Genomic DNA, 72,089 nt, shown 5'->3' with positions numbered 1-72,089 from the left:
GGGTGGAATTAAGAGCTTGATGTTCTTAAGGTCGTTGTCGTCTCACCCTCGATCTTTTTGGCCATGATTTCGTTGCCCCCTCTGCCAATTACTTAGGTTGGACCCTTAGTCACTCTTGGCATCACTAGGGTCAAACAACTCATTTTCATTGACTCGTTGCTGGCCTCGATTTTTTTGTGGACTTTGAGGTATCCTCTCTAGTTGAGCTCGTTCCTCGACTTGATCTAATCTCTCTTGGATGGGCTCAAGCTTCCGATCAAATAACCATTCCACTTCACACAACAAGGCTTGAAGATTTAAGTCTGGTATATTTTGAACAGGTTGTCTTTCGGTTCTTTCTTCCATATTTCGATCAGGACTTCTAGACATAGAAAATTAAATCCTCACAACAAAGCTTCACGTTCATTCGGAAAGAAAGGAATAGATGACACTCATTGTAACAACCCAATTTTGGGCTCAGTCGAAATGGTGGTTTTGGGACCACCAATCCGAAGTCGAAGAAATTATTTTATTATTATTTTAGAGTTATAGAATGTTTATATAGGTGCATAAAAAATTTGGTGAAGTAATTTTAGTGTTTGTGGGCTTAATTGTGAAAAAAAGACTAAATCGCATAAAGTGCAAAAGTCTTATTTTGATAGCTAAAGGTGTCAAATAGATAGAAAACCAAAATTGGAGGTCTTCAAAGGGCAAATAGACCCTAGAAATAATGCTTGGTGAGCCATGAGACAAGAAAATTCATCTAGTCAAAGGGTTAGGTAAATTGATGACTTAATATTGTCTAGAAATAAAATAAAAGAAAAATGTTGTCATCTCTTCTTACCTTTCCTTCTTCCACCGAACATATCAGCCATTAGAGGAGTTTTTAGAGCTTGAAATTTCAGCCACTTAGTGTCTCTACAAATTAAGAATTATAAAATCCGGGCCTAGACCGAGGAAAAGCGAAGCAAGTGGACTAAGTCGAACTAGTCGCCACATTTTGAGTACCGAGGTAAGTTGTATGTAAATAATACAACTACATTGTTATTATATGTGTTTGAATTGATATAGCATAAATTGCTTAGTTGTGGTAATGAAGAGACATGATGCTAATTGAGACAATAAAACTCTCGGGTGAACATTAGAAACAAATCGAATATTCGTGCCATGACATTTGGGTCATTTGTGCGCTAGTGTAAGACATGTCTGGGACATGCTTCGGCCATATTATTAGAGCCAGTGTAAGACCATGTCTAGGACATGGCATCAGCATTGAGACGAGAGCTAGTGTAAGACATGTCTGGGACATGCATTGGCCTCGAGATGTAAGCCAGTGTAAGACATGTCTGGGACATGCATCGGCTACGAGATGGGTCAGTGTAAGACCATGTCTGGAACATGGCATCAGCATGGAGATGTGAGAGCCAGTGTAAGACCATGTCTAGGAGATGGCATCGACTTGATGGATGAGCCAGTGTAAGACCATGTCTGGGATATGACATCGGTATTACACCCTATGTTTGAGGCTTAATGAATATCTGATAGCATTCCAAATGGTTCAACGGTGAGAGTCGCAGTTTAAGTTAAATAAGGAAAGTATAACCATGTTGTGAGTGGTACAAGTAACTATTTGAAATGTATGAGATGTGAGCTCAATATCTGCTATGTGAAATGTATTGGCTAGTGATGAGGAAGTTGTGCTTATGCTTACTTAAGTACTATGAGCATGATGATGAATGGTAAAGTTGTTTTTATATTTATTGCATGCAACTTACTAAGCTTTATGCTTACTTTATTTTATTTCCATTTTCTTATAGTGCAGCCTAATTAGCTCATGGATCAATGGACGTCGGAGGCATCGATCACACTATCAATCGAAGTACTTGGTATAGTTAGATCTCTTTATTTTGATTATGGCATGTATAGGACCCTGACTTTAGGATTTTGTGTCATTGTTAGTTGGCCAAATGTGTTGGCTTACTTTAGCATTTTGACCCATTTTGTATAAGGCCATGGAAATGGCTAAAGTTAAAAGTTGTTATATGAATACAAGAAGTTATTTCAAGAATGGGTAATTTGTTGGTTTTTTTAGTAAATATAAAATGTGTAAAGGCCTTAGATGTGGTTGTTGGATTGAGGAATAATATTATGATGATCTTTAGCATGATGGATGTTGTTATTTTGTGTTTTAGGGTTGCAAAGAGCTTGGTAAATAGCCCTATGTTGTTCACACGGGTAGACACACAGCCAACCTTATGGGCGTGTTGTTCGGCCGTGTGTCCCCTGTACGTAAAAATTTTAAGTCAGTATGAATGGTAGTAAATACACGGGCAGTGACACGGCCGTGTGTCTCAAATGTCTGAGAGATGACCTAGCACACAGCGCAGTGCTTTGGTATGTGACCTTAAGGATTGCTGATGTTAGAAACAGAATGTCAAGATTTTTAAACATGGGCTAGGGCACGGGCGTATCATGGCCGTGTGAGAGACACTGGCCATAGACACGAGCGTGTGTCAGACCGTGTGAAAACCCCTGTAGGTTCGAATTTAGAATTTAATTAACACGAGTATAGGACACGGGTGTGTCCCTAAATGCATAGGCCGTATGTGTCACACGGGCCATCAGCACAGCCATGTTATAATGACCACACGAGCGTATGCCCTGTCTCAAGGGTCATTTTTATTAAGTCGGTTTAAAGACTCGAGTTGTTCCCGAATGGTTTCTAATGAGAGTTTGAGGCATCGTAGGCCCACATTAAAGAGTTTAAACAAGGTTAGAAAAAGTTTTAAATTTGATTAAGTCTTGGTGACTCGGAAATAATTGTATGCATGTGGTTAAATATGGAAATGCCTCGTGCCCAGTCCCGGCCTCGGACTTGGGTAAGAGGTGTTACACTCACGCTCGTGTTTGCACTCGTTAATTTGATTTTTCTTCTCTCTAATGTGCTCACACATTCGTACCTTTTTCCACTCGTTCTTCTCTCGTGATTTCGTAAAAGACTTGTTGAGGCTTTATCGAAGTCTTGAAGTCGACTTCAAATGGGTTTCAACCGTATTGATTTTTAGGTGTAAGGTAGGCTGAAAGAAAATAAAAATTGGTTTTGAATGTGGCGTGTAGGGTAGATAACGGTAGTAGGAAAGAACTTCACTTGATCGAGATTATGACAAGATAAATACAAACCTTCAATCATTTCTTTCTTTTTTTTTTAAATAATTTTTGAATCTTTTTTTTTCAATATATATAACTACAATGTACTTGTACAATAGTCTTTTGTAATACGCAATTTTTTTTTAAATTTTTTTCACGAACCTATTTTGGGATGGTTAGAACATTCGTACTTATCGTTTTTATAAGCTCTGATACCAAATGATACGATTTCACCTCTAAACGGTGAGTTGAGTTGTAGTTGTGCCCGATCGTCAAATGTAAAAGTATCATTCCAATTTGCAAGCTATAGAGGTATTTGTTTAAATATGAAAAAAGATGATGGAAATAGGTTCAAAAATTGGCTAAGTATAAGTTGGTTAGGCTCGGTTAACAAAGAAGTAAATTGGATAGTTTAGATGGGATGGTGAAATGAACTTAAGTGTCAAGATCGAACGAACGCTAAAGAGAAGTGTTGACCCGGGACTTATATTACTTAAGGTGGATAGGTGATGAAAGAGAAAGGACCTTAACCTGTTACCTAGCAAAGCAAGAACCAAAGGTATAGTTGAGTTGAACACCATACTTAAATTAGAGTGATAAGTTCAGAAAAGACAAGGTTGATGCCACTGACTAGCAGATAAACCAATCTAAGTCTTTAGACGAAATTTGAGAGAAGTAAATCTCACAAAAATAACAAAGTTTCATTCAAAGTTTCAAAAATACCTACAACTTGAAATGAGCTAAATATTTATAGCTAGAGAACTAAGCTAGCCGAATAGACAAATGGAAGCTAAATAGACAGCTTTTAATGAGTTGAAATTTTCAGAATAGTTCAAGAAAATTCAAAAAGCTTCATTGTGCATGGAGGACGTCAATGGGCAGCTTCTAGATGCTTTATTTTAGCTGAAATTTAATGGAAGAGATTGGGAGCTGAATTGGCTTAGGTAGGTTCGGCCAAGAGAGTGAACTAGCTTAAATTAAGTTGCCTTGAAGACTTGAATAGCCTTTGAGCTTAATGACCAGCTTGGAGAACTCAATAGCCTTTGGGGTGTGAACAAGGAGAATTGGACAGCCCATGGGTGTGAATGCTTCAGTGGAATGGACATCTTATTGTGAAAGGAATTTTCAGCTTGTGTGAACGATTTTAAAGCTACTTAGAGAAGAGAAATCACCAGCTTCCTTTGTCCTTTGCAATGACCGAATAGGTGCTTAGGGGATGATAACCATCAGCTCATTCACTTAAATGTCGATTCATGTTGATAAATCGTAAATTATACATAGTTTTACCCCATGTTTAATGCATTTTATGGATGATTTTTCATTAGAATTGATGAATTTGATGCTCTTAATGCTTTAATTTCATGTTTTATACTTAGGAGAGCATAAGAGAGCGAAAGGAACGAGAAACGGGCCAAAAACGGAGAAAATGAGCCAAAGTACGAAATCAACACGGCCTGGACCTCCTCACACGGGCAGACCACACGATCGTGTCAATTTGGTAGGCTCGAGCACGGCCTAAAGTAATCGAACACGGGCGTGTGCCACGGGCGTGTCCCTGTCAAGCCCAAGTTGAGTCCAATTCAGAAAAGGCTAATTTTTAGGGCTTCTAGGCATTCCAAAGCCTATAAATACACCCTAGAGGATGAAGAAAAGGGAGACGGAGAAGGGGGGTAAGGAATTTCCCCAAGGAAGGCGATTGATCCATCTCAGAAGCCGATTGATCCATCATCAAAACTGAAGATCTCTCCTCAATTTCCCTTCAGGAGTTTTGGGTTTTCTTTATGTTTTGTATTATTTATTTTTCGGAGATGTTTTCTTATTTAGTTATGAATTAAATCCCCTAAATACCTAAGGGGAATGAAACCTAAGACGAATCTTGTTATTATTTTCCGAATTGTATGATAAATATTTGACTTGTTCTTAATTATGTATTCTTAATTCTTGTTTTGATATCCCAGGATACTGATTTAAGACATGCTCTTATTCAGAGGAGGAATAGACCCTGTCTAAGAGTACTTTTTTCATAATTAAGCGGAGTTGATTGCGTGCCTAGAAATGGGTGACAAGATTTTGCCGAATTAGGGTGAAACCTAATAAGGGGATCCATAGATCGAGTTAATGCAACCCTAGAGTGGTAATTAGAGAAAAGTCTCGGTTATTCAATCTAAGGATTAGACGTTATTAGTCTTGAATAGGGATAATAACATAACTTAGGGATCTCTACGGAACGAGTTGAATGAATAAATCGTCCGATTCGGAGCCAGAATAACAAGTAAAGTCTAGGTGGATTTTTCCTTAGGTATTCTCTCAAGTCAATCCATTTTCCCAAAAGTAATTCCCCAATTCTTTTCTCTGTGCATTCTTAGTTTAGATAATTAGTTAATTAAAACAAATAAAACCCCTTTCATTTTTAGGCTAGATAATAAAAAGACAGTCATTACTAGTACTTTTAGTTCATTTGGGTTCGACAATCCGGTCTTGCTAAAACTATACTACTGTTCAATAGGCACACTTGCCTATATCGCGATAATAGTTAGTTCAAGAATGAGTAATTATAAATATTTGAAACCTATCACGAAACATCGCGATCAAGTTTTTGACGCCGTTGCCGGGGCACTAAAATATTAGGAACGCTAAATTTTTATTACTTTAGCCATTTATTTTTCTTGCCATTTAATTTAATTTTATTATTTTTACTAATTAATTTACTTTTTCTTTCTCTTGGCAGGTTTTTATAGTTTATGACTAGAAGAAACTCGTCGGGACCATTACTTTTTTACGAAGAAATCGATCGTACAGTTCGTAGAAACCAAAGAGAAATAAGGCGCAGCTTAAGATACACAGAAAATGAGAAAGAAGACGATACTCAACCCCCAACCGAAGAGATGGCTGAAAACGAAGGCAATCAGCTACCTCCTACAATTGCGGCTAATCAAAATCCTACTCCACGTACTATGTATGACTATGCTAAACCTTCTTTAACAGAAACTGAGTCAAGTATAGTTAAACCTGCTATTGCTGCGAATAATTTTGAACTAAAACCAAACACAATTCAGATGATACAGCAGTTTATTCAGTTTGATGGTTTGCGGGATGAGGATCCCAACAATCGCTTGGCAAATTTTCTGGAGTTTTGCGACACTTTCAAAATTAATGGCATTTCTGATGATGCCATTTGCCTTCGGTTGTTCCTTTTTTCACTGAGAAACAAAGCTAAACAGTGATTGAACTTGTTACCACGAGGGTCTATCACTACTTGGGAACAAATGACCGAAAAATTTTTACTAAAATATTTTCCGCCGGCTAAAACGGCTAAATTACGTAATGATATCTTTTCTTTTGTGCAGATGGATTTAGAAACACTTTACAATGCATGAGAGAGATACAATGACTTACTGAGAATGTGCCCTCACCATGGGTTATCGCTTTGGCTTCAAGTACAAACATTCCACAATGGTTTGAATCCCTCGACTCGGCAAATGGTTGACGCAGTTGCTGGCGGAACCATCAACAACAAAACACCTGAAGAGGCTTATGAATTCACTGAAGAAATGTCACTGAATAACTATCAGTGGCAAGTCATGAGGTTTAAGCCAACAAAAATAACCGGCGTTTACAACGTCAACTCCGTTACTATGCTGTCAAATCAGGTAGAACTTCTCAATAAAAAGATTAATGGTTTACTTGGTTCTACGCAGGTACATCAAGTAATGAGGTGTGACTCAAGTGGAGGAGGTGTGCGTACATAATATCAATCATTCAATCCTACAACCGAAGAGGAACAAGTTAACTATATGGGTAACAACAACTTTCAATCTCAAAATAACCCATACAGTAATACTTATAATGCAGGTTGGAGGAACCACCCAAATTTCTCCTGGGTGGTCAGGGGAATCAAAAGCCACAACATCCTCCGGGCTACCAACAACCACCCTACCAAAAGGAAAAGAAGCCAAATCTTAAAGAGATGCTCTCAAAGTTCATATCAGTGTCAAAAACCCATTTTTAAAACACCAAGACAACACTTAAGAATCAACAAGCATCAATCCAAGGACTCGAAACTCAGATAAGCCAGCTTTCTAAACTAATCTCAGAAAGACCACTAGGAAGTTTACTTAGTAATACCAAATTAAGAAAGCATGTCAAAATTGTTACACTAAAGAGTGGGAAAGTGTTAGCGGAATCTGGAAAGAAGTTAGCACAAGAAGCCGTGGAAAATGAAAGGAGGGAAGAAAAACCCGAAAATAGTGACAAACCAGTGCTAGAAGAAAATACACCCCCGGTTTCATATCCAGCAAAATTAAAAAAAAAGATCGCATCGATGCACAATTCGGTAAGTTTCTTGAACTTTTTAAGCAATTACATATCAACTTACCTTTTGTTAAAGCCATCTCGCAGATGTTTACCTACGCAAAATTTTTGAAGGAGCTTCTAACAAATAAAAGGAAGTTCGAGGACTTATCTATAGTAGAACTCAACGAGGAGTGCTCCGTCATACTCCAAAACAAGCTGCCAACCAAACTAAAAGATCCAGGAAATTTTACTATCCCTTGCTTAATTGGTAATCTGAATGTTGAAAAAGCACTAACTGATTTAGGCGCTAGCATTAATTTGATGCCATATAAAATGTTCAAACAACTTGGTCTTGGGGAACCTAAACCTACTAGGATGAGTATTCAATTGGCCGATAGATCTGTTAAATATCCTAGGGGTATTATAGAAGACGTACTCATAAAAGTAGATAAATTTATATTCCCTGTTGATTTTGTTGTGCTTGACATAGATGAAGATGTGGAAGTACCCTTAGTTTTAGGGCGCTCATTCCTAGCCACTGCTAGAGCTGTGATTGACGTGGGTGACGGTAAATTGGTACTTACAGTAGGTGACGAGGAGATGATCTTTATAATTTACGATGCTATGAGATTCTCTAGGGCACAGGATGACTCATGTTATTTCATTTACTCTATTGATCATATTACTCAAGACTCTTTTCAGGAAATTGTATAAGAGGAGACGACGGAACCGTATCCAGCTCAAGACGAGGAGACAGGTGAGGAACCTAATGACCATTCGTCAAAACAAGTAGAATATGAGGGTATTAAGATAAACGATGAACTTAAGCAAAAACCCTCTATTGAGGAGCCTCCCAAACTGGAACTTAAACAATTACCAAACCATTTAGAATACGCATTCATTAGAAATAATTCTACATTACCAGTTATTATTGCTTCTAATTTGCAACCCAAGGAGAAAGAGGAATTAATCCAAGTATTAAAAGAACATAAGAAGGCTATAGCGTGGAAAATTTCTGACATTAAAGGAATTAGCCTTTCTTTTTACGCCCACAAAATTTTGATGGAAGATGAATACTGTAATGGCCTAAATTCAAAGTTATCGGAACAGTGGTTTCGTAACCACAAATCCGATTTAAAGAGAAATTTATTTCAATATTTTTGCATGAAAATTGATATGATAGGAAAATTGTATGGAAAATATTGATAGAAAATTTTTACCGATTTAGTGGTTAGTTAGAAAAAGAAATTATTGAAGAAATTGGGTAAAAACAAGGTATCGGGACCTCTATCTCGTAAAAACGAGTCGAAAATAATTTTATAAATATTTATGAAATGTTAGTAATGTGGTATTAAAATTTCGTTAGGAAATTTTATTGTTTGGGTAGTCAATTAAATGAAAAGGACTAAATTGTAATAGGTGTAAAAATTGCTAGAATGATTAAATAGCTTAAGAGTCTAATGAGAAAGGATTTAAAAGGCAATTAGACCCAAAATTTATTATGGCTGGACGGCAAGGGCATGAAATTAGCAGGAAAATTGATAAATTAAGGGAAAAATTGGAATATTGCAAAATTAACTAAATAAAACTAGGACTAAATAGGAAATATCTAGATTTCTCTTCATTTCTCTTCAATTCCAGCAGCTAAAAACGCCATAGGAGGGTTCTATAAGCTGGTATTTCATAATTTTTGCACCAAGTGAGTTAATCCTTGCGTTTTTCTTGTAATTTTTGTGTTTCTAAGACTTTTACAACTAGGTCCTACTATTAAATTCATTAGTTTTTGATTTCATGGATGAAATTGAAAGTCACCATGGTTGAGTGCTTTAATTTTATGATGAAATAGAATGAAATTAAAGCTTTAATTTGTTTATGAGATGATTTTATTAGGTAATTTCAATAGAAATTGATTTTTAGGACCTAATTGTGAAAATGCTTGGAATTAAAGTCTATTGCTGAAATTCTGATTCCTAAAGATTGTAAACTAGTTTAAGGTGATAGAAGAAAATGTTAATTGAAAAAAATCAGCTCAATTGAGAGGCTAATTGAGTAGGGACGAAATTATCATTTATTAAAAGCTTAAGGGAAAAATGGTAATAAACAGCTTGCACAAAAACAGTTTGGACAGCAGCAGTAGACTAACTTTGAAAAATCACCATAAATTTTAGAAATCGAATTAGAAGATGAACAAAATATGGAATTAAAGCTTATTGAGTCTAGTTTCTCATAGAAGAAATAGTGTAAGCAATGGATTTGTAAATTTTTAGATATAATGAATTTTGTGAGACAAGTTCAGAATGAATTCGGGTTCCCCTGTTCTAACTTTTAAAAATAATAAAAAATTGAATAAAAATAAATAGGGGCTTAAATTTATATTTATAGAATCCTGAATGAGTTTATTTTTAAGAGAAACAAACAAAAACATCATTTGAATCCTGTATGAAGAGATAATTAATTTTTAGTGAAGAAGGGTCAGAACTGTCAGACAGCAGAATAGGGGTGACTTTAAAGAATAAACTGTACTTATTTGCTAAACCAAAAATTCTGAAAATTTTACTGTAAGAAGATATATGAGTCTAGTTTTAGGGAAAATTAACTGATCTTAATTTGGATTTCCATAGCTCGAGTTATAAATAATTTAGTGACTATGACTCAAATAGACAGCTTTGAATAAACTATAAATAATAATAGTTGAATTATAGAGAATGTTGCATATGAACATGAAATGTATTAAATTGATAATTAAATTTATTTATTTAGATCTAGAAGATTGAAATACGAAGCTAGATCGAGGAAAAGAAAAAGTTCGGGATTAGTAGATTTTTTTTGTTTACAAACAAGTATCAAGGTAAGTTCGTGTAACTTGAATTATATTCTTGAGATTGTATGTTATTGATGTTATATGATAAAATGAGAAGAAATCCCGGTTGAATGAAAGGAAAATTCGATGGATCTCTGAAAAGGAATTGACGGTAAAAAGGATCTAGCCCGGACGGGTGATCCTATCTGATATAGCCCTCCAGAAGAATATGTGTAAAATGGATTTAGCCAGACGGGTAATCCAATTAGGGTTTGAATTTAGTGCGATGGTAATTGAGATCCAAGCTCATTAGAGTAATTGTCGTTGCAGGGGATTTAGCCTGGACTGGTAATTCCGACAATACTCTATGAGTTTATATTGTAGGGGATTTGGCCTAGACTGGTAATCCCGCTACAAGGTTGAGGTTCGTGGGAGTGTGCTCTCTGAAATGGAAATGTGCGCACATGAATATGAATTGACGGACCCGGGAATGTACACCAAAAGTGTACCTCTGAAAATCCATCGAAAATTCCAAGAAATTCAACGGGATAAATATAAATATGGAAAAATAATAAGGAAATGGAAATTATGATATTGATGAGCTTATCAATCATAGTATATATTATTGGTACATGCAAAATTATTGTACTAACTTGAATGTTGAGTTTGTGCATGTTAGAGTAATAATGCATTGAATGGATATATGAATGTTTATTGTATTGTATTCAAAATATTAGGTAAGTATAATTCTTGTTACATGAGCTTACTAAGCATGAAGTGCTTACCCCGTTTCCTTTTTCCCTATTTTGTAGTGTTAAGAGCTCGGAGGTCGGATTTGGTCGGAGACACATCACACTATCAACCTCAGGATTTCGGTATATAAAGAAACTTTATTTTGGAAATCAATGGCATGTATAATCTAATAAAGTAAATGTTAACGTGAAATGAATATAAAGTTAGCCATTAGTATGGTTAACAAACCTGGTTTTGGGTATGTGATGACGTTATCTTATAAATATGCTGAATTGGTTTGGTTGAAGTGGATTGGTCTCGATTTAATATTGCAGGGAAGGTTAGATATTTATAAATGGGCTATATTGAATATAAAAAAAAAGAAAAAAAATCGTAAACTCTTGTAATACCTCGTACCCTATTCCGGCAATGAATACGGGTAGGGGGTATTACAAATACAAACCGTGTGTGCAAGCTCAAAGACATCTGAACCCCAACATGAAGGAAGTTGTAAAAGCCGAGGTAATTAAACTTCTAGATGCTGGAATTATTTATCCTATTTCTGACAGTTCTTGGGTAAGTCCAGTACAGGTTGTCCCCAAGAAAAGAGGCATGATGGTCGTGACCAACGAGAAGAATGAATTAATCCCAACAAGAACAGTTACAGAGTGGAGAGTTTGCATAGACTACAGGAAACTGAATGACGCCACAAGAAAATATCACTTCCCCTTACCATTCATTGACCAAATGTTAGAAAGATTATCCGGACACATGTATTACTGCTTTCTAGACGGACTCTCTGGTTACTTCTAAATCCCAATAGCTTCTGAAGATCAAGAAAAGACAACATTCACATGCTCATATGGTACATTCGCTAATCGTAGAATGTCTTTTGGATTATGTAATGCTCCTGTCACTTTTCAGCGCTGTATGATAGCCATATTCGACGAACTCGTGGAAGATATCATGGTAGTCTTCATGGATGATTTTTCGGTATTCGGTAACTCTTTCCATATCTGCCTTCAAAATTTAAAATGAGTTTTAATAAGATGTAAGGAAACAAACCTTGTGCTTAACTGAGAGAAATGCCACTTTATGGTTCAAGAAGGTATTGTATTAGGGCATAAAATTTCTAGTAAAGGGATTGAGGTGGATAAATCTAAAATAGAAACAATCGAAAAATTACCACCCCCTAGTTCAGTTAAGGCTATTAAAAGCTTTTTAGGACATGATGGTTTTTATAGAAGATTTATTAAAGATTTTTCTAAAATAGCTAAGCCTTTGACTAAATTCCTAGAAAAAGATATACCATTTAACTTCAATCAGGAATGTTTAGAAGCATTTAATACTTTAAAGGATAAATTAATTAATGCTCCAATCATAATTGCACCTGATTGGAACTTGCCATTTGAACTAATGTGTGATGTAAGTGATTTTGCAGTAGGTGCAGTATTGGGACAGCGAAGAGACAAGCATTTTCAACCTATCTATTACGCCAGCAAAACCTTAACGGCTGCACAAGAAAACTATACTACTACGGAAAAAGTGTTGCTAGCTGTGGTTTTTACATTTGATAAATTTCGATCATATCTCATATTGTCTAAAGTTGTTGTTTACACTGACTATTTCGCCCTTCACTACCTTTTAACTAAAACCGATGCAAAACCTCGACTCATTCCATGGATTCTCCTATTGCAGGAATTTGACTTGGAATTTCAAGACAAGAAATGAGCTGAAAATCTCACGGCTGATCATCTGTCTAGGCTCGAGAAATTCAATACCAGAGAACTAGATGATGTGGGAATAAATGATTCGTTCCCTAAGAAAAAAATTTCGTTATATCTAACTCTGAGGTACCTTGGTTTGCAGACATCGCGAATTTTTTAGCTGCTAACATTATCCCAAAAAGTTTAACACACTAGCAAAAGAAGCGATTCTTTAATGATGTGAAAAACTACTTTTGGGACAATCCATTTCTGTTTCGCAGATGTGCAGATCAAGTCATCAGAAGATGCGTTATTTGATCAGAAATATCAAAAATATTGGAACATTGCCACTTAGGGCCAACTGGAGGACACTATAGTGCCACTAAGACCGCACACAAAATACTTGAATCAGGTTGTTATTGGCCTTCGTTATTCAAAGACGCTATCAGGTATGTTACTTTATGTAACAAATGCCAACGGACAGGTAACATATCTAAACGTGATGAAATGCCTCAAAACTATATGCTTTCTTGTGAAATATTTGACATTTGGGGTATCAATTTCATGGGCCCATTCTCCAGTTCATTCGGAAATAAATACATCTTAGTAGCAGTTGACTACATGTCCAAATAGGTAGAAGCCCAAGCTCTACCTACTAATGACGCTAGAGTGGTAGTACGTTTCCTTAAAAAACTCTTCTCGAGATTCGGAACACCTAGAGCAATTATCAGTGACAGGGGCACTCATTTTTGTAATACCCAATTTGAAAAAACCCTTAAGAAATACGGAGTTCGTCATAGAACAACCACCCCATACCATCTTCAAACTAATGGACAAGTTGAAGTAGCAAACTGAGAACTCAAAAGGATCCTTGAAATAACAGTAGAATCAAACAGAAGAAAAGACTGGGCAATAAAAGTAGACGATGCCTTATGGGCTTACAGAACTGCTTTTAAGACTCCTATAGGGACATCACCTTATAGACTTGTTTATGGAAAAAGTTGTCATCTACCATTCGAACTAGAGCATAAAGCTTTTTGGGCTATTAAATTTCTAAACCTTGATCCCGAACTTGCAGGAAAAAATAGGTTGATGCAGCTGAACAAGCTAGATGAATGGCGAGCTAATGCATACGAAAATTCACGCCTATACAAGGAAGCAACAAAGCGGCGCCATGACGTTCGTTTAAAGCAATGATAACAATTTGAAGTTGGAGATCTCGTCTTACTATACAACTCAAGGCTCAAATTGTTTCCCGGCAAACTAAAATCACGATGGTCAGGACCCTTCGTAATTCAATCTGTTCATCCATATGGCACAATAGAGGTAAGTCACCCATCATACGGTACTTTCAAAGTAAATAGACACTGTCTCAAACTTTATAATGGTGAGAATTTTAAAGTCGATGGAAAGGAGTTACGACTCCACAAACCGCCCTGAATATACCAACAAGGTAACAATCGAGCTTAGATTATAAACAAGCGCTTCTCGGGAGGCAACCCGAGTACTAACGATTTTAAATTATTTTAAATTTAAGTTTTAAACATTTAGGTCACTCACAGGGTTTTTGAAGTACAGGTTCCCAACTCCACACGGCCGATCACACGGCCATGCTTAAAGCCGTGTAACCAACACGGAGGGAAACACGATCATGCGATACGGTCATGCAAAAACAGGGTAAAAGATTTCCCCAAACACGGGTTGAGATAAAATGCCACGACCGTGCGACATGGCCGTGGTCAAATCTGCCAAATAAACACGGGTGTGAGACACGCCCGTGTCTAGCACCCGTGGACAACACTATCGAAATAACACGGGCGTGCAAAAACCTACACGACCGTGGAAGAAGCGAATCACGCCAGACACGGCCGTGCAATATGATCATGCAGCGGCACGGCCTAGACACACGGGCGTGCGATAAGACCGTGTGGCGACATCTTAATTCGCGACAAACACAGCTGAACCACAGCCCACACGGGTGTGTGCTATGGCCGTGCCACTTAAAAACTTAGAATAATTATCTTATTTTATTTTTTTATTAAGTTTTTAAGATTCATTCATTTTTAAGATTCATTTGTTCTCCTTTTCAAAAAAAAAAAAACGGCTTACCTTTAGAATCCAGCTTGCCATCCAAAGTATCTTCAATACTCGATCTTTCCAATCCAAAGATATCATCCGTTCTTAATACAGGAAGTTTCACTCCTCCCCCTATCTTATTTTTATACTCTAATATTTATCTTTGTACATTGAGGGCAATGTACATCTTAAGTGTGGGGGGTATTCATATCACTACCAGAAAAATCTTGAATAATCAACTTGTTCTCATGAAAAACTCTCATATCATATTTAGGATAAATTTTAATTGATTTATGATTTTGATTGATATATATTGAATTAAAACATAGGGATTTATGCATTGATTATTTAAACTTTAAGACATTAGAGAATCAAGCATGATAAGTTGATTTTTAAGAAATTAAAATTATAGGTTGTTTCCCCAAGTCTAGGTATTACTTTGAATTAGAATTCACGAGTCTAAACATCAAAAAGCCACAGTTTTTGTAAGATTTTTGAGCCTTTTGAGCATCTATTAATTCTTTCATGCTCACTTTCATTATTGCTTAAGTGCATCAGTATTGAACTGTTATTCTAGAACTTGCTTGATTATGCATGTCGAAACCACACCATTTGATTTAATATGTCAAAATGATTAAGGCACTTAGGATTAACCCACTCATGCCATGAAAAGCCTAGCTCCACAATTAACCCCTAGTAAACCCCCTTGAGCCTAACGAGCCATTTCTTGTATTACCCTTAATATTAACCTTTAACCCATTATTGTCGAAATCCCTTAAATTAATCCCTATTTTTGTCGAGATTTGAGTTGAATGGACTGTCTAGCTATGTTTTGTTCGTAATAGTTAGTCTTTATTAATTTGACTTTTTCTTAAAAAAAAAAAACTATGTATATATATTAGTAATTTCATATTCTGAGAAGAAGCTCTGTTGTACGCAAGTAAAGATTAACTCTTTTTCTAGTTAGGCAATTTTTCAATTCAATCTCGATTCTAACCCTTTCTTTCAGCTTGTGACCACACCCCCTTAACCAAGCCGCACTACAACCCTCTAAAGACCTTTTGATTGATGTATCATCTTAAATTATAGTGGTGGAGATTTGATTTTCATGCAAGCCTATGGTAATGACTTTTCATTATTGACTATTGAGTGCTTCATTTATTTTCCTTAAACACATCGAGTGATTTGAGTGAATCTTTAGTGAGGATGTGAAACTCTGTGATATTCTAAATCAAAGGTAATTACTTAGATGCGGAGAAACACTTATGTTTGCATGATTAAATACTCAACTTAGAATGTTTGAAACTTTTATGTTCTTTTAGTTGAATTCTCAATGTATGAATACCTATGGATTATTTTGAGATATTATCGATAAGAATTATAAATTGAGGAGAATTTATTTTGATTATGAGTTAAGGATTTTGCTTGAGGACAAGTAAATACTTAAGTGTGGGGGTATTTGATAAACTGTAAATTATACATATTTTTACCCCATGTTTAATACATTTTATGGATGATTTCTCATTAGAATTGGTGAATTCGATGCTCCTAATGCTTTAATTTCATATACTTAGGAGAGCATAGGAGAGCGAAAGGAACGAGAAACGGGCCAAAAACGGAGAAAATAGGCCAAAGTATGAAATCAACACGGCTTGAACCTCCTCACACAGGCAGACCACACGGCCGTGTCAATTTGGCAGGCTCGAGCACGGCCTGAAGTAATCAAACACGGGCGTGTGCCGCAGGCGTGTGCCGCGGGCGTGTCCCTGCCGAGCCCAAGCTGAATCCAATTCAGAAAAGGCTAATTTTGAGGGCTTTTAGGCATTCCAAAGCCTATAAATACACCCTAGAGGAGAAAAAAAAGGGAGACGGAGAAGGGGGGTAAGGAATTACCCCAAGAAAGCCGATTGATCCATCTCAGAAGTCGGATTCATCATCAAGACTGAAGATCTCTCCTCAATTTCCCTTCAGGAGTTTTGGGTTTTCTTTATGTTTTGTATTATTTATTTTTCGGAGATGTTTTCTTATTTAGTTATGAACTAAATCCCCTAAATACCCAAGGGGAATGAAACCTAAGACAAATCTTATTATTATTTTCTAAATCGTATGATAAATATTTGACTTGTTCTTAATTATATGTTCTTAATTCTTGTTTTGATATCCCAGGATACTGATTCGAGACATGCTCTTAGTCAGAGGAGGAATAGACCCTGTCTAAGAGTACTTTTGTCATAATTAAGCGGGGTTGATTGCGCACTTAGAAATAGGGTGACAAGATTTTGCTGGATTAGGGTGAAACCTAATAAGGGGATCCATAGATCGAGTTAATGCAACCCTAGAGTGGTAATTAGAGAAAAGTCTCGGTTATTCAATCTAGGGATTGGATATTATTAGTCTTGAATAGGGATAATAACATAACTTAGGGATCTCTATGAAACGAGTTGAATGAATAAATCGTCCGATTCGAAGCCAGAATAACAAGTAAAGTCTAGGTGGATTTTTCCTTAGGTATTGTCTCAAGTCAATCCATTTTCCCAAAAGCAATTCCCCAATTATTTTCTCTGTGCATTCTTAGTTTAGACAATTAGTTAATTAAAACAAATAAAACCCCTTCTATTCTTAGGTTAGATAATAAAAAGACAGTTATTACTAGTACTTTTAGTTCCTTTGGGTTCGACAATCCGGTCTTGCTAAAACTATACTAATGTTTGATAGGTACACTTGCCTACATCGCGATAATAGTTAGTTCAAGAACGAGTAATTATAAATATTTGAAACCTATCACGAAACCTCGCGATCACATGTACATGGCTGCCAAATTAATTCTAGCAAATTAAATTAGTTTCAGACATAATAAATTCGGCTAGAGCTAAAAGAACACATTAAAATTATGTAATAAGCCAAGACAAATTTATAACATGTAACACCCTTAACGCGTATCCAATGTCAAAACAGGGTTTCAGAACATTACTAGAATTTGTAGATCACCTAAAAAAAATTTAATTAAATACTTACCGATTTAATGTATCATATAAATAAATATATTACCATTCAATCAACAGTTTGGCACTTGTATAAGCATCAAACAGCAATATTGTTAGTATACTAGTACATATTTCATATAAATTCAACATTAATATACTTATTTTCTCGACATGTCACACTTGAGTTTAATAATTGTCTTTACCTACATAATTTTCTTGTATGAACATATCAAAGATAATCATATATGTACATGTCATGAAACATATCATTCTCTTATCGTTTCTTCATAAGCATATATCATTCATTTCATTATATCAATAGTTCATGCTCCATCATTTCCATATATTTTATGTATATTTATTCCGGTAATAGTTTATATCAAACTTAACATAAATTATATTCCATGTACTTATATTTATTTCATTTATCTATCTTCATAATTATTTCATACAACTATTTTGTACATATATTTCCATATGACCAGTTCTTGTAAACATTTCACACAACCATTTCATATAACCATTCGTCATCTAATACATATTACCTGAATATCAATTGTTTAACATATGTCATAGAGTCTCCCATCCAACGTCTTATTTATCTTTGACATGATGGCATAGTATCTTTCAACTATGGTCTTACTCATTTTCTGTCATGTTGCCATGGTATCTTTCAACTATGGTCTTATTCTTTTCATGTCACGTTGCCATGGTATCTTTCAACCATGGTCTTATTCATTTCATGTCACACTGCCATGGTATCTTTCAACCATGGTCTTATTCATTTCCCGTCATGTTGCCATGGTATCTCTCAACCATGGTCTTATTCTTTTCATGTCACGTTCTCATGGCATCTTTCAACCATGGTCTTACACATTTCATATCATGTTGCCATGGTATCATTCAACCATGGTCTTACACGTTTCATATCATGTTGTCATGGTATCTTTCAACCATGATCTTACACATTTCATATCTTATTGTCATGGTATCTTTCAACCATGGTCTTACACATTTCATTTCAAAGAGCACACTCCCGCGAACCTCATCCTTACAGCGGGATTACCAGTCTAGGCTAAATCCCCTGTAATATAAACTCATAGAGTATTGTCGGGATTACCAGTCCAGGCTAAATTCCCTGCAACGACAATTACTATAATGAACTTGGATCTGAATTACTAGTCCAGGCTAAATTTAGACTCTAATTCGGATTACCCGTTCGGGCTAAATTCATTTTACACATATTCTTCAGGAGGGCTATATCAGGATAGGATCACCCGTCCAGGCTGGATCCTTTTTACTGTCAATTCCTTTTCAGAGATCCATCGAATTTTCTTTTCATTCAACCGGGATTTCTTCCCCTTTTTCTCAGATATATCAATGTTTCATCAATTTTCATACAAGGGATATTTCAATCATATTCACATCAATAACATACATTTCAAGTATTTAAGAATATAATTCAAGTTACACGAACTTGCCTAGCGAAATTGCAGAAATATCAAGATTTAGGGGTATTTTGGTAATTTATCATTTTCCCAATTTTCACCCGATCTTAAATTGATAATTTCATTCAATTTATTAATTTAAATAATAAAACAACTCATTCCCTTCAATTTGGTCATTTTTGACATTTTTACAAAATTGCTCCTTAAAGTTGTACTTTTATTCAATTTAGTCCCTAAGCCTAAAACATGCAAATTAGTCATGCTAGCTTAATATTCATATATATTTTCCTCCTCCTCCTCTCCATTCCACATCCTTAATGTATATAACACACTTGTAAGTAGAGGTGTGCATGGGCCAAGCCAGGTTCGGGCCGGGCCCAAACAAAATTTTAGGTCTGTTTTCTAGGCCCGGGCCCGAGCCCAGCCCAAAATATGGGCCTAAAAATTTGTTCAAGCCCGGCCTGAAATAAAATTGTTAAGCCCGAGCCCGACCCATATTAAATTTTTTAGCTTATTTCATTTAATAAAAAATTTAAAATATAATAAATCAAATACATTTAAAACAAATATTAAAACAAGAAACAAATAAAAATGATACTAAAACAATTCTTAAAACAATACACAAATTAAAAATATAATAAAAAGTGATTATATTAAAATTAAAAATAAAATGTAAATATGATTAAAAATAAAAAAAAAATATATATTTAGTATATAATTCGGGTAGGCTGGGCCCAGGGCAAAAAAATTTTACCCGAGCCCGGCCCGTTGCCTCGTTTTTTTACCCAAACCCATATTTCGGGCCTATATTTTTACCCGAACCCTCCAATTTTCCCATTTTTTTGCAACCTCTACTTGTAAGTAACATTATCTATAATTTTTATTATTTACTTTTATGAATATTCAAGCTGTCCATCTGTGTCATAGTCACTAAATTATTTATATCTGGAGCTATAGAACTCTAAATTAATATCTAATAATTTTCCATGAAACTAGACTAATATATATTCTTACCATAAAATTTTCAAAATTTTGGTTCAGCCAATAAGTACAGTTTATTCTTTAAACTTACCCTGTTATGCTATTTGACAGTTCTGACCCTTCTTCACTAAAATTAATTATCTCTTTGTAAAAATTCAAATCATGTTCCAATTTATTTATATTGAAAATAGACTCATTTAAGATTCTAAACATATAAATTTAAGCCCATAATTATTTTTATCTAATTTTTATAATTTTCCAAATTCAGAACAGGGAACCCAAAATCATTCTGATCTTGTCTCACAAAATTTATTATATCTCATGATTTAAAATTCCATTGCTTACATAATTTATTCTATAAGAAACTAGACTCAACAAGTTTTAATTTCATATATTTTCATCCTCAAATTCTATTTTCACAATTTATGGTGATTTTTCAAAGTAAGCCTACTGCTACTATCCAAAACTGTTTTAGTATAAGATGTTTATTTACCATGTTTATAACACCCTTATTTCTTTCTCTACACTAGTTCTCATCACTTTTTTTTATTTTCTCTTTACTAAAATATCAAGAACATAGGACCATATGTAAGGAAACTATACATTAACATTAATCCCATGCTTTTTCAATAATATCAAACTTAAAAATATATTGAAATCATGATGTTCTTACCTTGTTCTATTGATTTCAATCTTCATCTTGATTTTCTCTCTCCTTCAGCTTCCATTTCTTGAATCCAACTTGATATTCTAACTTCTTATAGTTTCCTTAACATTTTTCTCTTTTGGTAGCTATGGAAATTCTTTTGATTTTTGGGTGAAAATGGTGAATTTTTGGTAAAAGGACAAATGGTAAAGAAATGAAAGCTTTTTTTCTTCTTCTTCTTCTTCTTCTTCTTCTCACGTTGGTTTTGCATGGGAAAAATGGATTAGAATTCCTCATCTTTCTTTCTTTATATACTAATAAAATAATAATAAAATATCTTATTAAAATATTAATAAAATAATATTTATCTAATTAAATAATTATAAAATATCAAAATATCTCTAGCATCATTTCTAGATTTCTCTCTCTTCCAATTGACCATTTTGCCCTTTATTATCTTTTAAAATTCCATCCTTGAGTCATCATTTAATTTAGTAAAATTACAATTTAGTCTCTCACAGTTCTTCACCTATTCAATTTGGTCCTAATTCATCCATTTTACTTAGTTTCTAGATCATTCCACCCTTAAAATATTTACACTATTGGTCCTTCAACTTTTTCATATTTACACTTTAACCCCTCAAATTTTGAGTATTTACTCTTGTGCAACTAAATTTTTCTCTCTTTTACAATTTAGTCCTTTCTTGAATTAATATATCATAATATACTTCCCAATATTGACATAACTCAAAATTTTCCTTTTTGTCACTTTATTTTCTTATTTTACTATATCAAGGATAATATCTTACTGTAAAAATTTTCGGGGTATTACATAACATGTATTAACTAAGACAAATTAAAATTCGGTAACAGCCTAGGACACATTAAAATTCGGCTGGACAATTTAATTAAGAAAATAAATTCGTCCTAAACTTAGACACAATAACTAGCTAATAAATATGCATAAAACTAAAACACATTTAAACATAATTAAAATGTCCAGATTTTAACCAAAATAATTATTTGAGCTGACTTTAATTGTTAAACTAACTAAAACTAACACTTAATTTTTTTTATCAAATTAATGAAAAGCTGAAAGAAATAAGAAAGAGCTCAATTAAGCTGAAAATAGCTAAATTAAGCTCAACGAGCTGGAATTCAAACTAATTTAGCTCGCAAGGGATTGCAAGCAATGCTTAGGGAGCTGGTCTAAGAGTGTGCTTAGGGCGTGATCATATCACCACTAACCGAGTGTCGTGCAAGAGTTGTGTATTCCATACTACCACTAAACATAGGCACTTCCGTGTTCTGCCTCCCACTAACAGAGTGTTGGGTAGGGGTCGTATATTCCTCTCGAACAGCAGTAAATGTTAAAGTTGCAAATGCATCATTTGGCGATGAAAATTGAACATATAACTTAAGATAGGGTGATCCACTAGCAATATGAGTCTGCATTATTACCTCCAAGCTACGAGAACCTTTGATGTCGAATGCGTCATATTTCACGGGATCAACCGAAGCACAAAATCGATACTTAATAGACAAAACTTTCATTGGCGTCGTTCTGAAGATTTTATGCCTAATTCTTTTACGAAGTTCTGTCAAATCTATGTTCTGGTTAAAAACCAGCCACGCTGTGTTCTCCGATAAGAAAACAACGCCGTTCTCGGTGTCGTGGACCTCATCATCATAGTAAATAATAGCACTAATACGTTTACTCATCTTCAGTTTCTATTCTACTTTATCCTCAATTTCTCTTAGGTTTCGTTTATTTTGCAGTAAAACCTTTTCCGGAAAAGCTTTTCAGCCTTTTCCGGTGTTTATTTGGCTAAAAACAATTTCCTAGGGTAAAATGATTTACAAAACACGGGAAAACAAAGCCCTTAATTTAGGAAAATGTCTTACTGTTTTTTATTTCGGTAAGACTTTTTCAGGAAAAGAAGCAACACCGATCTTCCCTTCCCCTTCCCCTATCCTTTTCGGTAAGAGTTTGCTTTGATCCGTGAAAAATTCCCCTAAGTTTCTCATCAAAATTGAAAATTTTCAATCGTCTTCTCTTTTAATCTTCTTAATTTCGAAGCAAGCTCCCGATTCCAAATCTCTCCTAGAAGGTACTCTTCTCTTTACAGCTTCTTTTTCTATTTCGATATTGATTTCTTTATTTGTGATTTCTCGTAAATTTTTATTTGGTGTAATTAGGGTAAGGTTTCATCGATTAATTGGATCTATTTCGACAAATATATTGGCATCTGTTTGTAAAGATCTTATTTTTTTTAGATTTCAAGATCTAAAATTCCATTTTGTTCTGTCCAGACAATTGATTTGCCAACTTTGGTATTGATGATTTTAGGGTTTCATGGGTTAGCTCTGATCTGGCTTAAGAATTTTATGAACTTTATTTAAGTTTTTTATTTAGGGTCTGATTTGTTTAGTGTTTCATGGTTGAATAAATTGGCTTCTAGTTTATTTGGCTTGTTTTGGAGTTTTGGTTTTCTGGATTATATGGTATAAATTGTTTCCAACAACTCATAAAGTAAAGCATCAACTTCGATATGAACTTGAACAGTTGAACTTGTTGCTTTATCCATATATATATTTATATATATTAAGTAGTGTATGCTGATATGAACTATTTGAAATCATATTAATGCAGAGTAGTACTATGTATTAATGAGAAATGATTGGTGGTTTACAATCTGGTTAATAGTTCCAAATCGTTTTTTTGTGATATTGTATTACTATTTTCCGTAGAGCTTCTATGAAATCCATTGATTTTTATTGTCGGAACTTTTTCTTACATATATGTTGGTTTATGATATTTAAGTTTGAAAGCCTATTTTGTGATGTTTTAGGTGAGGAGTGGACAGTGTTTGTGGCCAGGCATGAGACAGCTTTGCCTTAGGAAGGGTCTTGTGTATGGCTTTATGTGGTTATTATCAACACCCTTCAAAACCTTGCGTGGAGCAAGTCGATCTCTTAAGGTTTCAGAGTTTTGCAGTGTTTCAAACATGTCTTCCTCTTTACAAATTGAACTGGTTAGTGCACTGCTTTCTATCTTTCTTAGTTTTGAATGTACAATTTTAATCATTTTCACTTTTTTCTCCCTTTCTGGTGCCATCCTTTTTTTTTCTAAATCTTCTGCCATTGTTAACAAGGATGCCTTCAAACTTAGCTTTTTATGATCAAAATAGTTCAATTCACATTTTCTTAGGGCCGGAGGGGGTTGAAGATTAGAGCTCCTTGATCTATTAGGTTTAGTTCACATTCTTGCTGAAAGTTATTCTTCATGTTATATGATTTTAAATATCGTTGATCAATAATATTAATGTCATTCCGCTTGATTAATCAATAATATTCTTGATGGTTTTTTTTTAGCTTTTGATAATGGTTTGGGTAGAGATCTCGTGGTAGTTTCAAAGCTAGCAATCACAATTCCAAGTTTTGCTTAATGTCACAATTAGATTATTTAGTAATAAGATGTCATTTTGTTCGAATTTTAGTATTTGAATTTATTTTACTGGTAAAGGAGTCTGAAGAAATTTTTTTTCCCTTTCATTGGGTTTCAACTTGACTTTGATTTGTATTATAGCAATCACAATTCTCACAATTCTGCATTCTTTTGCTTGGACCACGTGTATAGCTTCTTATACTAATATTTTTTACATCTATGGGATCAAGAGCTAAATGCTAGCAAACCTCCGACACCTACTAGAGGTCGTCCTCAAGTGGAAATTGATCGAGGCTCTCTCGCGTAGATATAATAGATCCTTCCAAATCTTTTTCCATATACTCCTTCAGGTTCATGTTACTACAAGGTGATTCCTTGTTCCGTATAAGAGCATGATGCCAAATACAGGCATTTCCAAACTTGTAATCTCTCTCGTAAAAAAGTTTGAAGGCTTTGACTTTGGTTTTTTACGGGTTTTCAGCACACGGTAGGCCTTGAGATTATGAAAGATGCACAGTTTGGGAACCAGATTGTAAGGTGCTGTGGTAGTATGAAAGATACAAGTTAGAGAAGTAGATTGTGCATGGTGTAGGTTTCTTTTTGGATATGTTCTGAAAGTTGCAAGTTGGGCTTCTCCCTAAGTAAATTGAGGCACAGCCAGGTAGAAGTCGAGTGGTTTCTTCAAATGGGTTGATAGTGTTGAGTATTTTTCACATTTAGTTTTATATATATTTTTTAGTCCTTGTTTTAGGTCTAATATTTTTTACTATGTGATAATGATGAGGGATCATATTGGGCGTTGCTTGTACCAAAAGGTGTTGATTGGTGTAATTCTCTTTTCTCTGTACAATGTAATGATTGTGTGAAGAGAACCAATTGTTGTTCAAACATGAAAATTTTACAAGTTTTGGTTATAAATTTGTCACTCTTTTCATTTGTCAATCTAGCAATCACAATTCCTTGTTTTGCTTAATGTCACGATTAGATTATGCAGTTATAAAATGTCATTTTGTTCGAATTTTAGTATTTGAATTTATTTTACTGGTAAAGGAGTCTAAAGAAAAAGAATTTTCCCTTCATTGGGATCCTCTTGAATAATCTTAGAACTTATTTGTATGTTGTAGAATTGGCCTCTGTGCCTTGAAGTTGTTAAGATCTCTTGATCTTATTATTTCAGTATGAGTATAATTGACTTGAACTTATTTGTATGTTGTAGAATTAGCTCTTGAGATGTGGCTAAGAGAACTTGAATCATTGAAATTGTTGGTAGTATTTCCAAGGTGGGATTAACCATTTTCGAGTGAGTGCTTGTTGATTGCAATATAGGCTATGTTCTTAAAAGGAAAAAGCTTGCTAGGCTTCTACCCGATTGGCATGCTGCATCATGCAATACAAGCAAGAAAAATATAAATTTATTAATATATATATATAATAAACTCAATTAAAAAATAAAAAGATAATAAATTCTTGAATATATATTTGTTTCATTTAAAACAGTTTTTATGAAATATTTTCAGGAAATCTACCAAACAACAGAAAATATTTTACACAGATTCATCTAAACGCTAGAAATGTAAATCATTTCCAGAAAAGTAAATCATTTTCTAGAAATTATTTTCCAAAAATTATTTTGCTGGCAAACAAACGGAGCCTTACTGTAACTTATGCAACTTGAGAATGAAATTTGGCTCATTTATAGTCTAAGGCCAAATAGGAACTGCTGTAGAAAAAGAGCGTCCACGTGGGAGCTTTTTTCAGTAATTTTGCTGACAGTGCATCCTAGTTGAAGCGTTTTGGACACTATTTATTTAGAAACATCTTCTCAAAATTATTTTTTCAGAGACTACTGTAGAAAAAAAGCGTCACGTAGGAGCTTTTTTAGTAATTTTGCTAACAGTCCATCCTACTTAAAGCGTTTTCGACACTATTTGTTCAAAAATGTCTTCTCAAAATTATTTTTCAGATACTACTGTAGAAAAAAAGCGTTCACGTAGGAGCTTTTTTCAGTAATTTTGCTAACAGTCCATCCTGCTTAAAGCGTTTTCAACACTGTTTGTTCAAAAGCGTCTTTTCAAAATTATTTTTTCAGATACTACTGTAGAAAAAAAATAAAAAGTTTTTATATTGCTAATATATTTTTTTCCAAAACCCTAAACACAAAATTATTTTTAAAAAAACTAAAACATAATTTAATTAATTAACCCTAAAACCTTAAGCCCTAAATTAATTGATTTTTAACTCTAAACCCTAAACCCTAATTTAATTAATTTTCCTTAAAAATCCTAAAACCTTAAAACCTTGAACCCTAACTTTAAAACCCTAAACCAAGCAAAAAACTCTAACTCTAAAAAAAAGGGGGCAAAATGCGTCCCTAAGAGAGCATTTTGTCAACATCAACACAAAGCGCTTCCTTGAGGGCGCGCTTTATGCTGACGTGGACAAAACGTTCCTTCAAAAACACGTTTTGCTGACAAATCACCTGAGATCGCGCTGACGTGGACGTGTTTTTGGGGAATTCAGCCCTTTCCAGTAAATAATCACAAAATTAGCCTATTTCTGTAAATAATTTTAGAAAAGGGCTTTTTTTTTTTAGTAAAATGGCCCCTTCTTTGACACTTGCCCATTAATGCATTTTTTTTTACATTATGCTAAGAATAGTTAAATTACAATTCTAGTCCTTCTAGTTTTTAGGTTATATTTCTCCCTTTTCCTTTTTCTTTTTTGCATTTTATCAAAATAGATAAATTTCAATTTTGGCCTTTATAATATATTTAAATTTGAGATTTAATATTTATATTTTAATTTTAATATAAATTGGACTTTATATTTTTATAATGCTATTAATTAGTCCGAAGAGTTAATATTATTAACTTTTTGTTAAAATATTATGTTGATTATATAATTTGAATATCCTAAAAGTTTTAGGTACTAACACGTTATTCCTATTTCTTTTAGGTTTGCTTTGATCTTATCTCTCTTTTTTTTACAATTTTATAAAATGATTAAATATTAATTTTAATCTCTCTATTATGCCTAAATTTAAGAGTTACCTACTATACTTTAATATCTAATGTAAATTGGCCCTGTATTCTTATAATTTTATTAATTAATTAAAATAGTTAATATCATTAAATTTTAATTAAAATATTATATATAATTTTATAAGTGATATTATAATATATTTTAACCTTGAAATTTAAATTTTATAATTTAATATAAACAAATAATCAACTCAAAATTGGAATAGCGTTGCTGCAAATGCCATGTGGCGAGCAACAGTTTGGTATTTGCATATGCCCGAGTCACACCTGACCAATTGCCCTCCAACCGCCTTTCTCCTTTTTATTAGCCACTGTAAAGGATTAAAATCTGTAATTTTAAAACCAGCTGGGCAAAGTAAAACCACACTGTCAAATCGCACATTCCGGAATCTCAATCCCCGAAAATTCAAGAAATAACTTTTCTAGGAGTCTTTTCATACGATTCTGATCCCTGATCTGCATGGTGAGTATCATTTCATCTCTCTCCCCCTCTGTTTTTTTATTGTAACTAAATTTACTTCATAACTTTTTCCATGGAAATCTTTGATGGTTTGGTTTCTCGTCATATTTGCTCGGAAACTGAAATTTTCTTTGTTTAATTGAACTTTTGAGGATTATGTAACGTATTTGACGGTTCTGGTTGCTGCAATTTTTTCCCTTTAATTTTGAACGCTCTTTGCCTTCATAGGATTTAAGATCGGAGCGGAGCACTGCATTGGTGGTTACTGATGACGCAAGTTATGCCCGTAATGCGCTGGATGCAATTTGGAGTTCTGAGAACGAAGACCCTAAACGCTTGGACCCTCTAATTATCTTTCAAACTTCTTCTTTAGGTATTCTATTTGAATTCTAATAACTTTTTGGTTATTTTTAAGATACATATCTCTTTTTAAGGCTAAAATACAGTAGCACCTACTTCTTTTAGTTGGAGAACCTCGAGGATGAATGCATATTTTAAAAAAGAGTGACAAAAGTAAATATAATTTTAATTGAATATACTTTCATTTGTTATAGTTTTTCGTATACACACATATAATTTTAATTGAATATACTTTCATTTGTTATATTTTTTCATATACACACATATATATATAGTTAAAATTTGATTTTTGATGAATAGAAAATATCTTAATTCACTTTGAAACTAAAATAAATAGTAAAGGCAACAATTATATTTCATCCCTCTTTAGTGAATAGTTTCGACTTTCTCATGCCCTTTTAACTTTCTTCTACTCCAATCTTTTGATGTTTTAGTTGCTGGCTTTATTACTCATGTTTGAACATATGTTTTCTTCTCGGGTTACTTCAGCTCGTCTGTCATTGCAATCATCCTATGTAGACCAGGTCATTTTCTTCACTAGGTCAGTTGAATTCCCGGTTGATGAGTTGTATGCCGAAATCTTTAGAGTTATGACTCCTGGTGGGAAACTGGTGGTTTATCGAAGTTTTCAGATTGAGATAAGTGAAGTAGAGACGGTAAGTGTGTTGTGGTTTTATGAATTTGATGGAATTGTAGTAAAGACAACTTACTAGTGGTTCATGTAGGCATTGTCTGCTTTGGAGCGCAAGTTGCTATTGGCAGGATTTCTAGAAGGGGAACTTTTTCAACTTAAAAAAATTGCTCACACTGTAGGGGTGAGTGCATATTTTATTCACCTTTTTAGGTTTAATACTTCTTACAGGTGCATGCAGCATGTGTATCCAGGGTTTTCTGAGCTAGGTTTCTGATCCCTCCTTGCCTAAGTAAAAAAATCCTTCTTTTCTGATGTTAGTTGATTGATAGATTTATCAATTTTAATTAGTCAATTGTAATTATTTTGTTTTCCTCAATTTGTATGTGTAATGGTCAAATTCTGCTTTAGGCATGTTATCTTAATTTTGTTGTTCATTTCAAATTCAGCTTTATATTACTAATGGGAGTTTTTGATAAAACTAACTATCGAAAACATTGCCTCTATTAGATTAAGGCTAAGAAGCCATCTTGGAAGATTGGATCTTCTTTTGCTATCAAGAAGACCGTGAAAAGTCCATTGAAAATTCAGATGGACGATGACTCAGATCTCATTGATGGAGATTCCCTCTTAACTGAAGAGGATTTGAAGAAACCCCAATTACCTACTGGTAAGATGGCAAGACCTGACAAGACCAATAATTTTTGGTTGTCAATTCTTTAGGAGTAAAATTTTAGGAATATCATATAACATAAATATACTATTTCTTCAGTTGGTGACTGCGAAGTGGGAAGCACAAGGAAAGCCTGCAAGAACTGCACTTGTGGAAGGGCTGAACAGGAGGAGAAAGTACAGAAGCTAGAACTGAGTGCTGATCAGTTGAACAATCCTCAATCAGCTTGTGGCAATGTAAAACTTGTTATATACTCCTCTCTCTGATTTGGTTTGGTTGATTTAAATTGATTTTACAATTATGACAAATTTGTGGTGTTTAGTGGTTACTATCGGAATCTGTCTAATTGATGCTTTTACTTGTTCGGTTTTTGAAATCTGCTTTCTATTCAATCTTTCACTGAAAAGAAAAAAAAAAGAAAAAAAAAAGAAAAAGAAGCAAAGCGTAAAAATTGAAGTCGGACTTTGTACTGCTGCTTTTCTGTATGCTTTGAAACTGTGGAATGTTGACTAATACTTCTTTCCTTTTTGGTAATTTCTCTTTATGCTTTGAACTTGTGAGCAGTGTGGACTAGGTGATGCTTTTCGCTGCAGTACATGCCCATACAAGGGTCTTCCACCATTCAAGCTGGGCGAGAAGGTATGTGTTTTGACTCAGGTTTTCCTTGATTCAGGCACCACACTCTTGTATGCAGACTGTAACTTTTCTCAATGAAATGTTGGCACACCAAATGCTTAAATTTTAGAACAAGTATGACTTAGAATGATTTCTCGATCCAGGTATCTCTGTCAGGGAACTTCCTTGCAGCTGACATTTGAACTCCCAAATGATGGATTTTTGGCCCAAAATTTAATTTTTGGATACCTCAAAACATTAGATACTGGTTTGGTTTAGTGGTTTAATGTGGAAGTTTAAAATTCTACTTCATTTTATAGAACATTTGATGAAAATACATGCAGTTCTTATGTAAGTGTTCAAGTGGATATTTTATTTTTATGGAAACATTCTGAATACTAAACTCAAATCATCCGCACTGTTCCAAAACAGGACGCGTTTCTTGCCAGTGGGTGTTAATGACTAATATAATTATTTTTATCGGTTAAATTTCAAGTTTTTTATTTTATTTTATTTTTCTTTTCTATTTAACTGTCTCAAAATACAATCTTTGCATTATCGCAAGAAATCGTAACGGCATGGTTTTTATTTGTCTTTCACTATACACAACTTTCATATTATTCTGACAGTATATCCTTCTAGTCCTAAATAGCGTTATATCATACGAAATTATTGGTGGCTATAATGATTTATGATTTTACATTGATTAAAAATGAAATCTTAAATATTATAATAATCATAAATAACAAAGAAGACATTTTTCCGCAACATAAAAGCAGGGTAGATTGATTGCAGACATCTCTGCTTCATATACTACAAAATCTTCATCCGTTGCCGGGTGCAAAAAATGAATATAAATGCCTAAACTCCTCGGATGCAATCCAAAAACTTCAATTGCAATATCTGCCAACCCGGTTACAAGTTAGTTGAAGACCCCAATCCATTGGCCACGTCGTTCAATATGTTTATAAGTTCAGGCATGCCCTTCCCAGACTTAGGCTCGTATGTCTTCTCCAGTACAAGATTCATTGGAGTATCCTTGGGACCAGCTGCAACACATAACAGCTGAATTATGTAACATGCAGAACTTGGGCACTGTTATGGCAGCAAAGGAACTCGCATGCAATAACAATTATGGCAGGGTAAGAACACAAACAAAGAAAGCACTGTAGTTTTGCGACCCTATCACATATATACATACAATTACCAAAAGCTATGTAAAATTCGTCGTGTGCACTGATGGGTTTTTCCCCATAATAAACATCTAACAAGTTGTGGAACCAAAAAAAAAACAAAAAAAAAAACAAACAAAAAAACAGATGATATATTTTTCAACTCTTCATTGTCCTTTATAGGTGTTAGTATGTTAACCAGTTCATTATCAATATAAAACTGCATGGCTTACACTTTTCCTTAAAAAGAGCAAATTGAATCCCGGAAAAATACTCCCAAGTGATTCAAGGACTAAATGTTACCCTATAGTTAAACAAGTTTTCAAAGTCTTAACTGGTATTAACAGACTTCTAAGTTAACATCTTACTGAATGGAAAATCAACTCATACTTGTATATTTTTCAGCAACAAGCAGATTTTTATTTTTACTTGTTTTAAAAGAAAGGGAAACGCAGAGATGCTTCTTTTAATGAATTGCTCTTGTTGAATGTGCTGCATACGGTTAAGAGAAAGGGGATAAAAAGACCACATTCCACCTAAAGTGGAGAAAAGCAATAAGCACAAGTAAATTACCAACAGTTGGTCTGGGTGTAGTCCTCATCTTCAAGATCTCAGGGCGGGGAATTATGGAACCAGATGCTCCTATGCCTCTAGACACTCTCACCTTAGTTCCGTCTTCAAGATATTTAACTCCTATCTTACAAGGCTTCCTACATCAATAATATCTTTAATTTGTAAAAAAACAAAAACAAAAAAAGACAATAATAACAACAACAGTTATCTTTCAAATATACAATCAGAATAAAATCCAATACCCAGTAACAGGATCAAGAACTTGAAAATTTGAAGCATGAAAGGGAGCTTCAACAGTGAATATACCACCTTCATGACCTGGTCCTTGCTTTATGTGCTTTTTTACCTGTAAAATAGAAAAAATGAAATGTAAAACAACCCCTCCAAGAAACAGAACAAGAACCGTATTTTAAAATTTGAAGAGAGTCCTGACCAATTTTTCCCTTCGACAATAACACGATTCTGAGAGCGAATAACGCGTTTGATAATGCCAGTTTCCCCTTTATATTTGCCCCTGAATATCATCACCCGCCATTTGATTTACAAGAAATAAAACGTATAATTAATTTTAACTTACTCTAATGCAGAACAGAACTGAATTTTAAATTAGGTGCTTACATTGTCGCCCCTGAGAACTTTCCAATGCCTGATGAGCTTCTCAGCTGCTTTCCAACCCATTTCAATCTTTAATCAAAAGCCTCAGTAAATGCCAAGAAAAGAAGATGGAAATGAATATAAAAGGCAGGAACGGTGGAAAGAATCTAAGAGAGGTACAGCACCGAACTTTTGCCGATGACTTGGATGATCTGGATGGTGCTCGTTCAGTGCCAGGTTTTAGGGTTCTCGCTTATAGCCTATTGGATTATCGGGTTTTCAGTCTGCCCCCATTTCGTTCTTTAAGGGCCGATTTTGTTTTAGCATTGGTTTTTTTTTTAATGAACGGTGAGTTTATTTGTGGTTAGTGTAAAAATAATTGTTAGTTTACGCATGCACCTAATCACCAATTTCAACCCACCCAATGTCAATTCACTATTCACTTGTGCATTTAAAAAATTGAGATATATAATAATATTTTATTATTATAAAGAAGAACGTACATACATAAAAGTTTAAAATTGATCTAAATGGGAAAGAAGTTCAAGTTTGTGTGAGAAAAGATGAAAATTCATTTAATATATCATGTAGTAATGTGGATAATCTAAGTGAAATTTTATTCAACATAAATGAACATAATGAAAGAGTGTTATGTGATCAACTAAAAGTTGTTTTTATCTTGTCTGTAACTTCCTCTGCCCCGCACTTGGCATTGCACTTCACCCCACACATCTCGCTGTTAGTCCCCTCCTCCTTGCATTCGTCATCACACTCCTTGTAACATGACTTGAAACTCTCGTTATCGTCGCCCTCCGCTGCCACCGGACTCACCCTCATTGTTGCTGCCACAACAATGCTCACCAGTATATATACTGCCACCAATTTGTTGGCCATTCTCCCTGCTTTAATCCCTTCTTTTTCAAATGCTATATATTTTGCTTATTTTCTAATAACAGGTGTTGGTATGGCAAGGTACTTGTAGGGGTAGGAAAACCCTTATTTTAGGCAGTGATCCGCAGGATGGGGAAGTTTAGTGATTAATAATAGAGGGGGTGTCGAAATTTATGGTTTCCCATTTCAGTGTCCCGGGGGAGACTTTAGGTGCCAGGGTTCTGTCTATGGTCCAAAGTGTCGATGATATTGCAAGCAGCTGTAGAACCTTCATACCTTCCATGGCTCCAATGAGCGTAGAAGTTTATTAATTGTTAGGTCAACTAAGGGCTTTGGGAGGGTTTCAAGCAATTTGGAGGGGAAAATCAGCTTGAGTTCAACTGCTTCAACTAATTGCCTCATTTTTTTTATGCATATGACGAAATCATGTTCACTGTTTGGCATGTTAGTTGTAACTCTGGGTTTTCATGATTTTTTTTCTTTGTTTAATTATGTAGCTCGGTTGGTTGTAGAGTTGCTTGGACTATGACACGTGTTAATTTGGACAAATGTTGGATATAAACATAACTAATTTTTTAAAGGTTCTTTCATATATTAATTTGCAGTATTATATCATATATTCATATTGAAATATGAATAAAATGTGTGCACATACATGATTTTTTTTTAATTAAATAAAGAAATAATACATCGGCCAATGTTAATAATTTAGTTCAAATACGGAAGAAGAAAATGACTAGTTCACAAATAAAAGGATAAAATTCTTACCAAAGTTTTGCGAATTTGGATTATACCATTTTATATCATGATTTTCATTTTCTCTCCATCCAAATGCTATAGTCAAAAGGTAAGCAGAGAGTTTGATCCCCTAATTAAATGAAACAATAAATTCAAAATAGTTCTTTTAAAATAAAATAAAAAAATTTGCAAGGTAAGTTTATTTCAAGCTCTCAATCTAAGTTTTGAAACTTGGAGTTGTCTAACTCTAAAACAGATTTGACTTCCTTTTATAGTATTTTTGTTAATGAAGGGCTTCTTCAACTCTAAAAAAGAAAATGTAAATTAACCCAAAGGGAAATGCCTTGGTAGTATTAGCTTGGTTTACATTCAAAGAAAATGTAAATTAACCCAAACAGTTGTCTAACCATGTTTTAAATTCAAAGGGAGAAGGGTCAATTTGGATTCATGCCATCATAAGCTATTAACACAACAGAAATCCTTCAGCAAAAAGTAATTGTACTACTACATATATATATATATATATATATATATATATATATTTAATATGTTACTTGTAAGACAAATCAAGAAGCTAGCTAGTTATTGAACAACCCTCAAGTTTAGTAGGAGTTGTTCATCCAAATATACCAATCTTTTTGTCATTTTCCTCCAAGACACTACTATATAATTCCAGTGGCTTCATTATCCTTCTCACTCAAACCCCACATTTAGTAATTTGACTTCCCCTGATTCTTACACACAAGTTCCATCTCTCTCTAGTTTCACAACATTTTAGGCAGAAAAGGATCCATAGCAAGAGGAAATGGCTTCAAGAGGTGTTGAGATGGGTCTAATCCTAGTGCTGATGGCAATGGTATGGGCTGGAGCCAGCGCCCAAAGCTGCACCTCCGCACTCACCAGCCTAGCCCCATGCCTTAACTACATTACAGGAAATTCCTCCACCCCTTCATCTACATGCTGCTCACAGCTGCAGACCGTCGTTCAATCATCACCTCAATGCCTTTGCTCCGTGCTTAATAATGGCGCTTCCTTAGGAATCACTATAAACCAGACCCTGGCCACGCAACTCCCTGGTGCTTGCCGGGTGCAAACTCCACCAATTAGCCAGTGTAACGGTAAGCTCAATTAATTACTTCTCCTTTTTATGCTTGCTTCCTGTACTTATCTACAATAGGGAGTTTTTTTTTTTCTTTTTCTATTAGTAACTTGAATTAAAATTGCCCAGGTGGAACGCCTGGAACTCCATCAGCAGGGTCTCCAACTGGTTCACCATCAGAGTCTTCTGATGATACACCTGAAGGTGCCATTACACCATCAGCATCAAACATTCCTTCAGGTACATATTTAAAATGACCTGGTCACATAAGCTAACCAACAAACCAAAACCATATACATCATAAGAAGTTTTTGAGTTATCAATTACTAGATGATGAAGGGACATATTTTGATGTTATTGCTTAAATTTTGCAGGAACAGGGTCTAAAACTGTTCCATCCGTCGACGAGGGATCATCCGGGGCAAGCATAGAGAAAGGCTCCCTTCATTTGGTTTTCTTCCTTCTCTCCATTGCAGTCGTCGCCAAATTCTGATGAGTTGATCCATGCAGGGAATTGTTGCCCGTTGCCGTGTTGATGATGATTCTTTTTCCCTTGTTTTCCTCATATAAGTCTTGTTTCCGATGTGATTGAATTTGACTGTACCACTTTGTCCGACTTTTAGTCAGAAATTATTGAGGAACTCTTTTTTCTTATTTCTTTCGAATAAGTATGGCTCCCATCCGGTTCAACAACAAGAACAAAAATTTATGTTTGGATTGAAACCAGAAAATAAGGTAAAAGTAAGTAAAACAAAAGAATTATATTGCTTTGATTAGATAGTTAAAATAAATAAACAAAGGAAATCATTCATTATAATGAATTTCAAAATTATAATTTTTCATAAAAATTATTTGTGAAAAACCAAAATGATATTTATTTCTTAAATTATGTTTCCTTTTCTTTTACTGACTTTTTTTTTTCTCCAAATTGGGCCTTTGAGAGAAAGTAAAAAATACTAATTTATGTGGCTTAAATAAAAGGTTTTATACAAACAAAGGAAATGATTTCCCTTGCACTCCTTACTTTTAAGGCTTAATATATAGATTGGCCCCTTAATTTGATAATTTTTCTCATATTTACCCTTAAATTTTTTTTTGTATCATATTTATCCCTAAGGTTGGCATCTGTTACACAAATTGGTCTCTACACTAACACCGTTTTTTTTAAGAATTTTTTGACGTGGACAAGCATGCGACTGAAATATGGAGAAATAAGAGGATGACAAGTGAATTCATCTTTAACCATTCTTATTTTTTTTAAAAACCTTAAATTTTTTAAAAGAATTAAAATTTGTTAAAAATATAAGAAATATATAAATTATAAAACTTCAAAAAAGAAGAAGAATATATATATAAATTGAAAATAGAAGTAACAAATTTAGTTAAAATTTCAAAATAAAATTCAAAAAATATGTTTAAAAATAAAAATAATAAAGTTGGTTAAATTTTTAGAACAATTACAAGAAATTGTACAAATATAAAATTTAAAATTTAAAATTTTTAAATGTCAAAGAAACAAAATTGACCGGTTGACCGGTTGACGTGGTCAACTCTTTGTCAGCCGATCAATGTTGGTCAAGCTCGATTAACTTCGGTCAACGCTCAATCAAATTTTCTTTCTCTTTCATTTTTGTAAATTTTTTAAAAAAATTGACTTTTTGTATATTCTTAAATTTTATTTATCTATATATTTTAGATTTTAAAAAAATATTTTTATTTTTTATTTTTTAAGTTGAATATTTAAAAAGTAAGCTTTTAAATCATAAATTTTAACTTAACTTTTATTTTTATATATTCAATTTTTGAATTTTTATAATTTATAATATCTTTTAAAATTTTAATTTTTTTCTTAATTTTAGGATTTTTTAAATGATTAAAATGAATCCACATGTCCTCCTTATTTTTCCCGGTGTCGCCTCCATACTTGTCTATATCAACAAATTCTTCCAAAACAAACTATGTTACTATAAGGACCAATTTGTGTAACGGATGCCAATCTTAGGGACCAATATGATCCAAAAAAAATTTTAGGGGCCAATGTGAGAAAAGTTGTCAAGTTTAGCTGCCAATCCATATATTAAGCCCTAAAAAAACTAACAGTGTTAACCATAGGGACTAATTTTGTGTAACATATGCCAAGCTGAGAGACCAATGTGATCCAAAAAAAATTAGGGACCAATTTGAAAAAAAATTTATCAAGGGGGGCAATCTATATATTAAGCCTTCTTTTAACATAGGGGAAGTCGAAAATCGAAACTTTCTAAACAATGAAAAGTTTGCAGATAGCGTTTTCGTTCAAATGTTAAAGAAAAGGATTAAATCCAAAATTGACCCTCAAATTATATCAATTTTTGCATTTAGATATCTAAATGGTTTTTTTTTGTCAAAAGTAATATCTATTTATCAATTTCGTCTCATCTTATCCCAAAACACAATATCATCCAATAAAAATGTGACATGTAGTATGTTTGTATTGGACATTAAACATTTTATAGGTAAAATGAGATGAAATTAATAAGGGTAAATTACATTAGTAATCATCCAACTATTAATAAATTTATTTGTTTAATCACTTAATTATTTAATTTTATCTTTTTAGTTATCAACTGACTAATCATGTCGAAACTTAAAACTAAAATTATTTATTGCATAAAATTTTTATCCACTTTTAGTTTTTCTAATTCGTTTTTAAACAACCTAAACTTCTCCAGTTTATTGTGTATTTCCATTTTATACTAAATAATTATAGCAATTCAATAAAATTGAAAAATATTAATAACTTTGAATTGTATCGATAAATGAGATATTGATAATCATAAGTTCTCGAGTTTTCAAATTTTTTTATTTTTTGACTTTTCCTCATGTTAATTTTGTTATGTTTGTATTTTATAATAATATTTATGGGTAATAATAATATATTATCTTAATAGTCAAATTGTTAGAGCCTAAAATTATAATTAGTTGTAATTAATTTTATTATAAAGGCATAATTTTATATGTAAAGTTTTTTTTTATAAAGATATAACTTTTATATATAATATTATTTATATGAAAGTGTGTTTTACCGATATTTAAAGGCATATCTATTTGTTATTTGTATAAAGAACTTTAGTATTTAATTATTTTGAAGATTTTATTATATCTCGAGGCATATTAAAATATGAAATAACAATAAAAAAAGAAAATAACATAACATAACATAAATATATATATATATATACACATGTTATTCTCAATCAGTAAGTGAATAAAAACTCAATTTTCTCAAATTTTACTTATCTAATCTAAATTAAAAGATATATCCAAACTATCTTTACTTTACAAACATTTTTATGTATCCAATTATATTTTTCCTTAACACTTTATGCCCTTTGGATAAAAAAATATACTGATATCATCAACACCTTGCCTTTGAAAAAGTAGTTGGTATAACGTATAAAGGCCTTCGCCACTTTTAACGTAAGCATCAAAATAATTGAGAGCACACCTTGGACGGACTTAATTAAAAATTATTATTATGCCATGTTCCATAGTTGAAGTTGTTTACCAAAGAATCTGTTATACGAAAGTAGGCAAAAGTTGGTGAACAAACATAAAGCCACAGCTGCCTGCCTTCTATCACTTCCCCTTTATAAAACCACACCTCCTTGTCTTCTCCCCCACAAAGCCACATACATCACACTTGATTTACTCGAATTGAAAATACAAATCCTACAACAAGCAATAGCAGCTACAACCATGAAGGGATCAGCAATGGTTGCAATGCTTTTTATAATCGCAACAAATTTATGGACAGGATCTATGGCACAATCAAGTTGCACCAATGTTCTCATCAGCATGTCTCCCTGCCTGGATTACATACAAGGGAACTCTTCGAAACCCTCTTCTTCGTGCTGCTCGCAGCTTGCTAATGTTGTGAGGTCAAACCCTCAGTGCCTCTGCCAGGTCCTCAACGGTGGTGCTTCATCACTTGGTGTCAGTGTTAATCAGACTCAGGCAATGGCTCTCCCAACAGCTTGCAATGTTAAAACTCCCCCTGCTAGCCAGTGCAATGGTAACCAAATCAATTAACCTTTTTTTCTTTTCTTCTTCTCTGATGTTGTTATTATTCAGCTTTTGAATTCAATATCTAATTTATTGATTTTATGTTTATATATATATATATATATATAGCAGCATCTTCTCCCTCTGGCTCTCCATCAGGAACATCAAATTCTCCTTCATCTGGTACAATTTACAAGAGCTAATTGTTATTTTAATTAACTTGGTATCCTATAGAACAATTAGCATTAACTAATTAGACTAATAATACGTTCATGTTGGTACAGGTGGTGGTGGTTCAAAGAGTAATGTTCCAACAACAGACGATAGCACATCAGCAGGGAACACCACGAAGCAGTCATTTTCAGTGGTCTGCCTCTTCTTCTTGCTCTTCATCGCCTTGGCTTAGGCTTCAAGCTTGATCTCCATCTGAGCATGTTTCGCCTTTTGTGGATCCTCTCTCATCTATTTCTACTTTTTTGTTTTTTTTTGTTTTTTTTTTCAATGTGTTATTAAATCATCGGGAGGGAGTGAATAGTTTCTTTGAGGTTTGTATTTTACATCATATGTGGTTTTCTTTTCTTCAGATTTTAATAATTTCATAAATAAAAAAGCAGCATAATATATCATTATTATTTTTATATACATTCAACATATATCATTATTGGTCGCATGAAATTGAAATCATAATGTCAATTTACATCTCTAACTTCAAAAGAAAAGAAAAGAAATACCAGTTATTACATTCGTTAAATGGTATCATTTTATTTGTTAAGTTTATAATATATTATATAATTTAATACACATAAAAATTAAATTTATAATAAAATATTATATTATAATATAAATATACTATAATGGGTTAAGAGTTTAGTAAGACAGATTCCTAAGGTCACTAGTATTGACGTTGAATAGTGAACACTTAGGGATGAATTACATCTTGCTAAATCTTTAAATATCATGAAATTAGAAATTGAAACCCATAGCAACTGCTGTAATTAATTTTATTAAAACCTATATCATCTCTAATTAATTTTTTTGTCTATTTTGATTCTTGCTTGTATAATACTTTTCAAGTTTTTTCAATCAACACCTTTAAAGTACATATTTAAATAAAGCTATTATGGAAGACATAACTTGGTTAGGAAGCAATTGTAACGTCCCCTACCCGAGACCGTCACCAGAGTCGAGCAGGAGACATTACAAAACTTATCTTGGCACTTAAACAGTTTTCGTAGTACACTATCCATCTGCGTCACGGTTGTTAAAAAAAATCATATCTCGAGTTACGAAACTCGAAATCTAATTCTGTAAATTTTTCCTGAAACTAGACTCATATATCTACTTACTAATTTTTTTTAGAATTTTTGGTCAGGCCAATTAGTACAGTTTATTAGAAAAAATCTCCCCTGTTTCAGGGTTCGGCTACTCTGACCCTTGTGCACTACGAATCAAATTTCTTCCTGTACAGAAATCCAATGACTAAGCCATTTGTTTCAATTAAAAATAGACTCAATAAGGAATCCATACATATAAAGTGTGAGTCCTAATTCTTAATATACAATTTATGGTGAATTTCTAAAGTCAGAATAGGGAATCCAAAAATTGTTCTAACCCTGTTTCACCAAAACATAAATATCTCATAAAATACAACTCTTTTACCTATTTTATTTCTTCCATATTAAAATAGATTCATTAAGCTTCAATTACAAATTTTATTCATTATCTAATTCACTTTATACTATTTTTTGTATATTTTCAAAGTCGATACTGTCCAAATCTGTTTTAGTATAAAATGTTGATAACTAAGTTTATAACATCTTCATTTCTTCTCTCTACAATATTTACCAACACTTCCTCTTATTACTCTTCACTAACATATCAAAACATACCATACTTAAGGTTTTGGTAACATTTACAAAACATACCCAAAATATCACTTAACAACTTAGATACTTTCAAAATGACCAAAAGACATCCTAGGTACAATGCCATTTTCCAAAAAGATAGAAACTTCACCAATTTGAGTTTGGGGATCGGCTTATCTTTGAGTCCTTATACTTTAGTACCTAGCTGCAGACGAAACAAACCGTCACGAGAATACTCTCGTGGTATTTCTATAAACAATAGCTTAATCAACTTTAAAACATGGTAATTCAAACACATTATTGCTATTATTCAATATCAATCAGACTTTAATAACCTTTACTTTATTTACCCTTATTAACATAACTCGGACAATCGACGGATACACAGATCCAACCCACACTCGGGATAAGCACATAGTGTTTCATCGAAATAAATCCGAACTTTAACATTATAGTACACAAAGTACTTCATCGAACAAATCCAAACTTTAATGAAGAGTCGACACATAGTGTCTCATCGACTCAATGTCGAATATCCCAATACTTCCCATTCCTATGACATGTCAACTATATCCGACTAGCCCGACACTCGTTAATAGGGTATTCAAAATCACATTCATTTCAATATGGTAAAAATACTTACCTCATTCACATTTTCATACAATATAAATATCAAATATAGCAATAACGATTAAGCTCGGTTTATAGAAATACAAACCACTATTTATCGAATTTAATCGATATCTTCGTTCACTTTCTCTTTTCCCTTCTTTGATGAAGTATCCGGTGCTACGTTTGCTACTAACAATCATACAATTAAAAATCATCAATATATTAATTCATAAAACACATTTTCACTTTCTACCAAACTTTTACAAAAATTCCAATTTCGTCCTTTTTCCATTACTAATCATTTTTTCTTTAACTTAAGCTTCATATTCTCTTTTAATCAACTCATTAACAATTTCTAACTCATAAAATTCATTATAAAATATAAATTTTGAGCTCTATTCAACTTATTCCCTATTTAAACCTAACTTAGAAATTCCTTTAACTAATCACTTCTAACTTCAATTTCTATCAATTTAACCCATAAAACCTCAATTTATTCAACTAAATCACTATCTAAAAATTCTCTATTTTTCTTCATTTTAACCTCATACATGTAGAACTTTGAATTAGGCATCCATAAACATAAAAATCATAAGAAAATGAGCTAAAACAACTTACCAATCAAACTTTAGTGCCTTAATCCTCAAATTCCCCTTTTTTATTTATTTATTTATTTCTTTTTTCTTTCACATTTGCTCTCTGTTAGTCTTTCTATCTTCTTTTCTATTTTATCAATTTTACTTATTATACTATTATTAACCTATAATAAATATAAAACTAACATGTGTAATAGCTATAACATAAAATATCTTATAGCTATTACACATATATACCAACTATTACACACGTTATTCAATATTAACACACACATGGCACTTAGGGTCTAATTACTAGATTAGTCCCTTTTACTTCTTTAATCTATAATTAAACTTTTATTCCTTATGCAATTTAGCCCTTTAAACTAAATTCAAGCTACTTCACTTAATTAGACACTAAATAACCATTCAACTATAATTCATAAATATTTCTAATAAATATTCATGAATAAATTTCACGGAAACAGTACTCAAGACTCAATTTCCGATACCGGAACTTTCAGTTCATTATAATTCTCTCCCCCTTAATAAATTTCGTCCTCGAAATTTACCTGAAAAGAGATGGGGGTATTGAGATCTCATCGTTTCTTCCAGTTCCCACGTATCTTCTTCAACACTGTGACTTCGCCATAGCACTTTTACTAAAGGAATACGTTTATTACGTAATTCTTTTACCTCTCGTGCTAGAATCTCAACTGGTTCTTCTTCATACGATAAGTCAGGTCGAATCTCTATATTCTCGGTTGTAATAACATGTGAAATATCCAATCGATATCTTCTTAGCATAGAAACATGGAAGACATTGTGCATTTTCTGTAGTTTAGGAGGTAAGGCCAATCGATATGCTACTGGTCCAATTCTCTCAATAACTTCGTAAGGCCTAATAAAACGAGGACTTAATTTTCCTTTTTGACCAAATCTTAGAATTTTCTTCCAAGGTGAAACCTTTAAAAATACTTTATCCCCGACTGAGTATTCAATATCCCGTCGTTTCAAATCTGCATACGATTTCTGTCTATCAAAAGCAGTTTCCAATCTTTCCTGAATTTTCTTAACTGTACTTTTCGTTTCTTGAACCAATTCAGGTCCAATCATCTTCTTCTCATTCAGCTCTCTACAATATTTACCAACACTTCCTCTTATTACTCTTCACTAACATATCAAAACATACCATACTTAAGGTTTTGGTAACATTTACAAAACATACCCAAAATATCACTTAACAACTTAGATACTTTCAAAATGACCAAAAGACATTCTAGGTACAATGCCATTTTCCAAAAAGATAGAAACTTCACCAATTTGAGTTTGGGGATCGGCTTGTATCTTGAGTCCTTATACTTTCAGATTTAGCTAGCACAAGACGGAAACAAACCGTGACGCGAGAATACTCTCAATGGTATTTCTATAAACAATAGCTTAATCAACTTTAAAACATGGTAATTCAAACACATTATTGCTATTATTCAATATCAATCAGTACTTTAATAACCTTTACTTTATTTACCCTTATTAACACAACTCGGACACGACGGATACACGGATCCAACCCACACTCGGATAAGCACATAGTGCTTCATCGAATAAATCCGAACTTTAACATTATAGTACACAAAGTACTTCATCGAACAAATTGAAACTTTAACGAAGAGTCGACACATAGTATCTCATCGACTCAATGTCGAATATCCCAATACTTCCAATTCCTATGACATGTCAACTATATCCGACTAGCCCGACAATCATTAATAAGGTATTCAAAATCACATTCATTTCAATATGGTAAAAATACTTACCTCATTCACATTTTCATACAATATAAATATCAAATATAGCAATAACGATTAAGCTCGGTTTATAGAAATACAAACTACTATTTATCGAATTTAATCGATATCTTCGTTCACTTTCTCTTGTCCTTCTTTGATGACGATCCGATGCTACGTTTGCTACTAACAATCATACAATTAAAATCATCAATATATTAATTCATAAAACACATTTTCACTTTCTACCAAACTTTTACAAAATTCCAATTTCGTCTTTTTCCATTACTAATCTTTTTTCTTTAACTTAAGCTTCATATTCTCTTTAATCAACTCATTAACAATTTCTAACTCATAAAATTCATTATAAAATATAAATTTTGAGCTCTATTCAACTTAGTCCCTATTTAAACCTAACTTAGAAATTCCTTTAACTAATCACTTCTAACTTCAATTTCTATCAATTTAACCCATAAAACCTCAATTTATTCAACTAAATCAATATCTAAAATTCTCTATTTATCTTCATTTTAACCTCATACATGTAGAACTTTAAATTAGGCATCCATAAACATAAAAATCATAAGAAAATGAGCTAAAACAACTTATCAATCAAACTTTAGGGCCTTAATCCTCAAATTTCCCTTATTTATTTATTTATTTCTTTCTTCGTTCTTTCACGTTTGCTCTCTGTTAGTCTTTCTATCTTCTTTTTCTATTTTATCAATTTTACTTATTATACTATTATTAACCTATAATAAATATAAAACTAACATGTGTAATAGCTATAACATAAAATATCTTATCGCTATTACACATATATACCAACTATTACACACGTTATTCAATATTAACACACACATGGCACTTAGGGTCTAATTACTAGATTAGTCCCTTTTACTTCTTTAATCTATAATTCAACTTTTATTCCTTATGCAATTTAGCCCTTTAAACTAAATTCAAGCTACTTCACTTAATTAAACACTAAATAACCATTCAACTATAATTCATAAATATTTCTAATAAATATTCATGAATAAATTTCACGGAAACAGTACTCAAGACTCAATTTCCGATATCGTAACTTTCGGTTCATTACAGCAATTATCTGTTAAGGGCTTAAAATCGAAATTTTTTCATTCTGTTATGAATATCTTATTAAGTGGATGTCTATCATAATCAAGATAAAGTTTTGATGTACTTTAAATTCTAATAGTTATTAGAATTAGATCTCTACTTCTTTTATACTTCTTATGCCTATAAATAGAGACTCGATGAAACATTTTAATCACCCTTTAATTAATAAAGCACGTTCTATGTTGCTTTCATATTTTCTTTATTTTTTATTTTCCTATCTCTTTATTTTATAACACATTTATATTTTTAGAAAATTTTAAATTAGTAAAGATAAAATTATACTTTGACCTTCTTAAAATGATAAAATTTGATTTAATTTTTAAAAATTACAAAAATATAAGGTATTCAAATGGTAAAATTATATTTTTACTATCGTAAAATTACAATTTAATTTCGTCTCCCCTAAAATAATTTTTTGGCTTTGCCCCTGTTAGATTTTATCTTTATGTTATTTATAATAATCCTCCATATTATATTACTAACACTTTTTGGATTGCCACATCTATACCTGTCCATGGGCTGGGTCAGGTCACCTGAAAAGTGAGAGGATTTGGGTAAAAATATAGGCTCGAAAAATGAGCTTCGGGAAAAAATGAGACCCATTTAGAAAACGTGTCGAGCCTTAGGTAAGGCTTTTTTGGGCTTGGCCCGGTTGAATAAGCAAAAGAAATGCTATTTTTTAAAATTGCTTTCTTGCTTCTTTTTTTTTCATTTTGTTGCTATTTTCTTGTTATTTTTCACTATTTTGCTACCATTTCACTATTACGTTGCTACTATTTTGTTGTTGTTTGGATATTATGTAACTCTTATTTTATTTTTAATTTTATTACTATTTTAGAGTCATTTGCTTGTTAAATTGTACCTATCTTAGTGTTATTTAAGTTTACATATTATTTTTAATTTATTGAGAAATATTTATTTTAATATTTTAGTAATCTTGATGTATTATATATTTTAAAAAATTTAAATATAAAAATTAATATAGGTGAGCCGGGCTCAAGTTTTATTATTTTATCCGAATTGAATTTAGACAAAATTTTAAACCTATTTTTTTGAGTTGGGCCCAGACCTAGCAAATAGGCTTAAAATTTTAGTTGAACCTGACTCAACTTATAGACACCTCTAACTACATCCTATTATATATAATTTTTTATGAATGAACCTTTTGGGAAAAAAAAATTTCAAAAATTAAATAAATAAAAAATTAGAAGAAAAACAAATTTTGATCTAATTCTCGAGCACGTTAACGAAAACGAAAAGAAAAGAAAACTGGGAGCCAAGAAAAAAGAAACACGTGACATGAATAAGGAGTAGGACCCAACTCGATATAATTGCATTGCGGAGTAGAGTAGTGAAAAATGTGGGAGTTGTTATGGTCGTAAAATTGGATTGTAAACAGTGGTCTACTAAATTAGGAAATGTTGTTTTAATATGAAAAGAATCCCTTTCTTCTCTTAATGTAATAATGTAAACATAACCCTCAAGTTTTGAGATAGAAAGAGTCAAGGAAGACACAAATTTGGGAGTAAATAAAAATGGCATATCCCAAGTGGAATATCCACTTCACTTTCCACAGTTTGGTTTTAGAACAATAAAAAATCAGAACCAAATAAATAAATTAAAAAATATTTTACTAAATGTATTTGTAACATGGGCGTTTCCTTCCTTAGCTGTGAAAAGTCTCTCTTGCTTTCTCTCCCTCCCTCGAATATCTTCTCTTCGCAGGCAAACAAACAGAGCTCAATTTCTTTTCTTATTCCGAGTCTTGGTTATCAGGTAAGGCATCTTCTCTTTTCTCCATCTCAGAAGCTTTAGAATAACCGCCTTTTCTTTTCTTTAATTCAGAATCTTGATTTTATTTCGAAACTATTCCAATTCCCTTTCTTTTCTTTTTAATGATGATTTACAACTGGGTTTTTTGTGAAACTGAAGGAACGATGGTGGGTGTATTCTTTTTCTTATGCTGAAATTTTAGGGTTTTGTTCTCAATTTCACGAATTTCTTTGATTTATCATTGTGTTTCTGGGTTTTGGATTAACAAGTTGATAAAGTGAACTAAGCGTGTCTGTGATGGCTAAATTCAATCGGTTTGGGGAAATGAAATACATTCTGGTACCACGTTTCTTTGAACATGTGCTTGATATTCAGGTTAGAGTCAGGAATTTTGTTCTGTGGGTCAATGAGTTAATGCTATAGCTGGAAATTTTAGATCTATGTGTAGATTGTCTAAATCAGTTTTTATATGATTTTACTATGAATATTGCTAAATGTACAAGCATATTTCTAATTTTCATAACAATTTAGTATTTGTATAAGGACAAAATAACTAAATCACTCAATTCGGTAACTTAACTCACCTAACATCCTAATAAACATTCAATTCATCCAAAATTTAATTGCAATTAAATTATAAAATAACTAGATTACTATACTGTAAACAATTCAATTCATCTAATAATCCAACATGCACCTACCATTTGATATCAGATATTGAATCATGTCATTTAATACAAACAAACTTAAGTAAAAGTAATAGAAAATCTAACATTCAATTCTTCCGGAGCTATTTATTCCCAAACTGGAATTGTTTGTGCCATGAATGGAATTTTCCCCACAAAGTAACTTCATTGATTGTATCTTACTGTTGTTGCTGAAGATTATTTGTTGTGTTTGATGAAAAAGCATGTTGTCTAGAATGTCTTATGTTTGCCTATTTGTTTCTTATTTGCTTGTTACAAATGCAGTAGTCTCAAGCATGGAAAATGAAATCTTAGAAGTTAATTCCATGCTATTTTATCATAGTTTATGTGCATACGATTTCAGTCACCACCCTTGTGTACTTTTAGGTTTATCAGCTGGTTTATCCTTCAGTGTTTTATACCTTGTTTGCAAACATGTTGCAAGAACCGCAGTCTCAACTGAAGTCTTAGATGTTAATTATATGTTTTGTTTTTTATCTTATTAATAAATAGGTCAAGTGCAGATGATTTCCATTAAGGTTCATTTGTGTTTTTGGTTCATCAGTTGGTTTGTCCTCCCCATCTTTTACCACCAAGCCCTTCTGCCACATCAGGCACTTGAAAATTGTTAATGGGATGATTTCTTGCAGTTGAACTCTTGAAAAAAATTTACCAATAAACTATCTCTAATAGTGTTGTTTCAATGCCCCTTTGGTCATTAGTTTTCAGAGCTAGTTATTTCATTTAAGATAGCGAAAGCACTTCAATGTTTTGTTTGTGAACTATGTTGGTTAGAAAAATTCCAAACTATTGATTTGGTTCTTACCTACAAGTCCATATATTCTTTTTCAGATTGCATGTTTCACTGGAGTGATTGACATAGCAAAAGTTTGTTAGGAAGAATCAATGAAACCTTGGTTAGCATGTCTGGATTAATTGAAGGTCTTCCAGATGCTGTTGCCCTTAGGTGCCTAGCACGGGTTCCCTTCTACCTATATCCTAAGTTGGAGATTGTTTCTCATTCCTGGAGAGCTGCCATTCGAAGCCCCGAGCTGTTTAAAGCTCGACAGGAAATTGGCTCAACAGAGGAACTTCTATGCGTGTGTGCCTTTGATCCGGAGAATTTATGGCAGATGTATGATCCTTTACGTGATCTTTGGATTACTCTTCCTGTCCTTCCCTCAAAGGTCAGGCACCTTGCTCACTTTGGTGTGGTCTCTACTGGTGGGAAGCTGTTTGTGCTTGGTGGTGGAAGTGAGGATGTCGACCCTTTGACTGGTGACCAAGATGGGAGTTTTGCAACTAATGAAGTTTGGTCATACGACCCTGTGGTGCGTCGGTGGGCTCAACGTGCATCCATGATCTTACCTCGTGCTATGTTTGCATGTTGTGTGTTGAAAGGAAAGATCATCGTTGCTGGAGGTTTCACCAGCTGCAGAAAATCTATATCTCAAGCAGAAATGTATGATCATGAGAAGGATGTGTGGATTCCGATACCTGATCTCCACTGCACCCACAATTCAGCATGCACAGGGTTAGTTATTGGAGGAAAGGTGCATGTGTTGCACAAGGGATTATCTAAAGTGCAAGTCCTGGACAACGTGTGCTCTGGGTGGACAGTGGAGGATTACGGTTGGCTCCAGGGTCCAATGGCAGTTGTACAGGGAGCCCTATATGTGATGAGCCATGGACTTATTTTCAAGCAAGAAAAGGAAGTGAGAAAGGTCGTAACCTCTTCTTCAGAGTTTCGCAGGAGAATCGGGTTTGCAATGACAGGAGTGAGAGATGAAATTTACGTGATCGGAGGGGTAATTGGCCCGGATCGATTTAATTGGGATATCAAACCCATGTCTGATGTTGATATCTTGACAGTTGGGGGTGATAGACCTACATGGCGTCAGGCTGCTCCAATGACAATGTGCCGAGGAACAATTTTTGGTTGTACACAGCTAAGAATTTAGATCTCAGCTCTTCTCTCTTTTCTGTTCTTTTTTTTTTTTTGGTTTTAATTTTATTTATTTTTATCTTTAATAGTTGGCTGGTTTCATTTTAAGAAGTGTACTGTTGTTGAGGCATTGAGTTCCCTCCTATTGGAGATGACAAATGATATTTTCTCTTTTACTCCTTATGGCTACTTTATTTTCTATATACATACATACATACATATATATATATATATAGTTTGATGAAACTAGAACTTTAGTCTCGCTAACCATTTGGTCTTGGGTTATTTTTTGTTTTAAATTTGTGTAAGACAGCTTAATTTTCGTAAAAGTGTGAATTTTTAAAAAAAAAATTATCTAAAGCATCGAAATATAGCGGAAGCAAACTTGAAATGAAAATAGAAAAGCTAAAAGAAAATAAGCGCACACGAAATGTTTGACCAAAATTGTAACACTTCTAACCCGTATTTGCCATCAAAATAGGGTTTCGGAGCATTACTAGAATTTACAGATCACTTAAAAAATTTCAATTAAATACTTACCGATTCAATGCATCATATAAATAAATATATTACCATTCAATCAACAGCTTGACACTTGTTAAGCATCAAACAGCAGCATTGTTAGTATACTAGTACATATTTCAAATAAATTCAACATTGATATACTTATTTTCTTGACATGTCACACTTGAGTTTTAATAATTGTTTTTACTTACATAATTTCCTTGTTTCAACATATTAAAGATAATTATATATGTACATGTCATGAAACATATCATTCTCTTATCGTTTCTTCATAAGTATATATCATTTATTTTATTATATCAATATTTCATGCTCCATCATTTCCATATATTTTATGTATATTTATTCCGTAATAGTTTATATCAAACTTAACATAAATTATATTCCATGTACCTATACTTATTTCATTTATCTATCTTCTTAATTATTTCATACAACTATTTTGTACATATATTTCCATATGACCAATTCTTGTAAACATTTCATACAACCATTTTGTATAACCAATTCATAAAACCATTCATCATTTGATACACATTACCTAAATATTAGTTGTTTAACAGATGTCTTGGCGTCTCTCATCCACGATCTTATTTATTTCGACATGATGCCATAGTGTCTTTCAACTATGGTCTTACTCACTTTCTGTCATGTTGCCATGGTATCTTTCAACCATGGTCTTGTTCATTTCATGTCATGTTGCCATGGTATCTTTCAACCATGGTCTTATTCATTTCATGTTACGTTGTAACGCCCCGTACCCGAGACCGTCGCCGGAGTCGAAAACGAGGTGTTAACAGACTTAATTCATTACTTAAACAGCACAAACAATTTATTTAATTTAGTCCCTAATTTCAAATTAAGCACTTTATGCATAGAATTTCTTCACGAAATTTTCACACAATCATGCAATCATATCATAGACCTCAAAATAATTATAAAATAATTATATCTATCTCGAATTTATGGTCTCGAAACCATCATTCCGACTAGGCCCAAAATCAGGATATTACAACTCTCCCCCCTTTAAGGATTTTCGTCCCCAAAAATCTTACCGAAAAAGTGGTCTTCACTTTTAATCTCATATTCGGTGCCGAAGAAATTTCACTTAGGCTGTACCTCCAATACATCTCTTTAATTTCTCATATGATCTGAAAACTTACAGTCTCAACTCTCAACTGTTCTTAAATTTTCAACCCTTCTCTGTTTCCCATGATATCATGACATAAAACCCGGATCTCAACTTGATTTAATGGAGACCTAATTCCAAGAAATCCAACAATCAAAGAGACCGAAATTCCATGAATCGATGAGTAGGAATTCATTCAATACCGATATGATTTATAGATCTCGCCAAACATTTAACAATAGGATACATCACATTTTCCTCTTTCCGCCATGGAAATAATTCTGATATGGCCTCAAGAATAATCCTTCTCATTTCCATCCCAATATCAACACTGGCAAGGATAATTTTGATAGATCCCAATGCTCGACTTTAACCTCTTTAACAACTCAGATTTTATGTAACATCGAATGCTCTAAACTATCACATTACCTCACTGTCTTGAAACACATCACAATTTATACAACAGTACATTACTGAAAGTCAGGAAGTCTGTAACATTCCGAAATAGGGCCTAAACGGAACAGTGGTTGCGAAACCACAAATTTAGGGTAAATATATATATATATATATATATATATATTATTATTTTGAGGTTCATGGTATGATTACATGATTGTGTGAAAATTTCGTGATAAAATTCTATGCATAAAGTGCTTAAATTGAGGTTAGGGACTAAATCGAATAATTTGCAAAACTTGCATTCTAGAAGTTTTAGTATGAAATTATTTTGGAATATTAATTAGAGATCTTAAATGGTAATTTGACCAATTTTAAGTTCATGGACAAAATTAGGACATGGAAGGAATTTTTGAAAGTTTAGTAAGGAGGGCATTTTGGTCATTTGGTTATTAACATTAATAAAAGGTGAAAAGATGATAAAATTGTATCATCTTCTTCAAGTTACCAGCAGAACCTTACCTCTCTCCATAGCTGGGGTTTATTCAACTTTCAAGCTTCATAGTAAGTGATTCCAAGCCCGCTTTTAATGATCTTTACGTTTTGAAGTCCCTAGAGCTCGATAAAGCTTATGCTAGCAATAATTTAAGTTAGAATCAAATTTGGAAAAATACCCATAGGTGAAATTTGTGTATTTTGATGTTTTATGATGGAATATGAGGTTTTAAATTATGTTAGACAACTTGTGCTACTTGGTTTTAAGTGAAAACGAGTAAAAGGCTTAATCGGTAAAAATACCTAATAGTCATAAGTACATGTTAGTGTGTGAATTTGATGTTGCCATAGAAGGAAAAATGATCAGCATGTCATAAAACATAAGAAAATAGGATGAAGTTTAATTTACGAGCCTTAGGGCAAAAGTGCAAATATGTGAAAGTTTAGGGCAAAATGTAATTTTTCCAAAGTTTGAGTAAAGGGTTGTTTTGATAAATGTTGATATTAAATAAGCTAAATTTGCTATTATAGATCAAGAAGAGCGAAATTGAGAGTAGATCGGGAAAAGAAAAGTAAAGGACTAAATTGTAAAGTTTAGTCACATTTTGTATCGAGGTAAGTTTACAGTAAATAAATGCAATATTCTTTTATTTTACATTATTATTGTCAATTTCAGCATTTATATATTTATGTTATGAAAATATTTAAAGTCGAATTTAAGGTGAAGTGACAGAGGAAAAGTGTTAGAAAGCCGGTTGAACCCTAGGAATGTTAGGATATTAGGGTTGACAGACGTAACTAAATGAGCCATGTAAGTCCATATTAGAAATATGGCTTTGGAGACAGGATTGAGCCATGTAAGTCCATATTATATATGGCATTGGAGAGTGAATAATTCATGTAAGTCCATGTCAAAGACATGGCATTGGCGGATATTGATAGACAGAACGACCCTAGTATCCTTAGTATTCGAGTGGTTCAACGGGTCAGGATACGAGTTAAATTACAGTGAATTAACAGCAAAGGAAAAGTAGATTATACTTATGAAAAGGAAAGGTCGTAAGAAAGAAGGTAAGGGAATAAAGAAGAAGATAGAAATTGAGAAGTAAAGAAATTTATGATGTTAGATGATATTATGCATAATTATCCATTATGTTGAATGTTGTGATTTATTTGCTTGTAAGCTTACTAAGCCTAGTGCTTAATCTCTTTATTTTCTTCTTCTTATAGTACTTATCTAGCCACTCGGGGATCGAAGGAAACGTCGGAGGCCGATCACACTATCAAAGAAATAACTCAGTATAATTAGACGCTTTGTTTTGTGTATGGCATGTATAGAAACTTAGCCACTTTTGGTATAATATGAACAATGAATGATGTGTAAATACTTGCTAGTGATTAGCTAATAAAATGGCCGATGATATGCATGTTTATTAATATGTATGATTGAATGGTGATTATCACATGAAAATTATGAAAATGTGAAAGTAACCTAAAAATAGATTCAAGTAACAGCAATGACGTAACTTTGAAAAATCACTAAAAATTTTATAAACATAGTTTGAAGATGAATAATATATGAAATTAAAGCTTATTATGTCTATTTTCTTATGGAATAAGAAAAATAGGTAAAGGTATTATATTTCATGATATATCTGAGTTTTAGTGAAACAGGGTCAGAGCAATTTCTGAACCCCTGTTTCAACTTTGAAATTCACCATAAATTTTACAAAGTTAATTAGAAGGTATACTTTATATGGTTATAATCCTTGTTGAGTCTAGTTTTAAGAGAAACAAACGGCTTAGTGATATGAATTTTGTACAGGAAGAAACATGGTTCGTAGTAACAAGAGGTTAGTGCAGTTGAGTTTTGAAACAGGGGAAACTTTAACTAATAAACTGTACTAATTGGCCAAGTCAAAAATCTATGAAAAAAATTAGTAGATAGATATATGAGTCTAGTTTCAGGAAAAATTTACGGATCTTAATTTCGAGTTTCGGAACTCAAGATATGAATTTTTAGGCGACTACGACGCAGAATGGCAGCACATTCTGAAATGCTTAAATAAACAATTTAAACCTATTTAAGGGATAGAATAAGTTTAGTAATGCCTCGTGCTCGATTCTGGAAACAGTCTCGGGTAAGGAGTGTTACATTTATTGGTATCGAGCAGGTTTAGTCGGTTCTCTAATGCTTAGTGTGAGAAAAGTCTAGCTATACATGCCATACTTGTATTTTGATAGTGTGACGACTCTCGATTTTTTTTTAAATATTTTGTTTTATAGTAATGGATCCCAAGCAGCCGGTGATGATGATGTAGAAAGTAATGCTACTGCTTCCACGTAAGGGCAGCGCCATCCGAGAATAGGCCAAGAATAGTTGATCGGGAGGAGTGACTCGGAAGCTCTCTTCCGAGCTTTGAATGATTTATTTGCCGAGTTCGTTCGTATGAATCCGGCAGCTAGACCTCCACCCCTCATGATTCTCGAGCTACCCATGTAGCTCAAGCTTCCCAATCACAGTGCAAGTGGTAAGAGAAAACCACCATTGATAGAATCAGAAACAAGGCGTAAGAGTTCCGAGCAACAAAAGATGATGATGCAGAAAGAGCGAATTTTGGTTAGAAAATACTATCGAGTCTTTGACGAATTATCTTGTACACCGAGGAATGTATGAAATGTAGTATCACTTCTTAGAGACTCACCTTACTACCGGTGGAAGACACTTGTATCGGTTGTACCGAAAGAGAGGGTCACTTGGGATTTCTTTCAGAAGAATTTCGTAAAAGTACATCACGAGGTTTATTGACCGTAAGAGAAAGGAATTCTGGAATTGAAACAAGGCAATATGATGGTGACCGATTATGAGCGTGAATTTGTCGTGCTCAAGAATATGCTCAAGAATGTGTGTCCACAGAGGCTATCCTGTAAAAGGTTTGAGGATGGGTTAAATGATGATATCCGACCGTCAAGGGGTGTCCTAGAAATAAAAGAGTTCGTTATTTTAGTTGAGAGAGCACTGTAAGGCGAGGAGCTATTAAAAAGAAAAGGCAAAGTTGAGACAGAGACACAAGATACAAAGAAGAGACAGATGAGCGTGTCATTTCGTGCTACATCCAAGAGGCCCAGAGAGTTTTCTACCGATTTAGCTTTTCTGCAGGCAATCTAGTCGAATAGAGGTAGCAGATTTAAGGATTCAAGGCTCGCACCACCTCGACTACGAGTGTAGGTAATGTCGATGGTAGATCGTGGTGTCCACGGTGTGGTAGACTTCATTATGGTCCTTGTCGGGCAAAGCGAAAATGTTTGCTATAAATGTGGTGCTCCAGATCATTTTGTACGAGAATGTCCGTAAGTGGCTAGCCGAGAGGTAACACAGAGTGCTAGATCCTAAATGCTCCTACTAGAGGCGATCATCGAGGCAACCGGAGTAGGAGCAAGTAATGAGGTACCTCTAGAGATTCAACTGTGAGACCGGATGTTAGAGCCCTGCAAGGACTTATGCTATTCGTGCACGCCAAGAGGCATCCTCCCGATGTGATTATCGGTACATTTTCTCTACATGATATTAATGTCATTGCTCGATTGATCCGGTTCAACTCATTCTTATGTTTGTATGAAATTGATGCCTAGTATAAGTATGCCTATAGAATCTACTGTAATTTGTGATTAAAGTATCGAATCTATTAGGCAAGCATGTATTAGTAGATAAGGTATGTAGAAATTGTCCTTTAATGATTAGAGGCTACTGCTTTTCCTACCGATCTCATGCTATTGCCATTTGATGAGTTTGATGTGATTCTTGGTATGGATTGGTTGACTACACATGATGTGATAGTGAATTGTGGAAAGAAATTCATTGAGTTGAAGTGTGAAAATGGTGAAATTCTTTGGGTTAATTCGGAAGAGTCGATAGTTCACTTCCTATAATTTCTGTATGTCTCGCCGTAAATACTTGAGAAAAGGGTATGAAGCTTATCTTGCTTTTGTGTTGAACACTAAAGATCCGAATTGAAAATTGAATCGATGCTCGTGGTATGTGAGTTTCCGATGTGTTTCGTAAGAACTACCAGTTTGCCTCCTGTTAGAGAAGTTGAGTTTGGTATTGAGTTGATTCCGGTACCACGCCCATTTCTATTGCTCCTTATAGAATGGCTCTATTGGAATTGAAAGAATTGAAAGCTCGATTGCGTGAATTAATGATAAAGGCTTTGTAAGACCCAAGAGTTCACCATGGGTGCACCAAGCTATTTGTGAAAAAAAAGACGGATCGATGAGATTGTGCATAGATTATCGGCAACTTAACAAGGTAACAAGAAAGAACAAGTATCCATTGCCTAGAATTGATGATTTGTTTGATCAATCAAGGAGCTACTGTGTTTTCCAAGATAGATTTGAGATCCGGATACTATCGCTTATGAGTTAAAGAGTCGATGTCCCAAGATCGCTTTCCAGACTAGGTATGGTCATTATGAGTTTCTTGTGATGCCATTTGGCTTGACTAATGCTCCTGCCATTTTATGGACTTAATGAACCGAATTTTTAGACCATACTTAGATAAGTTTGTAGTTGTGTTCATTGATGATATTTTGATTTATTCTCATGATGAGACCGAGCATGCGAGCATTTGAGAACGCTTTACAAATTCGAGAGATAATCGCTTGTATGCCAAGTTCAAGAAAAGTGAGTTCGTTACGAAGTTGGTTTTCTTGGACATATTGTCTCGTGAAGGTATTAAGGTTGATACGAGTAAGATTTCAACCATTGTTGATTGGAAGCCTCCTAGAAATGTATCGGGTTAGAAGTTTTCTTGGTCTTGCGGATATTATAGACGATTTGTGGAGGGATTTTCCATGATAGCTACCCGCTGATTTAGACCGCTACGGAAGGATGTTAAGTTTGAATGGATGAGAAGTGCCAACAAAGTTTTGACAAGTTAAAGGCATTGTTGACTAAGCTCTATCTTAGTACAAATTTAACCGGTAAAGAGTTTGTGATTTACAATGATGCATCCTTGAATGGGCTCGGTTGTGTACTCATGCAGAAGGAAAGGTAATTGCTTATGCCTCTAGACAATTGAAGCCACATGAGAAAAATTATCCGACACATGATTTAGAGCTAGTGCTATTGTATTTGCATTGAAGATTTGGAGACATTACTTGTATGGTGAAAGGTGCTTGGATATTTACCGATCATAAAAGCTTGAAATACTTGATGACTCAAAAGATTTGAATTTGAGGCAAAGAAGATGGTTGGAATTGCTTAAAGATTATGAGTTAGTGATTGATTATCACCCGTAAGGCAAATGTAGTTCTTGACGCTTTAAGCAGAAACTTTTATTTACATTATGAGCTTTGAATACCAATTTAGCCATGTCGATGATGGTTCTATTTTAGCTGAATTTAGAGCTAAACCGTATTTCTTGAAGAGATTTGTGAAGCTCGAAAGATGATAATGAGTTACAAGCTAAAAGAGTTCAATGTGAGTCGCATAGAATCGATTTCGGATTGGTTCGATGGTTGTTTGATGTTTAGAGACGAATTTGTGTACCAAAGAATGATGAGCTTATTCGAAAGATTTTACAGAAGCACATAGCGCTTCTTTATCTATTCATCCAGCAAGACAAAAATGTATAATGATTTGAAGAAATTATATTGGTGGGTAGGAATGAAAAGAGATATTTCGAGTTTGTTTCTAGATGCTTGATCTCACAATGTAAAGGCCGAACATCGTACCTCGTGGATTATTGCAACTCGTGCTAGTTCCTAATGGAAATGGGACAGAGTTACTATGGATTTTGTGATGATTGCCGTTAACACCTGAAAAGAAAGATGCAATATGGGTTGTGATTGATAAGCTAACTAAGTCGACTCATTTTATCCCAATCCGTATGGATTATTCACTTGACAAGTTGGCCGAGTTATACATTTCGAGATAGTTAGACTACATGGAGTGCCATTATCGATCATTTCGCATGAGATCCAAGATTTACTTCACGGTTCGGAAGAAGTTACAAGAGGCTTTAGGTACGGTTGAGTTTTAGTACGGCTTTTCACCCTCGTAATCGATGGTTAGTCGAGAGAGTTATTCGTACTTGAAGATATGCTTAGATGTTGTGTATTAGAATTTCAAGGTAGTTGGGAAAAATACTTACCATTGGTAGAGTTTGCCTACAATAATAGTTATCATCAAGTTTGAAGATGGCACCTTATGAAGCTTTGTATGGACGTAAATGCCGCACACCTTTATATTGGATGAGCTTAAAGAAAGCCGATTTACGGGTTGATCTAGTTAAAGAAACTAAGAAAAGTGAAAGTTATCGAAATTGTTTAAAAGCGACTTCAGACAGCGTAAGTCGATGCGATTTAAAAAGAAAAGAGATCGAATATCAAGTTGGTGACAAAGTTTTTTGAAAGTATCCCGTGGAAGAAAGTTCTCGATTTGGCAAGAAAGGCAAACTAAGTCCACGCTTTTATTGGACCGCTTGAAGTGATTGAGAGAGTCTGACCATTAGCATATCGGTTAGCTTTACCGATTGAGTTAGAGAATATTCATAATGTATTTCATGTGTCTATGCTACGTCGTTATCGCTCAGATCCGTCACATGTGATTTCTCAAACAGAGGTTGAGATTCACCAGACATGACTTACTGTGAAGAACCCAGAAAGATTCTAGCTCGAGAGGTAAAGCAATTAAGGAACAAAAGTATTGTACTTGTGAAAGTACTATGGAATAGACATGGGGTAGACGAGGCTACATGGGAACCCAAGAGGCTATGCGAAAACAGTACCCATATCTCTTCACAGTAAGATTTTCGGACGAAAATCCCTAAAGGGGGAGAAATGTAACATTCAAATAGGGCCTAAACTAATAAAGGTTGCGAAACCACAAATTTAGGGTAAATATATATATATATATATATTATTATTTTGAGGTTCATGGTATGATTACATGATTGTGTGAAAATTTCGTGATAAAATTCTATGCATAAAGTGCTTAAATTGAGGTTAGGGACTAAATCGAATAATTTGCAAAACTTGCATTCTAGAAGTTTTAGTATGAAATTATTTTGGAATATTAATTAGAGATCTTAAATGGTAATTTGACCAATTTTAAGTTCATGGACAAAATTAGGACATGGAAGGAATTTTTGAAAGTTTAGTAAGGAGGGCATTTTGGTCATTTGGTTATTAACATTAATAAAAGGTGAAAAAGATGATAAAATTGTATCATCTTCTTCAAGTTACCAGCAGAACCTTACCTCTCTCCATAGCTGGGGTTTATTCAACTTTCAAGCTTCATAGTAAGTGATTCCAAGCCCGCTTTTAATGATCTTTACGCTTTTGAAGTCCCTTAGCTCGATAAAGCTTATGCTAGCAATAATTTAAGTTAGAATCAAATTTGGAAAAATACCCATAGGTGAAATTTGTGTATTTTGATGTTTTATGATGGAATATGAGGTTTTAAATTATGTTAGACAACTTGTGCTACTTGGTTTTAAGTGAAAACGAGTAAAAGGCTTAATCCAGAAAAATACCTAATAGTCATAAGTACATGTTAGTGTGTGAATTTGATGTTGCCATAGAAGGAAAAATGATCAGCATGTCATAAAACATAAGAAAATAGGATGAAGTTTAATTTACGAGCCTTAGGGCAAAAGTGCAAATATGTGAAAGTTTAGGGCAAAATGTAATTTTTCCAAAGTTTGAGTAAAGGGTTGTTTTGATAAATGTTGATATTAAATAAGCTAAATTTGCTATTATAGATCAAGAAGAGCGAAATTCGAGAGTAGATCGGGAAAAGAAAAGTAAAGGACTAAATTGTAAAGTTTAGTCACATTTTGTATCGAGGTAAGTTTACAGAAATAAATGCAATATTCTTTTATTTTACATTATTATTGTCAATTTCCAGCATTTATATATTTATGTTATGAAAATATTTAAAGTCGAATTTAAGGTGAAGTGACAGAGAAAAGTGTTAGAAAGCCCTGTTGAACCCTAGGAATGTTAGGATATTAGGGTTGACAGACGTAATCTAAATGAGCCATGTAAGTCCATATTAGAAATATGGCTTTGGAGACAGGATTGAGCCATGTAAGTCCATATTATATATGGCATTGGAGACAGAATAATTCATGTAAGTCCATGTCAAAGACATGGCATTGGCGTGATATTGATAGACAGAACGACCCTAGTATCCTTAGTATTCCGAGTGGTTCAACGGGTCAGGATACGAAGTTAAATTACAGTGAATTAACAGCAAAGGAAAAGTAGATTATACTTATGAAAAGGAAAGGTCGTAAGAAAGAAGGTAAGGAATAAAGAAGAAGATAGAAATTGAGAAGTAAAGAAATTTATGATGTTAGATGATATTATGCATAATTATCCATTATGTTGAATGTTGTGATTTATTTGCTTGTAAGCTTACTAAGCCTAGTGCTTAATCTCTTTATTTTCTTCTTCTTATAGTACTTATCTAGCCACTCGGGATCGAAGGAAACGCCGGAGGCCGATCACACTATCAAAGAAATAACTCGATAATTAGACGTTTTGTTTTGTGTATGGCATGTATAGAAACTTAGCCACTTTTGGTATAATATGAACAATGAATGATGTGTAAATACTTGCTAGTGATTAGATAATAAAATGGCCGATGATATGCATGTTTATTAATATGTATGATTGAATGGTGATTATCACATGAAAATTATGAAAATGTGAAAGTAACCTAAAAACAGATTCAAGTAACAGCAATGACGTAACTTTGAAAAATCACTAAAATTTTATAAACATAGTTTGAAGATGAATAATATATGAAATTAAAGCTTATTATGTCTATTTTCTTATGGAATAAGAAAAATAGGTAAAGGTATTATATTTCATGATATATCTGAGTTTTAGTGAAACAGGGTCAGAGCAATTTCTGGAACCCCTGTTTCAACTTTGGAAATTCACCATAAATTTTACAAAGTTAATTAGAAGGTATACTTTATATGGTTATAATCCTTGTTGAGTCTAGTTTTAAGAGAAACAAACGGCTTAGTGATATGAATTTTGTACAGGAAGAAACATGGTTCGTAGTAACAAGAGGTTAGTGCAGTCGAGTTTTGAAACAGGGAAACTTTAACTAATAAACTGTACTAATTGGCCAAGTCAAAATCTATGAAAAAATTAGTAGATAGATATATGAGTCTAGTTTCAGGAAAAATTTACGGATCTTAATTTCGAGTTTCGAACTCAAGATATGAATTTTAGGCGACTCACGACGAAGAATGGCAGCACATTCTCAAATGCTTAAATAAACAATTTAAACCTATTTAAGGGATAGAATAAGTTTAGTAATGCCTCGTGCTCGATTCTGGAAACAGTCTCGGGTAAGGAGTGTTACAAAGTCTTTGCTCAATGTAGACTAGTCTAGTTCAGAAGCTTCGGTTACCAATATTCTCATCTATCGAACTCACAACATGTAATAAACTTTTCACTTTCACAATACGAAAACCTTATCATTCAGTAGTGACTTTAACTAATATCCAACTCTTTCTAATAAATATACACTTCTCGCTCAGACTATTTACTCTTTTATCCGCATAAAATGAAATTTCATTATCGACTTGAGAAAATAATCCCGACATAATTGTCACATGAAATCTTTCAAATAAATAATTTACTGCATCGATCGAAACTCGCGCTTTTATCACTTATGCCTTTATCGATGTCAAATCCTTACACGTAAATTAGAAAAATCCTAATACTAAAATCACCACATTACCAAGATCAAATTAGAAGTATAGTCATATTTGACATGATTATCACGAAATGAAGAACGACTTGAACATGAGTCTTAATTGACAAATTATGGAACAAAGATAACAAGAAAACCGAATAAAGAAATCCAAGATAAAGAAACCCGAATAAAGAAATCCGAATAAAGAGATCCAGGATAAAGAAACCCAAGATACGATACTATGCCGAGAATCGAAAACCAAACTCATAGAGAAAATACGAAATACCCGATAATTCTTAAAAGAAAGAAAGTCCAAAAGAAAACATCATTTAATCCCACCGAATCAAATATAACGAGAACAATATATCTTCCCATACATATATATCGATGAAGCATCAAGTAGAAGAAACAGAATCATAATATCATATGTATTTTCTCATCAATTTTATCGATTTAAATGAAATAGAATACCCGATGAAATAGAGCAATATAAATTATAAACCAGTCAAACTACCAATGCTTTCATCCAACACTAGAATTAGAAGACATTCCCATATAACAAGAATTTCTTCAGAAGATCAATAGCCATAGAAATATTTCGAGAACGGGTAAACACATAGAACATTTCAAAAGAGATCGCTAAATCTGTCCCAAATATAACTCACACACTCGGATTGTTCACATTTCAAATATCATTTCCCCAACTAGTTCTGCCGTCACAAACTTCATATTAAACCATTCACTAAAGAAGGCAAGTTCTGAATAAATTTCAATTTACACTTTTCTCGACCTTGCACCTGAGTAATTCGATTTACCAAAGAGAATTCCTTCTAACTCGGGACAATGCATAATTCCAATAATCTTTATATCAATCCGATACTTTATCGGCTCGACTTTACTTATCAGCTCATTTTCAATCTCGATCATACTTATAATTATTCTATCATCGAACTCTTTGTGTTCTCAACCAGAAACTTATTCAATACAAATCTCATGAAATTCCATTATAAGTACCACTTCGATAAGGGGGAGGGGTTGTAGGACCTTTGACTCACCTTTCTTATACATACACATATGACACAACTTCCATCATCATAGCAACATCATCAAAATCATGTCATTCATTCAGGCAATGCAACATTCATATTGGCTTACACCAATTTTCCTATTGTCCCATTTAGACAATACTTATGCATACATTCTATGTTTTCTAGATAGCTTTACTTATCCATTCATTTAATTAAATTAATTCATGCTCATGACATCATATAAGGCCAAACAAACATAGATATTTGCATCACAATCACAACTTTCATTTCGTGCATCATCATGTACATATCATTACAATCATATAATTCAGTCCAACAATTTAACATAGATAAGTTCATTTCATTATAATCCTTTATCTCATAAAAATTGTATATCATTAACACTCATCAACATTCAACGTCCAATCAAGACAAGGACATTTTCATTCGTATCATGATATTATGACTTTTATTCATACCTCTACTACTTTTTATTTATTCCGTTCATCTTATCAAGTAAGCCACATACACAACATCATATGAGCATTAAGCAAATATGGATATTTATCACAACATTAACTTTCATCTCACATATTATCACATATGTATCATAAAATTTTATTTATACTTTTCTGAACCGAGACTTATCATAATCATAACTTTACTCAAATACATTCACATAACATTGAACATGGTCAGCGCAGCTCGGTTGGAGAGTACCCTGTCTAATAAGACGGTACTTATACGCGTCAGAAGACATCACACTATCACAGATCAGTGGCATGTATAGCTAAACTTTTACACATGCTAAGTTAGTCCGAGAACCGACTAAACTCGCTCTCGATACCACCAAATATAACACCCTGCACTGTAGACCGCTGTCAAGTCGAAAACGAGGTGTTAACAGACTTAATTCATTACTTAAACAGCACAAATAATTTATTTAATTTAGTCCCTAATTTCAAATTAAGCACTTTATGCATAGAATTTCTTCACGAAATTTTCACACAATCATGCAATCATATCATAGACCTCAAAATAATTATAAAATAATTATTTCTATCTCGAATTTGTGGTCTCAAAACCACCATTCCGACTAGGCCCAAAATTAGGATATTACATACGTTGCTATGGTATCTTTCAACCATGGTCTTACACATTTCATGTCACGTTGCCATGGTATCTTTCAACCATGGTTTCAACCATGGTCTTACACATTTCATATCATGCTGCCATGGTATCTTTCAACCATGGTCTTACACATTTCATTTCAGAGAGCACACTCCCGCAAACATCATCCTTATAGCGGGATTACCAGTCCAAGCTAAATCCCCTGTAATGTAAACTCACAAAGTATTGACGGGATTACCAGTTCAGGCTAAATCCCCTGTAACAACAATTACTCTAATGAGCTTGGATCTGAATTACTAGTCCAGGCTAAATTCAGACCCTAATTCGGATTACCCGTCTGGGCTAAATCCATTTTACACATATTCTTCAGGAGGGCTATATCAGGATAGGATCACCCGTCCGGGCTAGATCCTTTTTACCGTCAATTCATTTTCAGAGATTCATCGAATTTTCCTTTCATTCAACCAGGATTTCTTCCCATTTTATCAAATATATCAATGTTTCATTAATTTTCATACAATGAACATTCAAATCATATTCACATTAATAACATACATTTCAAGAATTTAAGAATATAATTCAAGTTACACGAACTTACCTCATTGCTTGTTTGTGTTTATAATTTCATTAATTCGATATCTTTTCTTTTCTACGATCAAGTCTCGTATTTGAGTCGTCCGGATCTTTATAAATAAATTTGATCATCATTTTCATTCGTTGCATTTAATTAATGCTCTAGGCAAAATTACCATTTTGCCCCTAAACTTTTAATTAATGACGATTTCATCCTTAGGGTTAAGAAAATAAAATTCTTGCAATTTAATCCTTACTTCCAGCTATTATTCTCATACATATTGATAACAGTCCATGAATTCTATAAAATATCAGAATTTTCCATAATTTCAACACTTTTCAATTTAATCCTTAAAACATGTTTTCCCCCGATCTTGAACTAAATTAATAATTTCATTCAGTTTTGTAATTTAAATAATAACATAATCCATTTCATGCAATTTGGTCATTTTTGATATTTTTACAAAATTTCCCATAAAATTTTACTTTTATTCAATTTAGTCCCTGAGCCTAAAACATGCAAATTAGCCATGCTAGATGAATATTCATACACATTTTTCCTCCTCCTCCTCTCCATTCCACATCCTTAGTGTATATAACACACTTGTAAGTAAAATTATCTATAATTTTTATTATTTACTTTTATGAATATTCAAGTTGTCCCTCTGTGTCATAATCACTAAATTATTTATATCTGGATCTATAGAACTCCAATTTAAAATCTGATAATTTTCCCTAAAACTAGACTCATATATATTCTTACCATAAAAGTTTCAGAATTTTTAGTTTAGCCAATAAGTACAGTTTATTCTTTAAATTTACCCCTATTCTGCTGCCTGACAGTTCTGACCCTTCTTCACTAAAAATTAATTATCTCCTACTACAGAATTCAAATGATATTCCCATTTATTTTTATTTAAAATAGACTCATTCAGGATTCTAAAAATATAAATTTAATCCCATAATTATTTTTATCCAATTTTTTATGATTTTTAAAAGTCAAAACAGGGGAACCCAAAATCATTCTGACCTTGTCTCACAAAATTTATTATATCTCATGATTTACAATTCCATTTCTTACATAATTTCTTCTATAAGAAACTAGACTCAATAAGATTTAATTTCATATTTTATTCATCCTATAATTATATTTATATAATTTTTGATGATTTTTCAAAGTTACACTACTGCTGCTGTCCAAAACTGTTTTAGTGCAAGATATTAATTACCATGTTTATAACACCCTTATTTTCTTTTTCTGCACTATTTCTCATCACTTTCTCTTATTTTCTCTTCACTAACATATCAAGAACATAGGACCTTATGTAAGAAAACTATACTATAACATTATTTCCATGCTTTCTCAATAATAACAACTTAAAAATATATTAAAATCTTGATGTACTTACCTTTTTCTATTGATTTCAATCTTTAATTTGATTTTCTCTCTCCTCCAGCTTCTATTCCTTGAATGCAATTTGACAGTCTAACTCCCCATAGTCTCCTTAACATTTTTCTCTCTTGGTAGCTATGGAAATTCTTTTGATTTCTAGGTGAAAATAGTGAATTTTTGGTGGAAGAACCAAATTGTAAAGAAAAGAAAACTTTCTTTCTTTTCTTCTCTTCTAACGTTAGCATGCATGGAAAGATGATGAGAATTCTTCATCTTTCCTTCCTTATATACTAAATAAATAATAATAAAATAATAATAAATATCTCATTAAAATATTAATAAAATAATATTTATCTAATTAATTAATTTAAAATATTATCAACATAATCATTACATTCTAGAATTCTCTCTCTTACTAATTGACCATTTTGCCCTTCATGATCTTTTATAATTTCATCCTTGAGTCATCACTTAATTTGGTAAAATTGTCATTTAGTCCCTCATAAATTTTCACCTATTCAATTTGGTCCTAATTCATCCATTTTCCTTAGTTTCTAGATCATTCTACCCTTAAAATATTTTCACTATTGGTCTTTCAACTTTTTCATATTTACACTTTAACCCTTCAAATTTTGAGTATTTACTCTTGTGCAACAAAACTTTTTTCATCTTTACAATTTAGTCCTTTTTGTTGAATTAATATATCATAATATACTTCCCAAGGTTGACACAACTCAAACTTTTCCTTTTTGTCACTTTATTTTCTTATTTTACTATATCGAGGATAATATCTTACTGCAAAAATTTTCGGGGTATTACAAAAATGCTCTTAAATATATTTACAATTATGAATGGAATGGTTACATCAACGGTTAATATTAGAGTTTATCTACAATCGAGAATCCAGAAGGATTTAAACTCTATACAATATTATCCTTTTAGAATTTACACTATTTATCCTGATAATTTTAGTTTTACTAGTGAAGTAAAATCAATAGCAAAGCTTTTCTTCAATGTTTTCAAAATCGGATCGGTGGTCAAAACAATTGTGCTACCGATCCAAGTGACACAACATGATCAATCTGACTATGGTTGAACATGATTTTTTTAATGATTTATTTAGTTTTTTTAATGATTTATTTAATCGAATTGATAGTTCAATCAATTTGACCATCAATCAATTCTAAAAACCTTATTTTTTTTTATCTCGCCCTTTTTTCTAGAAACCTTTATTTCTTTCTCTTTTAGGTTGTGAATGAACATGTAGTTAATTCATCGATAGGGAATATATGATCCACATTATATTATCAGTTTCATGTGTTATTAGAGTTATAAGTATTATTAGTGAATAATAATATTGTACGTCATCATTAAATAAATTTTAAAAAAGTTAAAGACTTATAAATGAATAATAATTTTATTCGAACATAACTGAATAATAATTAATTATAAATAAATACTAAACTTATAAACTTTAAACCCTAAATCCTAAAATTATTAATATTTATTTATAATAATTATAATTAATTAATATTTAGTTATGTTTAAACAAGATTATTAGTATATAATTTTGTTTTATCTAATAATCTTATGTTATATATGTTATTATTCATTAATGGTGTACGAGACTTATGCACCAATGAATCAAATTTATTCATGCATTAGTCACTTATATGTATCATCAAAAAAAAAGTGAAAATTATTTAATCTTAATTTTTAAAATGCCGTATCATGGTTTATATTTAATGTATTTATGGTATATAAATATAAAGTAGTAATAACAGTGGGGCTCGACTGTTTTTTTTCTTTTTCATTTTATATTTTAATTTTGATGGATTACAATATTTATTTCAATTATAATTGATGTTTGAAGCTAATTGTAAAATTTACTTTTGAGTTGAGATAATAGGCAATAATAAATATTCATCAACCATCAAAAATTCATAAAACTCAAAAAAAAAAAGTAAATAATTAAAAAAATTATAATTCCAAGCCAACTAAAAATTTAAAAGAAAAATTATCATCGTCCAAAATAATAATTTATAAAGGATACATTTTATAAATAATTATAAAATTACATAAACAGTTTTAGTGCATTTATATACCTATAATTCACATTAAATATACAAAGAGTTAGTTATTTAAATTATTGTAAGAATTTTTGAAAACAATTCTTAAATGAAAAAGAATACATAAAATATCTTCAAGCAAATAAAAGAATTTTTTTTTTTGCATGCATTAGTATTTTTTTAATATATTATCTTTGCACTATTTAAGCATTAAATTTCATTGTCATACTTTTTGGCATTGCATTGATAATAGTTTCTTTAATAAAAATTCCCTAATAATCTAATCTTTCCTTTCATGTAATACTTAAAAAAAATTAAAATAATTCAATAAAAACATTTTATCAATAGAATGCATAAAATAAAAATATTGTAATTAATTTTGTTTAAAGAAAAAATAAAAATAAGTCTTAAATTTAAATTCATTAAATAAAAAAAATTTATGTAGAATCATTCTAAACAAAAGAATTATCCACTTTTAGAGAAGTTGTATAATTTATAGAAGAGAAAATGAAGTGTAGAAAAACTTACCTTTTCAATACATTTGTATTTCTCATTTAAATAATACAAACTTTTAAACTATATATATAATCAATTAAAATAAATATAATAAAGATGATGGTACCAAGAAACCTAAATAAAATTAGCTATGTAATAGAGAGTTTAATTTCTCTCTTAACAGTAAACACAATGATAGGTAAAAAGATATTTAAAAGATGTGCATTAATTGTGAAAATAATTGAGTGTAAGCATTAAATTGTATGTGAAACAAGTTGTTTGGTAACAAACAAAAATATCATAAATTAAAATAAAATTACTCAAACATAAATTACACAATATTATAAAACAAAAACCGCAGTTAAAATAAAATATAAAAATTATATATATCCTAAATCTTAAAATTAAAAAAAATTTATGAAGAAGTAGATATCATATAAACCAAGCTTTGTGATTAGATTTGGTAGAGTTTTGGGTGTAATTTCCTTAATTTCTTTAACACTTGTATTTTTATCAACCTCACAATAATACCTAATGAGATTTTATAGATTAATGTCATTTTAAGTTTAAATGAAGTTAATTGAATAGGACATCCCAAATAATTTATCCATTTTAAATTACTTCTATTTCAATCTTTAAACTCTAAATTAACTTCCAATTTAGTCCTTTTGTTAGTCCTAGTTTATTCATACTTTCCTTTTTTTCCTTTTTCATTGTCTTATTTAGTTCTATAAAAATAATTAAATTAATATATTTTATTTATATCTTTTCTTTCTTTCTTTCTTTCTTTCTTTCTTTTCTTTGCCAACTTTTCCTTCTTTAAACTACAAGCAATAAAATAAATATACTTAAATATATTTTTTAAAATTTTATATTGCTTATATTTTTCTTTTTATTTGTTAATAAATAAATACAAAAATTGTAAACTTTATTTGCACTAATCTATTATTAAAATAAAATAAATATTCTTAATTAAATAATGTAAAAAGTTTTTATTTAATGATAATTTATTTTTATAGAATATTTATTTTATTCATGAAAAAGAAAGAAGAAAAATAATTGGGTTAGAATTTGGTACACTGAAACTTCACAAGCAAACATAAAAATTGTCATCTGTCTCGCTTTCTTTTACATATTTATTTTTTAATATTTTACTATATCTCATGAGACATTTGTCATCACTCAAATCCTACTTGTGGAGTTTAAATATTCAGATCAAATATTTTTTTCAAAATAATTTGGTAAAAATAATTTATAAGAATATATTTTAATAAATTATTTTTGTATTTGTATAATGAAAATAAGGGAATTAAAATTAAAAAAGGATTTTATAAAATTATAACAAATGAAAATTTTCCTAAAAACAAAAACAAAAACATATGATTGAAGGACTTGATTGAACTTGAAATTTTAATTTAAATATTTTAAAATTTAAAAGTTAAAAGAATCATTAACTCTTGCATTTATCTATTTATAAACAAATTTAATAATATTCCCCAGTATCATATTTAAATACATAACGTACATCAAATAAAAGTCATAATAATCCAGAGAAGATGGTATAAGTGTCATAATCAAGTAAACCATTTCCATACGTTGCTCCTTTTTTTTTTTTTTTTTTTGCAGATACCTTTTCGTTTTTCTTCATTCCTTGGCTTGTCATGAAAATGGTTTGACGAAATGGAACAACCCGAAGGCCAATTTTTGAAAAAACCTTCATTTCTCGGCATTTCATTTTCTGATGATGAAGGCTATTCTCCACTGACACTTGAAAACGAAAAATCTAAAACCATAATTGTATTTGGCTAAGACGTAGAAACCACTGAATTGAAGGGCCCTAATGCCAACTCTATTTGTCAATGAGAGAAACATCTGCCTCACTCAATATTATTTATATCTCCCCCAAACTTTGGGTTTAGCTTAATCTCCTATCTTTGAACTGGATATATGCCATTAATTAACTGGGAGTGAAGAAGATATGGCTCTAAATTTATTATTGCTACTCTCCTTGACAGCTGGAATGGTGCCACCTTTGTCTGAGTTGAATCAAAGTTCATGGAGTTGATAAGGTTAGTACTGATGATGTAGGAATTAATAGGTAGGTTGATGAAAATTGAGGTTTACACCTGCGGTGACACCAACCTTGCAATGAGGAGAGAGTCTTTTTCGAGTTTTCGTATACAAAATATAAAGGGGATAAAATGTATGCATGAAGAAAATTTTGGAAACTGAAAAGTGGTTGTATTAATATGGAAGTCCATGAACTTTAAAATACGCAAGATGGAGCGAAGGGTGAGCGAGATGAATTCCCGGTGCACCTCTCTAATTATCTTAATGGATGCTCTAAGTGTGATGGGACTTGGGCTGCCTTTTTCCTTTCACATGTTGATTCCATCATCCATTTCTCCGCCTTTAGTATTTTATATTTCCTGAAATCCCTTTATAATCCATCAACAGCCATTAGTACGTTAAATATGAATCGGTTAATCAATTATTAGTATGGATTTTAAATTCTAAATATATCCCCCACAAGTAATCTAGCCCAATTTTCCATGCTCCCAAACAACCTTTACTTTTTCTCCTCTGCAAACTTAATTTGTGGGATATTCAAAAGTGGAGAACTAATAAAATTATATTAATAATTATTTAATTATGATGAATCGAAAGCATAAATAATTATTTTATAACTTTTTTGAAAACTTAACTCAGTTTTTTAAACCCTAAGCTACAATTAAACATGTCTCCAATTTTTTTTTTTTTTTTTGGTTTCCATCCTTCTGAATTATTTGATTGGTATTTGTTTTTATAATCACATATATGACCTAAACCTAATCCTATTTAAATAGAATATTAAAGTAAACCAACTTTTGATAAATCAGCTGACCCATGGTGTAAGTACAATCACAAGTTGATGAAATGTACATTAATGCATGATACCTAACACTTTATAATGACCTATGTCTTGTCACATAATAGATGTGTTATATATTTAACATTTTTCTTAATATAAATCAAAATAATAATGACACCATTTTTTCCCTTTCTAACTTATCAAAAATAGTGGCTTTTATGAAATTAAACTTCCTCAAGGTAATAAATAAATGCATAATCATGGTACCAATTTTTTAAAACATCCATCATCATATTTCTCAAGCTCCACTATAGTATATTAAATATTTTTTCATCGATACTGTAATTAATAATCCTAAATAAATGTTAATACAGGTAAAACTTATATTGTCTTAATTTGATTAGCATTAGTATTATTATCAGTGTACGAAGTCATGAGTTTGAATATGCTGAAACGCATTATCCTCAAGGGTTGGGAGGGGCTATGGATAGCTCTAGACATTGTATAAAAAAGAGCAAATATAATAAGAACATATAATGAAATTGATGGTCCAAAAAATCATTGATCTAGTGTCACTAATTAAATAATATTAGCTAATATTAATTCAATTAAGTAACATTAACCAAAGGAGTTGTTGTCATTATATCTAATATTTAAAATAATAACTTTAATAACTAGTTTATAAACTAATTATTTTTTATAATTATATATTAATTTAATAAACCATTTACAATTTTTATCAAAGATTAAAGTCTTCATTAAAAAAGTTT

The 72,089-nt window shown here is 32.5% G+C and overlaps 5 protein-coding genes across 7 annotated transcripts; 4 read left to right on the top strand and 1 right to left on the bottom strand.

Moving 5' to 3' along the window:
- Positions 1-27,532: 27,532 nt before the first annotated feature.
- LOC108470579 (anamorsin homolog) lies at positions 27,533-30,509 on the top strand. The gene is made up of 8 exons (XM_017771931.2): positions 27,533-27,744; positions 27,970-28,114; positions 28,591-28,757; positions 28,827-28,916; positions 29,243-29,402; positions 29,505-29,641; positions 29,970-30,044; positions 30,185-30,509. The coding sequence occupies exons 1-8, from the start codon at positions 27,742-27,744 to the stop codon at positions 30,221-30,223; spliced, it is 816 nt and encodes a 271-aa protein (XP_017627420.1). The 5' UTR covers positions 27,533-27,741; the 3' UTR covers positions 30,224-30,509.
- A 268-nt stretch (positions 30,510-30,777) lies between these two features.
- Positions 30,778-32,443, bottom strand: LOC108471469 (uncharacterized). The gene is made up of 5 exons (XM_017773084.2): positions 32,384-32,443; positions 32,199-32,267; positions 32,008-32,111; positions 31,766-31,902; positions 30,778-31,069 (listed from the first exon to the last, which is right to left on the bottom strand). Exons 1-5 carry the CDS (start codon positions 32,441-32,443, stop codon positions 30,936-30,938), a joined length of 504 nt encoding a protein of 167 aa, XP_017628573.2. The 3' UTR covers positions 30,778-30,935.
- A 2,237-nt stretch (positions 32,444-34,680) lies between these two features.
- On the top strand, positions 34,681-35,755 carry LOC108473018 (non-specific lipid transfer protein GPI-anchored 15-like). The gene is made up of 3 exons (XM_017774588.2): positions 34,681-35,106; positions 35,217-35,327; positions 35,462-35,755. Exons 1-3 carry the CDS (start codon positions 34,794-34,796, stop codon positions 35,578-35,580), a joined length of 543 nt encoding a protein of 180 aa, XP_017630077.1. The 5' UTR covers positions 34,681-34,793; the 3' UTR covers positions 35,581-35,755.
- A 2,984-nt stretch (positions 35,756-38,739) lies between these two features.
- On the top strand, positions 38,740-39,789 carry LOC108472881 (non-specific lipid transfer protein GPI-anchored 5-like). 2 transcript variants are annotated; one of them, XM_017774441.2, is made up of 3 exons: positions 38,740-39,141; positions 39,264-39,314; positions 39,416-39,789. In XM_017774441.2, exons 1-3 carry the CDS (start codon positions 38,826-38,828, stop codon positions 39,535-39,537), a joined length of 489 nt encoding a protein of 162 aa, XP_017629930.1. In that variant the 5' UTR covers positions 38,740-38,825; the 3' UTR covers positions 39,538-39,789. The 2 variants fall into 2 exon arrangements, with proteins under 2 accessions (XP_017629930.1, XP_017629929.1); XM_017774440.2 differs by having other exon boundaries at positions 39,261-39,314.
- A 6,739-nt stretch (positions 39,790-46,528) lies between these two features.
- Positions 46,529-49,757, top strand: LOC108471038 (F-box/kelch-repeat protein SKIP30-like). 2 transcript variants are annotated; one of them, XM_017772605.2, is made up of 2 exons: positions 46,529-46,883; positions 48,419-49,757. In XM_017772605.2, exon 2 carries the CDS (start codon positions 48,490-48,492, stop codon positions 49,525-49,527), a length of 1,038 nt encoding a protein of 345 aa, XP_017628094.1. In that variant the 5' UTR covers positions 46,529-46,883; positions 48,419-48,489; the 3' UTR covers positions 49,528-49,757. The 2 variants fall into 2 exon arrangements, with proteins under 2 accessions (XP_017628094.1, XP_017628095.1); XM_017772606.2 differs by lacking the exon at positions 46,529-46,883 and adding an exon at positions 46,894-47,047.
- The last annotated feature ends 22,332 nt before the right edge of the window (positions 49,758-72,089 follow it).

The sequence above is a fragment of the Gossypium arboreum genome, chromosome 11, assembly GCF_025698485.1.
Source record: "Gossypium arboreum isolate Shixiya-1 chromosome 11, ASM2569848v2, whole genome shotgun sequence".
Taxonomy (NCBI): domain Eukaryota; kingdom Viridiplantae; phylum Streptophyta; class Magnoliopsida; order Malvales; family Malvaceae; genus Gossypium; species Gossypium arboreum.
This window is presented reverse-complemented; position numbering and strand designations above follow the sequence as displayed.

Excerpts from the sequence above, each read along its gene's own strand:
- LOC108470579 (XM_017771931.2), top strand. Across the intron at positions 28,917-29,242 it reads AAATTGCTCACACTGTAGGG|ATTAAGGCTAAGAAGCCATC; the intron begins GTGAGTGCATAT and ends TGCCTCTATTAG. Across the intron at positions 29,403-29,504 it reads GAAACCCCAATTACCTACTG|TTGGTGACTGCGAAGTGGGA; the intron begins GTAAGATGGCAA and ends CTATTTCTTCAG.
- LOC108471469 (XM_017773084.2), bottom strand. The coding sequence starts at position 32,443 with ATGGGTTGGAAAGCAGCTGAGAAGCTCATCAGGCATTGGAAAGTTCTC. Across the intron at positions 31,903-32,007 it reads GTTCTTGATCCTGTTACTGG|GAAGCCTTGTAAGATAGGAG; the intron begins GTATTGGATTTT and ends TTATTGATGTAG. Across the intron at positions 31,070-31,765 it reads TACACCCAGACCAACTGTTG|CTGGTCCCAAGGATACTCCA; the intron begins GTAATTTACTTG and ends TATGTGTTGCAG.
- LOC108473018 (XM_017774588.2), top strand. The coding sequence starts at position 34,794 with ATGGCTTCAAGAGGTGTTGAGATGGGTCTAATCCTAGTGCTGATGGCA. Across the intron at positions 35,107-35,216 it reads ACCAATTAGCCAGTGTAACG|GTGGAACGCCTGGAACTCCA; the intron begins GTAAGCTCAATT and ends AAAATTGCCCAG. Across the intron at positions 35,328-35,461 it reads AGCATCAAACATTCCTTCAG|GAACAGGGTCTAAAACTGTT; the intron begins GTACATATTTAA and ends TAAATTTTGCAG.
- LOC108472881 (XM_017774440.2), top strand. The coding sequence starts at position 38,826 with ATGAAGGGATCAGCAATGGTTGCAATGCTTTTTATAATCGCAACAAAT. Across the intron at positions 39,142-39,260 it reads CCCTGCTAGCCAGTGCAATG|CAGCATCTTCTCCCTCTGGC; the intron begins GTAACCAAATCA and ends ATATATATATAG. Across the intron at positions 39,315-39,415 it reads ATCAAATTCTCCTTCATCTG|GTGGTGGTGGTTCAAAGAGT; the intron begins GTACAATTTACA and ends ATGTTGGTACAG.
- LOC108471038 (XM_017772605.2), top strand. The coding sequence starts at position 48,490 with ATGTCTGGATTAATTGAAGGTCTTCCAGATGCTGTTGCCCTTAGGTGC.